Raw genomic sequence first — 60,948 nt, 5'->3', positions numbered from 1 at the left:
GCTTTAAAAGCTCTACGCGTTCGCGCTTCGTGGCTGGTCAGGGGTGCAGATGGGGTCGTTTGTGTGCCACGCAGAGTCGGCTCTGCTCTCTTCTCTGTCCTGGAGTTTCTTAGTGAGACTAGAAGCAGCTGAGAACGGCGTCAAGAGAGAATCAGTTCTCTTAAAACTTCATCCAGCTCTGAATAAACAGTGCGGCTTTGGAGAATGTGGCGGAATAAATGGAGCATGTGGGGGTCTGATGATCATGGTGGAGATAAAAGGAGGAAACTTCTCACCACAGCGGCGACGAACATGCAGAGTGGAGCGTGAAGAGGAGAACAAAGAACGCATGTTGATTTAGAGACACTTTACAGGCCATGCGTGCTTACATGTACGAGGAACTGGTCTCGGTGGGGAAGTTGGACCAAAACATTACAGTGATGTTAACACTTAATATATATAAATGTTTGTTTTTGCTTATTGTTACATTTTTCAAATGATCCAAAATTACTGGAAGTGTTGTTACGTTAACAGATGTTGAAGTTAACCTTTCACAGATATGAGATCTTGTTCCAATAGTGGAGATAAAGTCGCATGCAAACGTTTGAGCACAACTGATCAGATGACGTTGATTTGAAAATAAGTCATCACATCCTCTAAATATGCCATAGCTTTTGCACAGGCCACGTCTTACATTAAATTCAGTAAATAAACAGTAATTGTGCATTAAAATGTGGGTGTCTCTGTAGAGGACATGTTCTCTTATTTACACTCAGAAAATCAACAACATGCAGAAAATAAAAATAAAGAAAGAAGGTATTTCAATAAAGCATATAAACAGACAAATTAACAAGGAGATAAATAAATACATTATTTAAAATATGGAATCGATGGTTCTTCAAGCGTTCTTTGCAGGCTTAAAGTGTTCTTTGCAGGCTTAAAGTGTTCTTTGCAGGCTTAAAGTGTTCTTTGCATGGTGAAACTGTTCTTCAGATTGATTGAGAATATGCTTTTTAAAAAAGGGTTCTATGTAGTGCCAAAAAGGGTTTTCCTAGTGTCACCATATCAAGCTTGTAACAGTAGAAGGCCCCTTTTAGGTGCTATATAGACCCATATACAACACATTCCCCATCTGAAGAACCATTTCACCATGGAAAGAATACTTTACGCATGCCAGTGGTTCTTTGAGTGTTCATGGTTCTATCTAGAACCATCGTTTTTACTAAAGAACCCTCGAAAAACAGCCTTTTTTAGTGTAGATAGTGTGTTTGCATAGGGAAATCACCAAACTGTGCTGGACTCTGTCCCTCCAGGGTCAGGACTGAGCACCCCTGCATTACACAGTGTTTAAAACCTGAAATTAAACATGTGATCACCCTGTGCAGAGCTGGGGAACACCCAGGGGTGCCCGAGCCAGAGGAGTTGCCGTGTTCGCTCCAGGATGGTCATCGCCCTGCGAGTCCTTTGGTAAGGTGAGATTGGAATTTGACCACGAGTGCCAGGACTTTTTCACACAACTGTATAATTGCTCAGTAATGCACACAAATAGTAAGTGAATGCAGGACAAAGCGGTAAAACATCCGTGTGTGCAGTATGTATGGGTCGTTACGAGTATTTACAACTGTATAGATCATGTGGAGATGATTGTAAGACTGTAATTTAAGAATGTCTTATTCGAGTAAAGCACCCACACACACACACACACACACACACACACACACACACACACACACACTCCCCACCAAAAATAATTACTGAATTGAATTACTTTCAGAGTCGGAATTTCCAAAAACAAAAACCCTGAACATTTCCTCATTTGAAACACATGTATTTTCTTTCTCGTGAGTAATTTGGCTTCTTTAAACTGCCCTCGTTTGCTCTGCCGCAAACTGGCCTGAAGCTTCCCCACTTTGAAAATGAAATACATCGTGATGTGTTGTCAGTAGATTGGAAGACAGACCAACTTATTTAACTTCAAGATTAACACTCAAGATATAAACAAAGGTCATTCAGAGTGGTTTGGGTTGAAATGCTGGAGTCAGAGTTGTTCACAGTGGTGGTGATAGGAACCAGACGTCCACCTCTAAAAGCTCCCTCACAAAATGTTATTGCATGAAATGATTGTGAATATATGAATATTTACACCGATCAGCCATAACATTCTGACCACCTCCTTGTTTCTACACTCATTGTCCATTTTATCAGCTCCACTTACTATATAGGTGCACTTTGTAGTTCTACAGTTACAGACTGTAGTCCATCTGTTTCTCTGATACTTTGTTAGCCCCCTTTTACCCTGTTCTTCAGTGGTCAGGACCCCCATGGACCCTCACAGAGCAGGTACTATTTGGGTGGTGGATCATTCTCAGCACTGCAGTAACACTGACGTGGTGGTGGTGTGTTAGTGTGTGTTGCGCTGGTCTGAGTGGATCAGACACAGCAGTGCTGCTGGAGTTTTTAAACACCTCAGTGTCGTTGCTGGACTGAGAATAGTCCACCAACCAAAAATATCCAGCCAGCAGCGTCCTGTGGGCAGCGTCCTGTGACCACTGATGAAGGACTAGAGGATGACCAACACAAACTGTGCAGCAGCAGATGAGCTATGGTCTCTGACTTTACATCTACAAGGTGGACTGACAAGGTAGGAGTGTCTAATAGAGTGGACAGTGAGTGGACACAGTGTTTAAAAACTCCAGCAGCTTTGCTGTGTCTGATCCACTCAGACCAGCACAACACACACTAACACACCACCACCACGTCAGTGTTACTGCAGTGCTGAGAATGATCCACCACCCAAATAGTACCTGCTCTGTGAGGGTCCATGGGGGTCCTGACCACTGAAGAACAGAGTAAAAGGGGGCTAACAAAGTATGCAGCAAACAGATGGACTACAGTCTGTAACTGTAGAACTACAAAGTTACCCTTTTCAACCATTAGAACCATTTAGAACCACTTTCTCTACTAAAGAACCCTTGCAGAACCATCCTTTTTAAGAGTGTACAAGTTATTCATTTTTCAGCATCAGGAAAAAGGTAGAAAACATGCGTTCTTTAAAAAGATGGTTCATTAAGGGTTCTGTAGCAAATAAAATGGTTCTATGTAGATAGAAAACCCTTTACATGATTAAACGTTTTCATAAAGCGTTCTTCAGATTGATAGAGAATGTGCTGTAGATGGTTCTCAAGAACCCTTGAAGAACCATCTTTTTTAAGAGTGTACAAGTTATTCATTTTTTCAGTTTCAGAAAAAGTTGAACATCTACATTCTTAAAAAATGGTTCTTCAAGGGTTCTTTAGTAAAGAAAAGCTTTTATATAGAAAGAGAACCCTTTGCACAATTAAAGCGTTCATTGCATCGTGAAAGGGTTCTTTAGATTGATAGAGAATGTGCTGTAGATGCTTCTATATAGAACGTTTTTGAAAATGCTTCTATATACCACCAATGAGGGTTCTTCTATTGTTACGATGCCAGGCTTGTTATAATGGAAGAACCCTTTTTGGTGTTACATAGAACCCTTTTTAACCATTAGATCTATACAGAATTATTTTCTTCACTAAAGAACCCTTGAAGAACCATCTTGGTTCCATATAGAACCTTTTTGAAAATGGCTATATAAGCACCAAAAAGGGTTCTGCTATTGTTAAAGGCTCGACATTGTAATGATAGCAGAACCCTTTTTGGTGCTATATTTGTGCAAGTGGGTTATGTAGATATTCTGTTCTCAGAAATATCAACTAAAAATATCTATTTTGACTCAAAATGAAATTAACTAAGGGGATTTCTGACTTTTGCACTCTGACACTCTGGAACGGAGTGTCTGAGTGTTAAACCTGAGCGTCCAGCTTCAGTCTGGCCTGACCTCGATCCACAGCGGTCACAGCCATTCACAGGCCAGTGTTACTGAATGTTTTACACCTTCACTGAAGTGTGTGTGTGTTATTTTCTCTGCTGTCTGTCTCTGTTCAGTTCCACTCTTTAAACAGAGCCATAGACAGTACAGAGCGGCTCTTCTCTGCCATCGTTTGATCTCTTCTGTGTCCACAACACAAATATAGACATTTTATTTACTGTCCAAAACCACCAGTGAACCTACACGAGTCTTCTGAGTTTATATGGAATGTTGATGATGGAAAATAGTGGAAAATCTGGAATAATACGTTTTCTTTGGGGGCTATTTTGCTTCAGAACACCCTGATATTATGTATCCCTCCACCATGACCATTTCATGTAATAAGTTTCCATGAGGGAGCTTTTAGAAGCTTTACTTGTCGTGACAGATGTCTAGCCTGCCCATTTCCGCCCAGGTTCTGACCATCAAACCACTGTTGACCAGGTATTAGGGACTTCAATCATCAATATCTATTGGGACAGCTACCATGATAGCTCAGATTTATTTCTGTTTGCTGTAGCTGTTCCTATATCTGACAATGTTTAAAGTCCCTAATATCTGGTCAGCAGTGGTCCTGTGGTCAGAAACTGACCAATGATGGACGGTTAGTGGTGGAAACCAAAGTGGTGGAAACCAAACCAAAATGCTGAATAAATGGCGTTTGGTTAAGTTACTCACAGTGAGCCTGATGACCACGACTGCTGTGTTTTTTCAGCAGAGAATAATGTGTTTGTGAATAGACTGTGTCTGTATATATATATATATATATATCTATACTAGATAGTGGTTGTCAGATCAGCTTGACAGAACTGCGGGCGGGAGCGGGACAAAACGTTTCGTCTTTGGGCAGAAGCAGGATAAATAATATCAATTTTCAGCGGGAGCAGGACTGAAAAAACAGTCCTATGCAGACATCTAGTAGCTCATACCAAAAGGCGAGTAGAGTGGAGTCGAGTCGAGCCGAGCCGTACCATACATTGGAAAAGCAGCTTAAGGTTAGCTCACTGCTAACAAACTGAAAGCTGACCCGAGCTAATGGCACAAATCTGATTTTTTGCCCTAATGTGACTCAGATCTGATGTTTTCAGAGCTGTGTGGACACAAATCTGATCTTTTCAAATCTGACCTGAGCCACTTTCATATGTGATCCTAGATCAGATACGTATCCGATTCGTGGCCATATGACCTTAATGTGACACTCAGATCGGAATTCATGTGCTTTTGTTCCACTGCGCTGCGCCATCATTCAGCGTTACCATGGCAGCAGCGCCGAACAGAAGTTAAAGCCTGTAAACGGTGGAAAAGCAGCTCATCTCACCTTTTTCTCCTTCGTCTCGCTCTAATAATGAAGCTGAGAGCTGATCAGAGTTAATTATCTTCTCAGCGAAGCTCGTTCTGCTCGTTAGTTTGTGCTGATGATGAACGTGATTCATTCACGTGACGTTACTGAGTAGGATGAGCTCATGAGGGTCATTTCAGGACACCGGTTCGTCACATTAATGACAGATTTGAATCACTTACCTAAACGAGCGTGAACCATCCTGTCAGAGAGATCGGATTTGAGCAAAAAATCGGATTTGAGCAACGAGGCTTGTAATGTGAATGCAACCATAGTGGAACAGTTGCTAAGCAGTGATTGGAGGAGAAATGAAGCAGATGTTGAGGAAAGACATGGAGAGCCTCAGGATTATGATGTATTAGGATTAGGATTTTTGCTGTGCTGCTAACAAAGTTCCCAGTCAAAACAGCTGTTTCAGATTTGATCATGATTGCTCACAGGGGCCCCCTAGTGGCTCGGACCCTAGACCATGCGCCCTCAAAACCCCCGGGGTGATCCGGGCCTGCCTGATAGCGCAGATAGATGGAATTACTACAAACATCTTCTCGAACTCTGGAGTGGAGGTCATCTATCAGTGTTTGGTCAGTTGGCTGGTGTAAAGCTCTACCTTTACATGAGAGAGTCTAAATATAACCCTCGACTCTTCAGCTCCGCAGTGACAACTGTGGACGAGGCCTGCGTTATTAGATTATCCCCTAAATTAATTAAGCAGAAATAGTCGTGTCCGCTGTTTCCAACAGCGCAGCCTTTCACACGTCTAATCCGAGTAAAGCGTTTAAAACTGTGACCGAATCAGCCGCAACCAGAAACACGCTCAGAGGTCACGCAAGGTCACGCTGGGCCGTTCTCTGTCATTTCTCTCCTCTTTCTCTCTTATTTTGTCTCTCTCTTTATCTCTTTGATTCTCTCCCCTCTCAGTGTTTTCTCTCTCTCTCTTTGTTTTCTTTCTACCTCTCTCTCTCTCATTGTGCTTACTCTGTCTCTCTCTCTTTTTCTTTATCTTTTATCTTTCCTTTTTCTCTCTTTTATTCTCTCTGTCTCATTTTATCTCTCCCCTTCTCTCTTTCTCTCCCTCTCTCCTCTCACTGTGCTTACGCTGTATCTCTCTTTTTCTTTGTCTTTCCTCCCTCTCTCTCTCTTTCATTCTCTCTCTCATTTTATTTTATCTTATCTTTCTCTCTCTCTCTCTCTCTCTCTCTCTCTCTCTCTATATATATATATATATATATATCTGTCTCTCTTTCTCTTATTCTCTCTCTCTTATTTTTCTCCCTCTCTCTCTCTCTCTCTCTCCCTCTCTCTCTCTCTCTCTCTCTGAGTAAGACGACTCTGTCTTTAGATGGGAAAAATATTAGCTGCTCCATTTAGTTCAGAGATCAGTAAAACGGCTGGACTCACATCACTGACTCTATAAAAATGTTTCCTCAACTCGGCTTCCAGCCATCAAGCGCTGTAATGAGTTCCTGAAGCGGCGTATTGATACTGATAGATCATCAATAAAGGCAGAGCGGAGCAGCTCACGCTCCTTAATGGGGGAGTAGCAGCTCTGTGTGAGCTGTAAAGGGAACAGGAGGCTCGGCTGGAGCGTTAATGGGCTAATTAGAGCTGTAATGTGTGCTGCTGTGTGTGAATGGAGGTGTGGAGCTCTGAGTTCTGGGTTCTGAGCTCTGAGTTCTGAGTTCTGGGTTCTGAGTTCTGAGCTCTGAGCTCTGAGTTCTGAGTTCTCAGTTCTGAGTTCTAATCTCACTCTGCACATAATAAAACAAGAACATAATAAAAAATACTGACGGGCTTCATTCACTTCAGTCATTTGATACCATAAACCACACCAGAGTATAATGTATAGGGAAAATGTATCACTCCTATAAAAGATGATTCTTCAAGGGTGTTTTAGTAAAGACAGTGGTTCCAGATAGAACCATGAACACTTAAAGAACCATTTGCATGATTAAATAGTGCTCTGCATGGTGAAATTGTTCTTCAGATTAATGGCCATTTCACCATGCAAAGAACCTTAAAGCATGCTGATGGTTCTTTGAGTGCCCATGGCTCTAAAGCGAATCATTGTCTTTACTAAAGAACCCTTGAAGAACCATCTTTTTTAGAGTGTACACTACACTGAGTCATTTGTGTTTATTTAAAGGGATTCTTGGTCTAAAGGACAGTAAAGTTTACTATACCTTTTTCTAGTGCAAGTTAAATTATGCTAATGTAAGTTTACAGAATAAACAAGCAAACTAATTAACTAACTAACTAATAAATAAATAAGGTTTACTATTAATGCACAATGCATAATGTAAGTGTGCATTAGAAAATGTTATTTATGTTTATTGTGCGTTGTTGTTGTTTTGTATATGTTGTATTTTTATTGCATTTTAAATTGTGGTGTGATTTTATGGAGATTTTCACCTCTAATGCACAAAAAAGATACTTTTTCTTAGTTTTTAATGTCAGTATAAGCCTTTAGAAACGACATACAAATAAACAAGTAAACAAGTAAGTAAATAAGTAAATAAAACACGGTTAAGTAAATAAATACAGTAAATAAGTAAGTAAGTAAGTAAAAAACAAGTAAATAAATAAATAGTGCACATCAAACATATTGCATAATGTAAATGTGCATGTGTGTATGTCATTTTTTTTTTTTGCCAATTTATTTTTTGTTGTATTTTCTGGTATTTGCATTTTAATGTACAGTCCATTATGTCCAAAGAGAGTTCCCCAAAAAAGTCCCCAACGGAAAGTTCTGTAAGTACAAAACAATATAAATAAATAAAATAATACATTTTTAAAAGTTAATGTAAAACAAAAATATATGTGTATATGTGTATATATATATATATATATATATATATATATGTGTGTGTGTGTGTGTGTGTGTGTGTGTGTGTGTGTGCTGTTGCATGTATAATGCGTGAACATGCGAGAAGCTATTATTTCTTTTTGTGAGAAACAAAATAATCAGAAAAAGTTAACATGATGCAAACAGCTGAACGTATAATGCGCATGTGCAGTAGAGTGTGTGTTATTTGTTTATTGCACTATTGTATTGTTTTTATTGCATTTTAAGCTGTTTTGTGTGTTTACAGTAAACACTGTACCCTGTAAAGTACAGTAAATGACTTGTTTTTAATGCGAGTAGAAGCTTATATAAAGAATATCGTTATAAAGTTGTCGTTTCTGTTCATTCTGTCGTTTTATGTGTTGTATTTCATGAGATTTGCTTTAGGAGAGGCAGTAAAGTTTAGAGTATTTTTAATAAAACTACAAGCGTTTGTAAATAATACAACACAGCTGTTTTATGTAAAATGCACACGATGCATATTTTTATGTTTTAATATTGCATTTAAAAGTGCACTGCATTAAAAATTCCCTCATAAAAATAGGAATAAATATTTAAACTCATCGGTTTTACTTATTCTTAGTGCAACCTGGAATTTACAGGAGCTTAAAACAAACAACAAACACAGAAATCAAATCGAAACATAATCAATTATATAAAAAAACGCGAATAGCAGAAGAAGCGCGAGTTTGCTTTGATATGGTAATCACGCGTGACGTCAGGGCGCAGGATCAAAGCGGCGCGCGGGCACATATAGGGCTGCACACACGCTCTCTCGCGCACTCACACACTCACTCGCTCGCTCTCTTGCTCGTGCACGCACGCCCTCTGCTTCTCCCTCTCTCTCTCTCTCTTTCTCCCTCGCGCGCGCTCAGAGCACGAGCCAGTCAGTGCAGCGCATTCCTCAGCTGCATGCAGTGCAAGGGACGCGCGAGACTGCGAGACAGAGCGCAAAAAAGAGAGACAGAAAGTGGGGAGGAAAGCTCGCGAGCCGCGTCTGGATTTCGCCACATGATGCTCGTTTTCGCTTCTCCTCAGTTCTGCTCGGCTGGAGCTTCTCTCGAGCTGGATTAACTCGATTTAGACTCTTTTTTGTTTTTGGATTATTCCCCGCGGCGCTGTCTCCCTCAGCCTGGAGCTGGACCTACTTCAGTTTCGTGAAGGTGAGTCAAAAATGCGTTTCTCTGTTTTTTTGTCGCTCCAACTTTTCCTTAAAAGCGTGGCGGTAAATAATTGATTGATTTATCGTATAATTTCTGTTAGAATGATACTTTGGGTCATCCTGCCTCGTGTTTATAGAGTTAGAGGATAATGCATAACCCAGTTCAAACTTGAGACACAGAACTCAACTTTATAATTCAATTAGAAAAGAGTTATGAGTCATTTTGCTCCATATCATACAGAAAAAAGCAAAATATTAATGCTTTACCTGCTTTAGGTCTAGTTTTAGCTTTTTAAAGAGCCTTTTAAGTGTGAAACTCCATATTATCCAGCTCCACTGATGGTTCTTCAGGGGTTCTTTAGTAAATGGAACGGTTCTGTATGGAGCCATGAGTCATACAGAGAGCTATTTGCATGCTTAAATGTTTTAATGCATGGTGAAGTGGTTCTTCGAACTGAGGGAGAGCGTGTTGTGTATGGTCCTACATAGAACCTTTTTGAAAATGGTTCTGCAGAGCACCAAACAGGGTTACGATGTCAAGCTTGTAGCACAGCAGAACCCTTTTTGGGAACCATTTTCAAAAACAGCATATCATCCGTCAATAAGAAGAACCGTTTCAGCATGCAGATGGTTCTATCTAGAACCACAGAGCCCTTCCTTTTACTGAAGAACCCTTGAGAACCATCTTTTTAAGTGCTAGGTCGCTCACAGCGAGCTGTGAAGTGACTGGGCTGTAATTTCACTGGCTGTTTAGGCTGCATGCCTGAAGTGGAGCAGGAGATTAAATTTAGGCGTATGCTCGTTTGTTTGTCTAATCTGAAGCAGCTCCCGAGGGCACGGTGGAAAGAAAGTGCACGAAAAGGCCAGAAACGAGGTTCTCTGGTAGAAAAGGTCAGAAAAACCTCCGAAAATCTCTTTTGTGGAGCTCTACAGTCGGGTCAGCACTGGGAAATCTATAGTGTTGAACACATACAGTGGATTAAATCACTAAAATGCATGTAAATACAGTTTTAATCTGGATTAGTTACACAAACAGCACCAAATCTGACCTTTTATAGCTCTTAGAGTGAGTGCTTACGAGGAATTCTCCCATTTAGCCAGACAAAAAACACAGATTTAGACTCAATAAACAGCAATATAACAAAAAACATGATCATAATGGTAGAAATATATGTATATCTGCGATTAAGAAGGTTAATAATTAGGTTTCCACAGGATTAACGGTGATAAATGTGGCCTAAATGCTGCGTGAGGTGAGGCTTCAGCCGCTGGAGTCTCTATCTCTTTCTTTTCTCTCTCTCTGTGCCAGTATGCACTTCTACACGCTGAACATTCATGCTAGTTGTACTTTTTGCTCTTTTTTAGCTGCTCAGATTTAAAGAAAATGTAAAAATGCAAACTGTGTGAACTTTAGTTAGGAATTAGTTAGTTATTCTATGTAGATCTATATTTTAAATTTAAAATTTTTAAATTTTAAAGCCTAATCTTGTGAAAATGTGCAATCTGTCCTCACTCTGCGAGATCTACTCCGTTTCACTAAGTTTTAAACAGTAAGCGTGCTTTTTTATTTTAAAAATAACATTTAAACAAATTTATATATAACAATCCAGAAATTCTCTTGTTTTATTTGTATAAAACAACAAATCAAAACACATTTTATTGAAATATTCACAGATGGATCTCCTTTTTCATGCAAATGTAAACGCGTAAGTCCCTGATGAATGATTTGCACGTGTTTTGCATTTCTTTGTCCTGCCTAAAAGTGTGCTAAGTGTTACAGTCATGTTCCGAATGCGACCGTCAGTCCGGAGCGTGGGTGTGAAATGAGCTCTAAGCCTTAATTTTGCTGTTTTCCGCAGCGGGAGAGGTGCAGAGAGGAGCAGCCCGTGCCATGGCCTCTGGCCTTTAACTGCGACTGAATGCCAAGAAGCTGCTGAAGCCAGACAGTGTTGCGTGAGCACCTGCACCGTTTTCTTTCTGACCGAGTTGGATCTGATTTAGCAGCGTGAAGAGGATGTTTCCCTCGCTCTCGCTCTGCGTGCTGGCGCTCCTGCTCGTGTCCCAGCAAGGCTCGGGAATCCGATGGCTGTGAGTGTCCCACATTTCTGTTTTTCTCTCCACACATAGAGTTAATGTTGATGTACTCAAACTATAGACCTGCACGATTTATCGTTTATTAATATATCGCTGTTGTCGGAACAAAGCCTCATATCTCCAAAATGGTAACTTTACAGGAGAAGGAAAAATCATACTATACTTTTAATGTAAGTCAATGGAACCAGGATTTTTTCCAAGTCATTTTGGGCCATTTCTGTTGGTCTATTCATCATGAAATTCACACACAGTGTAAAGAGCAAATGGCATTTTCACATTATGTCAAAAACTGAAAAACGACAAAAATGGATATACAAGGTTTTCTTTTCCGACAGCAGCAATATATCAGTTATAACACTACGGCTGAGCAATATATCATTTGTTAATCGCAATACTGGCTTCTGCAGTACTTTAATTGTTTTTGCAGTATCATCCTGTGGCCTTACAATATGCAAATGAAGCCTCTTATAGCTAATTTTTATTGTACAGGAGGGATGTTTGCTAATCGTAATTATTGTAATATCGGTTTTTGCAGTGCTGATAGGCTGTAATATGCAAATAAGCCCTTTAATCTCAGCAGTTGTTTTTGCCCTTTAGTATTTATTTGAGTTTAATTATAATTTACCGTCTCCGTCCGCCCCCTTAACCCTTCCCGCCCCCCTCAGCTGCCACATATGGTACAAAAAAAATGTACGCTGAAATTGTCACGTCTTCGTCCTCAGTGTTGATGGTTCAGCTGTTGAGTTCTGCACTCTCAGTAATAAAGGTTCTAAACTTATAGCTAATTTTTATTGTACAGTAGGGATGCTTGTTAATCGTAATTATTGCAATATCGGTTTTTTGCAACCGTAATATGCAAATAAGCCCTTTAATCAATACATTTCATTCCGCTTTAGTGCTGTACAATATAGTAATTTTGTATCGCAATACTGGAATGTGAGATACTTTAACCGTTATTGCAACACTGGCCTTTGCAACACTGCTATGAAAGCTACAACATGCAGATGAACCTGCTAATAGCTATTTTCTATTGGACACAAGAGATGCACCATATATTGTTTGTTATCTGTTATCGTTATATTGGCTTTTGTGACACTAGTTGCAAATAAGCCTTTCGTTATATACATTTTTATTCTACACTAGTTCTGTTTTTGTTAGCTGTTATCACAATATTGGCTTTTGCCACACTGAGCTTGCAATATGCAAATGAGCTGTCTGATTAGTACATTTGTTGGGCTGTACAGTATATTGCTGGTTAATCATTATCACAGTATTGGCCTGCAGTTCAGGTAGGCTGAAATATGTAAATGAGCCTTCAAAGAAATTGAGCTGTACAGTACAGTAGGGCTGTACAGTGTATGTTTGTTTACTGTTATCGCAGTACTGGCTTTTGCGATACGCAGTATGCAAATAAGCTCTCTAATTAACACAGTGTATTGTTTGATGTGATACAGTAGAAGAATCTATCAAAAGTAAATGAGTTTGATCAAAATAATGCAGAAATTTCACATCAACATTTTTTAATATATGTCTTTTTTTCCTGACTCCCTGATAAAGGCTTGTTGCTGACTGAGTTCTTAAAGGTTTAATGTGACGATAAAATGACAGCAGCGGGCTTTTAGTTGGTTTTTAATTGTTTTAAAAAAGATAGTGCCTTGGAATTTCCTGATTTTTTGATATTGCAGGGTGTATCACAATCACAAAATGTAGCAATATAATCGCAATATGGTGTTTTGTCCATATCGTTCAGCCTTAGTTTACGAGCACGGCCCCAGTGCCGTATCCACTGATGGAAATGTGTTATTTCACTTCTTTTAAATGTTGTTGAAGTTTTGCTTTTTGGAAAATTCAGTGCTGAGCTTCAGTACTTTAAATTTCATAGTAAAATAAGTGAAGTGAAGGATTGTTTTCTGAATCTCAGCAGTTGTTTTTGTCATTTAGTATTTATTTGAGTTTAATTAGAATTTACCATCTCCGTCCGCCCCTCTAAACCTCTCCCGCCCCCTCAGCTGCCACATATGGTGCTGCTTTTAAAAAGCAGAAAAAAATAAACGTACGCTGAAATTGTCACGTCTTCGTCCTCAGTGTAGATGGTTCAGCTGTTGAGTTCTGCACTCTCAGAAATAAAGGTTCTAAACTGTCTCTGGGTCAGTGCCCCTCTTGTCACTGGGGTGGAACCCTTAAGGCTCCATCTCAGTACCTTTAGTCAGGGAACATAACTGAACCATAATCCACTGAAATGATATGTTCTAAGCTGTACTGACTCCACACACCCCGTCTCGTCTCCAGGCTTTTATTTTACTGTTCTGTTTAAATCATTCGGTTATGAAAAGAAACAAATACAAACTTTTCACCTGGAAAAAACTTATTTAAGGGTCACAATCAGACCTTAGAACCACTGTTGGAGCTTTGAGGGAACATTTACATTGTTTGTACCTTGATGAATGAGAAATGTACAGAACCTTTATTTCTAACAGAGTAGCTGCTTTAAATGTGTTATTTGGGCAAAATGTGTTCATATTTGTTCTGTGGCTCATTCTGAAATGGAAGTGTTGACTTGGATTTGTAGATGAGTCTGATACGCCGAACATTAAACCAGATAACCTGGAAAAGCTGGAGGGCTCGCACAGCCACTGTAACGCTCAGGGCACAATACAAAACACATGCTGCCATAAACACCTGCGAGTGGCGGGTAACGGAGGGGTGCGCAGGGTCACAGCTTATCATGGGGCAGAGAGCAGCGGCCCCTCGTCCCTAATCCGAAACAGGCTGAGGTGCAAGAGGCACTCGCGGGTTCTCACGAACGCTGCCGCATGTGTTTGTGAACGAGCGGAAAAGCCCAAAACTGGGTCAACAATAGACAATTCAGTTTATCTGCCCTTTAACAGCCACTTTTAGCGGCAGCTTTTGAGTTTTTACTGCTTGTTATTTATTAGTTTGTTTGTTTGTTCTAAAATGCCGCCAGAAAGCAAGGCAGGCCGTTCAGTTTACCAGCTTGAAGGGATAAATCTAACGTTGCTTTGCTGTTTAGATGGTTCAAAAACAGTTTCGTCTCATGAATGTTCACTACTTTCTTTGTTTGTTCAAAACAGTACTGAAAACAGGGTCACACAGACTTTAAGGGCAGTTTTTAACCTTTTAGGTCACTTTTAGTGTCAAATTTAAAGTTTTCTTAGTGATTTAAAACAGTTACATTCCACACAGTGTGTCCACTTGTTTGTTTGTTTGTTTGCATGGTTGCTTAATGGCTGTAGACATTGTCCAACCACATACATTGCAGTTTATCTGCTTTGAGATTAAATTTAAAGCTTATTTTGTGGTTAAAAACAGCCATGCTCCACGTGTGGCCATTAGCTTGTTTGTTTGTTTGTTTGTTTGTTTTGCAGTGCCTTAATAAAGTACTCAAAACCACAGATCAAGGTCAATACTGCACTTCACCCGCGCCTGTACCACTTTTAGAGTGAAATTGAAAGTGTTTTTGTTGTTTATTTGGTTTCAAAAACAGGCACGTTGTATGTCCGTCCACCAGTTTATGTTTGTTTGTTTGTTTGTTTTAAGAATATACCAAAAATAGGATCAACACGGTTTGTCTCTGTATCCACTTTAGAGTCATTTAACCATTTAATTTACATGTAATTATGGATTTATATAGTTAATTATATACTTAATACATGAAGAACAATTTAGACTGTTTATATGGTTCAAAAACAGCTGCGTCATGTACGTTTTGCTAGTTTCTTTGTTCTAAACAATGCTCAAAACAGGGTCCCTTTAGAGTCATTTAACCATTTAATTTTGGGTAATTATGGGTTTATCTAATTAATTACATACTTAGTACATCAAGACTGACATTAACATTCGTTTTTCATTCTGTGTGGACGAGTTAGAGTCTGTACTGCTGTTCTTCTGTTTGTTTTGGCACCAAAAAATGATAAAAAATGATAAAACTTGGTGTTTCTTTGTGCCAAACAAGCAAATACATACTGTCAAATTCAAATCATAATAAAATATCTCCTCTGAAACTCACAAACGCAGATGTGTTCTGGACTAAAAGTGTAGAATCTGCACTTTCCACACAGTTTCTCTGCTTGTTTCAGTCAGAAACAATTCGAACAAAACTACAACATGACTTTGTGCTTTTGACTTCTGTGCTGTTTACGTGTGTTCAGAGCTGCGTCCCGAACACGTCCACCAGTTTGAGCTCCTCTGCATTTCTCTGCGCTCCATGTGTTGACGAATGAAGCCGTTGGCGTTCTCTGACTCACGTTTTCGCCACTCTGCGGTCGCCGCCGTTTCAACTCCGGCCAAATGTGCTGGCCAGCGAGTCTTTCTTTCCACTGGCGATCAGTATTTGTTCCTTTTTTCCTTCCACAGGGTGCCAGAGATGGCTGCTAAATGATGCCAGAATCCCTTCTTCCTCCGTTTATATCTAATCCTGACAGATCGTTCCCCGAGATGGCTTCAGTGTTCGCTTGCGTTCGTTTGTGCCGCATTAAAAAGCGTCTCTCGCCGTTCGGCTCTGGGTCAGACATGCAAGAATAGTTTTACTAGTAAATTACCTTTGGCCAGCGTTCAGAGAAAACATATTTTACATGATGAAATGTTGTCTGCGTTTTCGCTGCGGCCACAGATGTGGATTTTTTTTGCAATATATGGATTTTTTTTTGGACCATATGGAATATCAATTCAGCTCCACTGCATCTTTAAGAGCTGCTAATTAGAACTTTCCATTTTTATTGCTTTCATTTCTACATTCCTTCTACTCAGCAGCTCAGTTTATTATCTGTCTGTGTAGTTTCAGTATCAATCTGCTGTATAAGCATATTAATACATATATTTATATTCAAAAGTTTGGGCACCCTGGGTCAAATGACTTATTAATTGTGATTTTGATGAATTTTTTTAGGTGAAAATATGTCCTTTACTGCACATTTTAACGCACAGTTACTGTTTATTTGCTGAACTGGACATATTGTGGAAAAAGATTAAAGATAAAATGTGGCCTGTGCAAAAGTGATTGCACATTTTACATATTTCATGTTTTATTTTTTTCGCAATATGTTAAACTCAGTAAATAATTAGAAATTTTGCACTTAAATTAGCATATTTAGGTTTATTTCCTGTAGAGGATGTTAACTTAATCAACAAATCGCAATTGCATGGCAATGTTCAAACTTTGTATGCATGTTTTCATGCATATAAGCAATTATGCACATTATGCACATGCGAACTGCATTATTACTGACAATCAGTGTTAAAACTGCCTAATTTTCTGCTCTCACAGCTAAAGAGGAGAATCTCCGTTCACTTTCAATGGCATGAATGATTCGCTGTCATATTCACAAAACAGAAACTATATTGGTGACTTTTTTTTTTTACTTTTAATGGAAGTTATTATAACAAATAATTTTGGCCCAAATACTTTTGGGCCATTCCCATTGGTCTAACTGTCTTGAAATGTTGGTGAATCATAATAAAATAAAAAATAAAATAATGAAAAATGATTTAAAAAATGGGCCTACAAGGTTTTGGAACAGTGATGTAAAACCTGATAGCATGGCTGCATGAACCTGTATTTGTACAATCATGCAGCTCATACAAATTCATTTATTTTAACAATTAAAGAGTAATTAAACCTTAATGACAGAATGAAAATTGTGCTGTATAAGAGGTTAAAACGTTTGTGCCGTTTGCCAGTTGTTGTAAAGCTGATAAAGTATTTAATTTCACCCAAAGAAATCCATAATTGCACAGCATTCGACTTTCAAACATTGACAGTGTCATGATGAAATTTTTATAAATTGGTGGAATTCCCCTTTAAGGGGTAAAAGGCTTACTTGTGTTGCTGGTCATTTTGAAGCTGTTTAAGTGTTTAGTTTGGTCTAAATTATCCATTAAAGGGGAATTCCACTGATTCCACTGTCAGAACTGTTCACAGTGGTGGTGATAGGAACCAGACGTCCACCTCTAAAAGCTCCCTCACAGAAAGTTACTGCATGAAATGGTTATGAATTCACTGCCTGATGTCTGATATGATAGTTTTGAGAGGATTTGGCCTTAAAATCCATTCATAGTGAAGGGATACATAATATGCAGGGCGCTGTGAGGCAAAATAGTCCCCAAAGAAAACTTATTATTTCAGATTTTCCACTATTTTCCATCATCAACATTCCACATCGCCACCGCTGAGTTTGTGTTCCTATCACCACCACTGTAAAGACATCTGAACCATTTCACAGCAAACCACTCTGAATCTCTCTGTTTGCATCTCACACAGTCAGCTTTGCAGGAATTTTGAAAAAAAAATGTTTGAATTCCCCTTTAACACTCTTTAATCTACACAATGTCCAAAGCTTTGTTTCTGTGTTTCTGTTATTTTGGCCTGATTATTTGTTCCTAATAATGTTGAGGTTGATTTCTGGCTCGTCTCTCTGCTCCAGGGCTTTATCCTCGTCGACTCAGCACATCAATAAGACGCAGCAGTGTAAGACGCTGCCCGGCCTGGTGTCCTCTCAGGCCCAGCTGTGCCGCACTAATCTGGAGCTGATGCAGACCTTCGTCCAGGCGGCGCGCGAGGTCAAGAAGACGTGCCAGAAAACCTTCGCGGATATGCGCTGGAACTGCTCCTCCATCGAGGCTCCGAAATACCTCCCTGACCTGGAGAGAGGTGAGCCAGACAAGCACGCACTGCGAAACTGATGGAGCTCAAAACACGTTTTATAGGATGAGATGCTGGTTTTAGCTGCAGCTGTGGTTGTGAATTGTGTACAGATCTGCGCTAAAGTGTCTTTGGAAGCAACAAACATGGTTAAAATGGATGATCTCAGCAGTGAGAGGGGCTATAGAAACACTATATGGGTCATTCTACAGAAACGTCCACTTTTCTGTCTCTCCATAGGAGTCACTGGTGTTACTGATCCTCGTTGGTGTTCCACATAATAAAGGAACACCAGAGACATTTTAATGAAAAACACATTTTACTAAATAACTGCTGCAGAGCATCAAACCACATGTCGTCAATCATGGAATATCCACTAAAATATGGAATTTAATCCATTTATATTGTTTTTTCACAGTTACCTCAGAATAAAGTGGGTCACACCAGTGACTTCAGCTAAAAGCTTCATATGAAATCATGAGCTAAATGAGAAAATCTCTGATAACTGAAAGACACAGTGGACTCACCATGAGCTTTTCTTCATAGATCCTCAGAAAACAGGTAAAAGGAAGTCGAGTGATGTCATCAGTGTGACTTTTATTTCAAAATAAGAGATTTTTTGTCACACAGTAACACCAGTGACACGACTCCTGGGGACAACTTTCATTATATGTTTTATAATATTTATTTGCCATTTGTTTTCTTTATATCATTTAATGTATATATTCAATAGTCATGTATAGATTATTGTAGTTAAAATTGCAGAAAGCACCAAAGAAGGTTCAAGCTCAACATCTTAACAAGAACACTTTTTGGTGCTATATAGAACCCTTTTCAAAAAGGTTCTATTCAGAACCATATACAACAGATTCTCCATCAATCTGAAGAGTGATTTCACAATGCAAAGAACCAATTAACCATGCGAAAGGTATTTTGAGTGCTCATGGTTCTATATATAACCGTTTTCTTTGCTAAAGAACCCTTGAAGAACCATCTTTTTTAGGAGTGTACACTTTGGAATGTTTACATACTGCATAAAACTCATTTATCTTTTTAAAAATATTGAGAATAATTAGGTTTTGCATGATTTGGGCCCCAAGTTTACTGTCACTGTCATAATAAAAGCAGAAATGTAAATTTAGGGCCATTTTTGATGGTTCCACTGATCATTTTTGTGGGTTTCACTGATCCTGAAACGCTCACACAATGTTGAGACCAGCTCATGTTTTTAAATAGTGCACAAAAATGAAACATGAACGAGGTTTTGATATGACAGCGATGATGTGTAACTGAGTAACTGAGTAGCCTAGTATACTGAGCTGGTCAGCACCCATCACAGTTAATAACAGAGTAATAATCCCGTCGTTTGAGGAGCTAAATGGTTCGCGTCCATTGGCGGCCGTTCTAAAGGCGTTAAAGTGACCACCCACGTTTTCTCCCACTGCACTGTGGACTCCATTCAGCTTTCAGTGGGTCAGAGGGACCTGTTTAATTGCCTGAGGTCGAAGTTTACGAGGAAGGGCAGCAGTTTTAATGGCTGCCCACGACGGCCTTTAAACTCTTTCTTCTCTGACCAGAAGTCTGTCGTCCTGTTTGCTCTTCATTTCAGGATAAAAGGCTTCATCTTCTCATCTGTATCTGAAAAAAGAGCGCGTTTGATGAGGAGTGTGAAGCATCCTTGTTTTCCGTAACAATAGAACCCATTCTGCCCAGCGATGGTTCAGATAGACGGTCAGGAGTGGAAGCTGATCTGCGCTTCTGTAGTTCTGAGCCATTTAACCCATTTAATATGTATTACCATTCAAATGTGATAACATAATTACACAATTAATTACACTGAATTTCAGGAACACTTTACTGAAGGGCAGTGTTCGTAAGGCCACATAAGCCTTTTGTGGCAACTGACAATGCAAATAAAGGTTTATAAAGGCTTATTCTTTTATATATTTATACTTTGATGTAATTTCACATCATCAAGTGACGCTTGTTAAAATAAGCCTTTTTACGTGTTTACAGTCGTATGCAAAAGTTCAAAAAGTGGTCAAATTCTATTTTTTTGTTGATGTTTTTTCAGTAAAAAATGACGTTAACATCCTCTACAGGGACCATACTTCACATTTTAATGCACAAGTACTGTTTATTTGCTGAAATTTAACATATTGGGGGAAAAAATAAACCAAAAATGTGGTCTGTTTAAAAGTAAAAACAGATTTTATGTTTCAAGTTTTAATTTTTTCCTGTATGTTAAATAGAAAATAAATTGCGCACAAAAATTTGCAAATAAATGCCATATTTAAATATGCTAACTTATTTTTTACTGAGAAAATCAACAAAAACATAGAATTTGACCACTTTTTGAACTTTTGTAAGCATTTATAAAGGCCTATTTCAACAAGCGTCGCCCGCTGATGTAGAATTAGTATAAAGTATAAAAAATAAATAAAGGAATAAACCTTTATCAGTGATAATGTAGGTTTATGTCAGTTGTCATGAAAGGCTTACGTAACTGGTGTCGCGAGTGTGACTGAAATTCACTGTGCTAATTAATTGTGTAATTATGGTAGCACATTTGAATAGTAATAAATGTATTATAAGTGTATTATAGAAAATATATAATAGTCAGCAAAACGTGTAATTTGGACATGTTCAAACTTTTGGCGTATGACTGAATTCAGGTTTATGTCAGTTGTCATAAAAGGCTTATTAGGTTTCAGTGACAAGAAAATATCAAAAATAAAGGATTTTTGGTAACACTTTACTGTAGGATACAGTTCATAAGGCTACATGACACCTACATAAGATTATCGTGACAGCTGACATAACTTTACATAAATGTTTATAAATGCTTATTCCAATAGACATCATCTGTCATAAAGGCTACTTTAGCTAACTGATCAAAATTGGCAAATGTAACCTTTATAGTGGATGACGTCTAATGGAATAAGCATTTATAAACAGTTATGTAGGTCTATGTCAGTTATCGTGACAAGCTTATGTAGCTTTATGAACTGTACCCTACAGTAAAGTGTTTTTCTTTTTGTAGAAATCTGTAAACAAACTCCAACTTCTAGGCACCGATCCCTCGTATACACTCTTAAAAAAGGTGGTTCTTCGAGGGTTCTTTAGTAAAGGCAATGGTTCGATTTCAAATCATGAGTCCTATATAGAACCATTTGCATGTTCTCTGCATGGAAAAATGGCTCCTCAGATTGAAGGTGAATGTGTTGTATATGGTATATTTTTGAAAATACAGCACCAACAATGGTTCTGCTGTTGTTATGATGTCAAGCTTGTAACAATAGAACCCTTTTTGGTGCTGTATAGAGCCATCTACAACACATTCTCCATCAATCTGAAGAGCCATTTCACCATGCAGAGGACCATTCACACACCCATAGGGTTCTTTGAGTGTTCATGGTTCCATGTAGAACCATTATCTTGACTAAAGAACCCCTAAAGGACCACTGACTATCTGTAAATGCTTCACATTGATAATAAACTCTCTGGGTCAATTCAGTCGATTATCAGCAGTGTTAAAGGGGCAGTCCAACCTAAAACTGAAAAACTTTAACATGTTGTCACATTTAGTAATATTCTGCGCAAATTGCGTCCCTCAGCCGCATCTCATGGTTTAATATGCATTTCAACCTTCATCGTTCTTTCACTACTCGCTTTTAAAAGATGGCTCTTTAAGGGTTCTTTAGTAAAGAAAATGGTTTCATATAGAGCCATTAACACTCAAAGAACCCAAACGGTTCTTTGCATTGTGAAATCACTCTTCAGATTGATGGAGAATCTGTTGTGTATGGTTCTATATAGAACTTTTTTGAAAAGGGTCCTAAATAGCACCAAAAAGGGTTCTTCTTTCGTTACCATGTCAAGCTTGTTACAATAGAGGAACCATTTTGGTGCTATATAGAACAACTTACAGCACATTCTCCATCAATCTGAAGAACGCTTTCACGATACAGAGAATCATGCAAAAGGTTCTTTGAGTGTTCATGGTCCTATATAGAACCATTTTCTTTACTAAAGAACCCTTGAAGAACCACCTTCTTAAAGTGTGTACAATACCCAGCATACATTGCCCTGTAAAGTTCCTTCCACCTTCAAGCTGCATCATCAGAAGGGGGTTTAGTCGTCTTTAAACTCTAAAATCTTTCTGTAGAGATTTTCCTGCTGTCGGAGGAAAATGCCAGTGGGCATGTTTACATCTGATAAAGCAATAGTTAGTGTTTTCCTGCACAGACTCAAAACATGACCATAATGGAAGCCAATGGGACGGTGTCTCAGCAACCGCCCATTGACCTCCATTATAAGTGCATTTTGAGTCTGCTCTCAAATGTATCACTGCTGTCCGAACAAAACCTCGTATCTCCATTTTTGACGTTTTTCAGTTTTTGACATAATTTGAAAAGGCCTGTTTCTCTTTACATTGTATGTAAATTTGATGATGAATGGACCAAAAGAAATGACCCAAAATGACTTGGAAAGACATCTGGTTCCATTGACTTACATTAAGAGTAAAGTATGTTTTCTCCTTCTCCTGTAAAGTTACCATTTTGGAGATACAAGGTTTTGTTCCAACAGCAGCGATATGCTACAAATGCAGCTGATACACTACAAAAATAGCATCATGTCAAGTGAAATGATCTTAAATATAGTCGCTACATGTAATATTTCCCATTTTGAGATGGTTGTACACTTATTATAAGATTATTTACTTGTTTCAGGTAATTTTATTAAGTGAAAGTATCTCACTATAGTGGCAGATAAGTTTGCTGGTTTAAAGCTCATTTCTTAAAACAAGCAAACTTATCTGCCAATATAGTGAGATACTTTCACTCAGAATTACCTAAAACAAGTAAAAAATGTCAAGAAATAAGCTAGATAATCTTATATTAAGCTTAATAAACAATAATCTTAACAGGAGAAATATTAGACTTATTGAGTATAAGATAATTTACTTGACAAGATACCATTTTTTGCAGTGTAGAGGCTGAAAAATGCCAATGTATTCTTTTGAATTTAGGGTTAGTAAGTTAGTAGTTATTTAGTTGAATGTAATTTAATGGCAGGATAAACTTTTGCAAGGCACCTACAGCCATAAAATCAAGCATTTTTTTGTTCGTTTGTGGTTTCATTACGTATGCGTCGCCTCACAATTAAGGTTATGAATACACTGGGACGTTAAGCTGCGCAGCAAAATCACCAATTAAACGAACACCTACAGAGTTAACTGGACTGTGTGGCGTCCAGCGCTGAGGGCTTTTATACCAGCGTGACCTAAGTGTTAGTCATGCTGGATTTAGCTGAAGCCGTTTGAAGCTTGTTCTCTCTGGAAGAGACTGACAGTCTCTGCTAGTCTGTTTCCATTTGTCTGAGTTTCCCTGTTTTTTGTGTATTTTATTTATTTTGTTATGATATTTGTATGGTTGTATGTCATAATCTATTCGTTACATGATCACTTTCCACCGTGTCTTTATCTTTTAGAGTTAAACATACTCTGCGCCTTTAAAACTGATATGCAAATATGTTCTGTTCTGATTGGCTGCGCCTCATTCAGAAAGCAGTCGCCTGGTTAGCCCCACCCATTCCCACTGAAGTTCTAAAGAGTGTTTCAGCCTGGACTGCTTATCACTCCTTATAACTTTAGTGCGAGTGGGCGGGGCTTAACTGCTGTAGGTTGAATAGGTGGGTCTATGTAAATGCATTGGTAAATGTGTGACATCACAAAAATGGACATATAGTTCTGGTTCTAAAATCTGATTGGCTGAGCGACACTCTAAGACGGAACACACAGTCATTCTCATTCTCTCTCTCTCTCTCTCTCTCTCTCTCTCTCTCTCTCTCTCTCTCTCCTTCTCTCTCTCTGTCTCTCTCTCAGGGACGAGGGAGTCTGCGTTTGTTTACGCTCTCTCTGCGGCCGCTATCAGTCACACCATAGCGCGGGCATGTACGACCGGAGACCTGAGGCTGTGCACGTGTGGCCCAATCCCAGGTGAGATACCTGAGCCGGGGTACAGGTGGGGCGGCTGCGCGGATAACCTGCACTACGGCCTCCTCATGGGCTCAAAGTTCTCAGACGCGCCGATGAAGATGAAGAAGAAGCCCGGCTCACACGCCAACAAACTGATGCACCTGCACAACAGCGAAGTGGGGCGGCAGGTAATAAAGCTCACCTGTTATACTAAAGCTCACCTGTTATACTAAAGCTCACCTGTTATACTAAAGCTCACCTGTTATACTAAAGCTCATATGTTACACTAAAGCTCACCTGTTACACTAAAGCTCACCTGTTATACTAAAGCTCACCTGTTACACTAAAGCTCACCTGTTATACTAAAGCTCACCTGTTATGTAAAAGTTCATTTGTTACACTAAACCTCAGCTGTTACACTAAACCTCACCTGTTACAATGAACCTCACCTGGTGATCTAAACCTCACCTGTTACAAAGAACCTCAACTGGTGATCTAAACCTCACCTGTTAAAGTGAACCTCACCTGTTACGCTAAACCTCACCTGTTACACTACATCTCAGTTCTAAACCTCACCTCCGTCATGCCAAAGCTCATCTGTTACACTAAAGCTCACCTGTGACACCAAACCTCACCTGCTACACTAAACCTCACTTGTTACATGAAACCTCGTCTCTTACACTAAACCATACCTGTTACACTAAAGCTCATCTGTTACACTAAAGCTCAGCTGTTACACTAAAGCTCACCTGTTACACTAAAGCTCATCTGTTACACTAAAGCTCACCTGTTACACTAAAGCTCACCTGTTATACTAAAGCTCAGCTGTTACACTAAACCTCACTTGTTACACTAAAACTCACCTGTATCAGAATTACTGCTGATGTCACCTATTATAGTAGTCGCCACACTCACCTGTAACAAAGATGAAGTCTAATCTTCTGCACTGAGACTCACCTACACTGGTTTCAGTTTCTGTACTAAACCCTTCCTCTCTCTCTCCTCAGGTGCTGAAAGACGCGCTGGTGATGAAGTGTAAGTGTCACGGTGTCTCGGGCTCCTGCTCCATTCGCACCTGTTGGAGAGGGCTACAGGACCTGAAGGAAATCGCCATGGACCTGAAGGCCAAGTACCTGTCGGCCACCAAGGTGGTCCACCGGCCGATGGGCACGCGCAAACAGCTTGTGCCCAAAGACATCGACATCCGTCCGGTGCGTGAGAACGAGCTGGTTTACCTGCAGAGCTCACCTGACTTCTGCACAAAGAACGAAAAACTGGGCTCGGTTGGCACTCAGGAGAGGTGGGTACTGAGACACCGAGGGGCACTGGGAGACAACATCATTCTGAAATGAAGGGTCTTAATAGGGGGTTTGTCCTCAGAGCGTCCCATTCAATTGGTCAGTGCTTTTCTGTGGAAGTTATACAAGCTGTGTGAATGCTTGTCAGCAATAGGTGCACCTTACAGGGAAGGTCCACCGATTTTTAAAAAAATTCCTCCATAACTCAGTGTGTGAGTGGTTCAGAGTGGTTTGGTGTGAAATGGTTCAGATGTCTTTACAGTGGTGGTGATAGGAACCAGGGGTCGCCATGACTACAACACAAATATAGACATTTTATTTACTATCCAGAACCACCAGTGAACCGACACGAGTCTTCTGAGTTTATATGGAATGTTGATGATGGAAAATAGTGGAAAATCTGAAATAATAAGTTTTCTTTGGGGACTATTTTGCCTCACAACACCCTGCGTATTATGTATCCCTCCACCATGAATGGATTAAAAGCCAAAATCTTCCAAAAACTATAGCAAAAGCATGATTTCATATTCACAATCATTCCATGTAGTAACTTTCTGTGAGGGAGCTTTTAGAGGTGGACGTCTGGTTCCTATCACCACCACTGTGAACAATTCTGACTCTGTAAGTTTCTCTAGAACGGAGTGATTCACACCAAACCACTCTGAATGAACTTTGTTCACATGCTAATCATTTAATTACACAGAAATTTACAAAAATAAGTGAAATTCTTAATCAAATCCAAATAATCTAATCATTTCTTCAGTAACTGTAAGTGAATGGAATGGAGGTCAGAGATTTACAGCCCTGATTACCTGATTACCTGTTTACGGCTCGGCGCTACAAGTCTGAACAGCTCAGAACAGACCAGACTGATTTACTGACTGACTACTGGTTACGGTTTTAGGGCTCTGTGGTTTGAAGTCACCAGTACTCTGCCTGTTTGTGAATATATGGCTTTTCAAAATGTTTAATCAGTCTGTTGATGCTGATACATAAACCTGTATGAATGTGTAAATCAGGACTAAATCTGGATCAGCATTACAGAAACATGTAACATTTATTTCTGTAGGGTCACACATGCAGTAACATGATCAAAATGCAGATGTTTTAGTGCAGTAACTCATCGTCACCTTTCAGATAACAGCAGAATATTTTATAATATTTATTTGGCATTTGTTTTCTTTATGTCATTTAAATCATATATTTCATAGTCATGTTTAGATTATTGCAGTTCAAATGGCAGAAAAACATGTTTTCTACCTCAAAATATGGCCTCAGCCTTCACACATGACTGTGAGGACGAGCTCTTCTGTGGTGCCTGGAATTCTATATGATTGATTTAAAAACCAGTATTGCTAAATTGAGGCTCAAGAAGGTGTAATTAAAATAAATGATTGTTTTATTTTAAAATATAAATTAATTGTAACCCTAACATGTTTTTAATATATCTGTAAACGCCAGGGACACAAAAATAGACATTAGAATGTAGAATGACCCGTATACACACACAGTGGGGTTCAGACGTCTGAGAGTACATTAAAATCTGGTATTTTTTATTTAAACCTTGAAATAAACGACAAAGTTTTAGAACATTTTAGAAAGTCATTCTGCACACATTGTATACTCTGCACACTCTGCACACTCTGTACACACTCTGAACACTCTCTGAACTCTGCACACTCTGTACACACTCTGCACACTCTGCACACTGTACACACTCTGCACACTGTACACACTCTGCACACTACACACTGCACACTGTACACACTGCACACTCTGCACACTGTACACACTCTGCACACTACACACTCTGCACACTCTGCACACTCTACACACTCTGCACACTCTGTACACACTCTGCACACTTTACACACTCTGCACCCTCTCTGAACTCTCTGCACAATCTGTACACACTCTGCACACTCTCTGAACTCTCTGCACAATCTGTACACACTCTGCACACTCTCTGAACTCTCTGCACACTCTGAACTCTCTGCACACTCTGTACACTCTCTGAACTCTCTGCACACTCTGCACACTCTCTGAACTCTCTGCACACTCTGCACACTCTCTGAACTCTCTGCATTCTTCTGAAATCACAGATATTTACTGTCACCAAATGCGGCGGAAATGTCTCACATAACACGACCTGTTTATTTTACTGCACGTCCAGCTCTCTGTTTCTGCTCTTTAGCATTAATCTCTCTTTTTCTTTCTTTCTTTCTTTCTTTCTTTCTCTCTCTCTCTCCCTCCCTTCCTTTCTTTCTTCTCCTCTCTCTTTCTCCTTCTCCTCCTCCCCCTCTCTCTCTCCTGTTATCTCAGTAATGTTGTTATTCAGGGAGTGTAGAAGCTCTCAGCTGATTTCAGCTCTCAGAGGAAACGACTGGCTGAGATTAAAGCTAACAATAAATAAACAATAATAATAATAATACCTGCTTTGCTCTGCCAGATGAGGGTCGTATAAAGTCTGAGGTTTAGATGTAGTGTAGAGGTCTGCACAGGCCCGAATGAATGCCTGAACCCCAAACCCCCCCCACAACACCCACCAATTTTGAGACCCGACCCGATCAGGCCCAAGTGGTACTGCAGAAGAGTTTATGCGGCTTTCTTTTAATTTCGTCCATGGTGGGAAATAAGAACTAATGACGAATTATGTCAAAATAATGTCTTATTATGTCAAAATAGAGGCTATTTATGTCAAAATACTGACTGATTTTTGAGACTCGGTATACTGAAATATTGACTGAAATACAGATATTATAAAATGGAGAATATGTTACTGTTTTGAGAAAATAAGTCATTATTTCTCCATATTGAGTAGCAGTAAAACAGTGAAGCACCTCCAGCTGCTAAAATAAAAGTTCTCTCATTATGATTTTTAAACACTTTTCATGTAAAAACATGCGAGAATATATACGAATAGCAAAAATGCGCCTCCCTGCTGTGGAGTGTAGATCTTCCCATATTAGTCCATTAATTTGCCTCTTTTAGTCTCCCTGATAAGCTGAAGTCGTGCAGTGTGTCGTGTGCACTCAGCGCAGATAGAGATCCTGACGGCTCGTATATTTAGCGCTTCCCTCTCAGTCACAAGACAAACTGGCCTCTCTTAATCATTCAGCAGTGTCGACGGTGCCATGTGTGACAGTACGGCCGTCTCTGTGGGGGTCTCAGGGGGCTGGAGGCATAGTCATAGGACTTTAAAAATACATTTTAGGCCAAAGGAGAATTCCACCCATTTTAAATTTCCTGCATAACTCAGTGTGTGAGATGTAATCAGAGTGATTCAGAGTGGTTTGGTGTGAAATGGTTCAGATGTCTTTACAGTGGTGGTGATAGGAACCAGGCGTCGCCATGACTACGACACAGATATAGACATTTTATTTACTATCTAAAACCTCCAGTGAACCTACACGAGTCTTCTGAGTTTATATGGAATGTTGATGATGGAAAATAGTGAATAAGTTTTCTTTGGGGACTATTTTGCCTCACAACACCCTGCATAATTATGTATCCCGCCACCATGACTGGAGTCTAAGGCCAAAATCTTCTCAAAACTATCATAAAACAGTGTCTCAGTCATCAGGCAGTGAATTCATAACCATTTCATGTAGGAACTTTCTGTGAGGGAGCTTTTAGAGGTGGATGTCTGGTTCCTATCACCACCACTGTGAACAGTTCTGAATCGGTAAGTTTATCTAGAATGGAGCGTTTCACACCAAACCACTCTGAACGACTCTGTTTCACCAGTAATTTTTAAAAAAATGGTGGAATTTCCCTTAGAAGGAGGTACTAAAATTATTAGCTGATATTTAAACAGACAGAATTTGACTTACAACTCGACCTGAGTGACTGAGAGGCTGGAGGAAAGCACATCTCATCTCCTCCTCAGCTCCTCAGTGCGAGCCTCGCTGGGGCCCGGCCGAACATCCTCCTCAATATAAGGAACGTATTTAAAGTGGAGTCTGAAACATCTCCCTGCGGCTCAGCGATGATCTGTATTTCTGCTGAAACGAGTGCTGTGGTCTCCACAGGAAGCAGGAGGGCTGTTAAAAGATGTCTTTCCACTTTAGAGTCGAATTTGACGTGTGGTTTTACGGCTGCAGAGTGTGAAACTGATTCAGAAGGGTTCGTCTGCACCGCACGGCAAACGATTAAGGACACTTAGATTTCGTTTTTAATACAGATTCCTGTGTTTTCTTTTTCGTTTTGCTGTAACTCAACACATTAAATAGAAAGCTGTTTAGATTTTGCCATTTTTCTGTGCAAAAACTGTAAAACTGGAGGCAGGGCTGGGCAATATGATAATATATATCATTATTATGATCAATTATGTTACAATAGATGAATATATAACACAATATGCTCTTTTGAACATATTGTGTGTACATAGAACACTGAAAGAGAGCAAACTTAGTCCCATTTAATGAATGAAATGAACCTTTTAGCCAACTGTGTCTGAACACATCACAATTAGACCTCCGCATTTAACCCGCCCGTGCAGTGAAACACCTTCTCAAGGGCACTTCAGTCATGTACTACCAGCTGAGGGGATCGAACCGGCAACCTTCCGGTCACAAGGCTGGTTCCCTAACCTCCAGCCCACGACTGCCCCCTAACTGCAATTAGCACTGGCTGCGATTAGCAAGGTGCTACATTAGCTGGAATCAGCAAAGCACTACATTAGTTAAAATTAGCAAGATGCTAAATTAATTGTAATTAGCAAGAACACTTTTGGCTGGGATTAGCAAGATGCTACATTGGCTGAAATTAACAAGGCACTCCATGAGCTGGAATTAGTAAAATGCTGAACTAGGTGGAATTAGCATTGGCTGGGATTAGCAAGGTGCTACACTAGCAGGAAATTAGCCAGATGCTGCATTAGCTTGAATCAGCAAGGCAGTGCTTCAGTTAGAATTAATACGATGCTAAATTAGCTGGAATTGGCAAGACACGTTTGGCTGGAATTACCAAAGATGCTACACTAGCTAGAGTTAGCAAGATGCTACATTGGCTAGAGTTAGCAAGGCACTCTGTTAGTTGGAATTAGTGAGATGCTAGCATTGGTTGGATCAGCAAGGTACATTAGTTAGAATTGAAAAGATGCTAAATTGGTTGCAATTAGCAAGACGCTACTGGCCACAATGAGCAAAGTTCTATACTAAATGTGCTACATGGACTGGAATTTGCAAAATGCTAAATTAGCTGGAATTATCAAGGCGCTATATTAGCTGGACGTTGCATGTAGCGAAACAGAATCTTAGCTGAAATCAATTCCCAGCACATCAATACTATCAAAACCTGTGAACATAATGATTTTTATTCAATATTTGGCCTACTGGGTTGCACTAATTGCAGCTAGTGTAGCATCTCACTAATGCCAGCTAATGCAGTGGCTCGCCGCCCTCACGGCACTCGTACTCGCGTTTCTCCTGTCGCCTGCTCCTCTCCCTGCGGTGGCGAGCCTGGGAGACAGTTTAACTTTAGGAATAGCTCCGTTCTCGGTTTTAAATAACGACATTCTTCACCTCCTGCTCTCGCTCCCAGCAGCCGTCCCCTCTCTCAGCACACAGGCCATTAACGCCACACAATTATAAAACAATGCACTTACGGAGAGCGGCCGGCGGAGTGTGATTTATGACAGGGCTATTCTCCGCTCACTTTAGATGCCTCGGGCTTTAGCGAATGAACGCAGAGCCGCTAGACTGAAATACCAGGCAGAAACGTTCCCCTGGATACAAATCAAATGCCTCTTAAATGGACTTTATGGAGCTTCGGTGTTGAGGATTTAATGGGTGCTCGAGACAGACTTTTACTGTAGCTGGGATTTTACATACAGACTGAAGAGGTGCTGGATACTCAGGCCTGTGAGAAGCTCTTGCACGTTCGTTCACGTTTGTGTGTCTGGAGCTTGTTTTAAGGACAGATTTATAGCTCTGTATAGGTTTCTAAGTGCCTAAGAGTTTTAATAACTAGCTAAGAGGTTATTATCATTTCGCTGTGCATTCAGTTTGTGTGAATGGGCCTCTATGATGGAAGACCAATGTTTTCTTTTTTAAATTTAGTATGTAAACGTTGTTAAAGTTCATACAGTCCACATACATCCACACTGTCCAAAAAACAATAACATACATTTTTCTCAGTTCTTATTTTTCTGCATCGTCTGAGCACAGCAACTGTCGTTTACGTTGTGTGAAAATTTCATGATGAGTGGACCAATAGAAATGCTTACATTGAATTACATAAAATTACATTTTATTATACGCATTACATTACATTAGTATACATATATGTATACATATATCGTCACTTTCCAAAAGCAACCAAGTATCTCCACTTTTTGTGTTTTTTACTTTACTCAGCATACTTTGAGTTCAGCAACTGTCCTTTATATTGTGTAAAGACTTCATGATAATTGGACCAATAGAAATTATATATATATATATATAGTATCATTGACGGAAAAGAAACACAGCAGTAACCATGAGCTGCTGCAAGAAGTGCCCTTTATTGAACATACCGGCAGAAAGGGCCACATACAGGACACTGAAACCGTGGGGAAGGTCACCAATAGCCCTGCTCTTCACCTCGACAGTGACCCCCCCCCACAGCCCCTGACACCAAACAACACAAATAACATGTACACATAACTCAGAGTAACAGACAACAACATAAACAACATCTAGTCCCTTTGTTGGAGGGTTTGGGCTACAATGAGTCCTAGAATGAATCTGCCTAGCCTCCAGAGTATCTATCTGTCTGTCTATCTATCTATATGTCTGTATGTCTGTCTGTCTGTGTCTGTCTATCTATATGTCTGTCTGCCTGTCTATCTATCTATCTGTCTATCTGTGTCTGTCTATCTGTCTGTCTGCCTGTCTGTCTGACTATCTATCTATCTATCTATCTATCTGTCTATCCATATGTATACATATCGTCGCTGTCCAATGAGAAACAGGTATCTCCCAAATAGTAACTTTACAGGAGAGGGTAAAAACACTTACCTTTCAATGTAAGTCAATGTAAAAAAAAATGTTCCAAGTGATTTTAGAGCATTTCTATCGGTCCATGCGTCATAAAATGTTTACACAACGTAAAGGACAACTGGTGTGTGGAAATTATGTAGAGAACAAAAAATCGCCAAAAATTGAGATACATGGTTTTCTTCGGACAGTGACGATATGTACCCTTACAAGTACAGCAGTGGTTCTAAGGTCTGATGGTAAACCTTAAATAAGTTTCTCCAGGTGAAAAGTTCGTATTTGTACCTTTTCATAACTGAATGTTTTAAACAGAACAGTAAAATAAAAGCCTGGAGACGAGACGGGGTGTGTGGAGTCAGTACAGCTTAGAACATATCATTTCAGTGGATTATGGTTCAGTTATGTTCCCTGACTAAAGGTACTGAGATGGAGCCTTGAGGAACCACCCCAGTGACAAGAGGGGAACCGCCCCAGTGACAGTTTAGTACCTTTATTTCTGAGAGTGTAGTGTCGTATTATTGTCTTGCTTTCCCATGTGTATTGGAGGAGAATGGGCTGTGTTGGTCTTAGGGAATTGTTCTTGCCACTGTCGCTCTTGGTAACGCTCGTTTAGAGCTTGTAAAACGTGCTATAGTAATAAACTGAGTTTAATTGAACATGCTAGCAATAACAGCAGCTTTCTAAGGCTTAAAAACATCAATAACTCTCCACAGTTTAGTTTCTTCAATATTAAACAACTCTTTCTTTCTCTCCTCCCCTCTTATCTCCTCTATCTCCTCTGTCTCTGTTCCAGGCAGTGCAACAAGACGTCCAGCGGCAGCGACAGTTGCGACCTGATGTGCTGCGGCCGAGGCTACAATCCGTACACCGAGAAAGTGGTTGAACGCTGCCACTGCAAATACCACTGGTGCTGCTACGTCACCTGCAAGAAGTGCGAGAGGACTGTGGAGAGATACGTGTGCAAATGATTCGGATCTCCTTCTGAACCGCCCCGATTCTGGAGAAGAACCTACAGCTAGCCCTTTGATTCTTCGGGTTCTGATGCAAGTTAGAGTACGCCGGAGCTCCGGGGTTTGGCAATTTCGCTTCCTCTCAATCCAGATTTTATATAGAATTTCTGCACAAGGAATTCTAGTCCTTTTTTTGGATCTCTGACTTTCAGACCTTACCCAGCTTTACCCACTCCAGACTTCCACAGATATAACCAAAGCACTACGCTACTACAGAGAAGGCTTAAATTTGTCTTAAGCTTGCATATTTTCGAGGAAAAATGGTATTTTTTTTGGTTTGTTTTATGAATATTCTCAACAAAACTCCGACCCAGAAGCTGGACTTTGATTTGCATGAACTGGACTTTTCCGTTTTTTTTACGAACAAACGTCGGTTGACATAAGTGTGACGAAATACGAATGAGGTTTTGTTGCGAAGGCCGTCCTAAAGTTTGTTGTTGTTGCGTTTTCAAAGAATACATACGCTTTCGTATTTGGATATCGCAAGCTATATTTTCTTATACTCTGTAATGGTGCCTTCTACCTTCTTCGACGAGGAAGAGCTCTCCTAATAACGACCTGGAATTGGACAAGGGAATTGGAGAGTGTTCAAGGGAATTCCAGTTATGAATTTGGAGGGATTTGTGCGTTCGGATGGTACTTTACTTTTTTGGAAAGAAGCATTTATTGGACTGGGAACAGTAATAAAAGACCAAACGGACCTTCTCGGATGTGGAACTGTGTGTATCAGCCTGAGTAGTTCACCAGTATGAGAAAATACCAGCATTTACCTTTGTATCCTCACCAAGAACGTTTTGGACTCTACGTGTTGTACCTTACATTTTTTATCCAACGTGCAGGCGACCGCGGCTGCTACAGCAATACTACAAGCAGTGCCACATCATGAACCACTTATCTGTGGATGTACATACTGTCATTTTTGTATGCTGAATTAAAAAAAAAGAAATATTTATAGACTAATTAAAGAATCTTTACTGAATTTGTCGAAATCTAGTTCTTCTTTATTTCCTTTTCGGCACATTTCTTCTATTCAGTGACAGGTTGTTTCAGGAATGACTGAGAAAACACAACCTTTCTGGCTTAACAGTCATTAATTTGAGCTCCTTGTCTTGAACAAATAACAATTTACCACAATTAGGCTTGACGATGGTATAACTCAGCTGACACGTGATTTGTTTCGGATTGAAGACCAAAGGGCATTCTCTTCAATTGGTAGAGACCCCGAGAAAGTGTTTGTTTAGATATTCTAATGCCCTAATAAGTAGCACATGCATGGCCAGCAAAGCCTCAAAGCCTGGCATAGTCAACGTCACACTTTCCAGGCTTTAACTGCCCATTATTCAGGCCTCTGTGAGAGAGGCCATTGTTCCGTTTGGCCTTTTCAACAATGGAGAAAAGCAATAAGGCTGCAAAGAGGCGTGGACTGCAAATAAAGCAAAACATTTTGGGAGCAGGTTTAGCCAACTGTTGCCACGGCTGTTAACTGAAATTTCTCTCATGTGTTGTGAACGGAGAGAGGGCAGGGAGAGAAGGGGTTAACCTTAGAAAGCAACAGCTATTACTGGTGTTTGGCTATACTGTAGGATAGGAGTACATAATTAAATGCATAGTTACGTTATGGATTACATTTCCATTCAGTTTACATTCTGTATGAGCAGATTCAAGTCTGCACTTCGGATTTATTATAATAATAATAATAATAATACATTTAATATATTATTAATATACAGGGTGATTCAAAAAAAATCACCATATTAAAAATGATTTATTTCACTGATAAATCATTACAGATCAGTGCAGTGAACTGTAAATGGTTTAAATGAGCATAAAGTTTATTATGTGATTGTACAAGGTCTCAGTCTGAACCTCCTCCAGCTGTACAGACAACATCAACACCATAGTCAAACTCATCCCATACTGGATTGAGCATGTCGGGTGTCGCTGCACTCGCGGCTCTTTCAGTGCGATTTCGGAGATCATCCAGTGTTGTGGAACCAACGACGAACGCTCTGAGATGTTGGAGCTTCACTGCCCACGAAAATCACGCTGCACAGTTATGACGGATTCACTCTTATTGAAGTGGAGAACGCAGAACGCTTTCTGCTCAGGGGTCTCATCTCCTCTCAGACTGAAGGGAGCCATCTTCCACTGACAGTCAGAAACTCTATGACCCCCTCTTTCAATTGGATTGTGATTGGTTCCTAGGCAACTCATGATTGTACAAATATGGCGCTTTGAAATCGGATGAATCTTTTTGAATCACCCTGTATACCATTGCTGTCCAAAGAAAAGCATATATCTCCATTTTTATCATTTGAACTCAGCTGCCCTTTATATTGTGAGAAAATGTCATAGTGAGTGGACCAATAGAAAGTTGCTTCTCATTCAATGGTTTCTCCTTATTTTTATTATTTTCTACATTGTAGATTAATATCGAAGACATCACAACTATGCAGGAACACTACACAGAATTATAGAACTGTGTACCAACCCTGCCTCCACAAACACTACTGATGGTCTCAAACACGTTAAGAACACAAGCAGTTCCACAAATTAACTCTTGACAAGGCACACCTGCTAATTAAAGCCAGTACAGGTGACGACCTCATGAAGCTGACTGAGAGAATGCTGAGTGTGCAAAGCTGTCATCAAAACAAAAGGTGCTACTTTGAAGAATCTAAAGTATAAAATATATTCTGGTTTGTTTAACACTTTTTTGTTTACTATATAATTCCATATGTGTTCCTTGTTCTTTCATAGTTTTTATGTGTTTAATATTAATTTACAATGTACAAAATGCTTGTTTTTCTTTGGATAGCGACGATATATTACATTTAAGTAATTTTGGATTTATGCTTGTACATTAATCATCGTCAAAAAGTAACTGGAGTTTTCAAATTGCAAATTGTGCAAAAAAGTCAAAAATGGCAAATAATGGAGTTATTACAACTTCCTATATATTATAATAGATGACGATAAAAATGTTCAAAATATTCAAATAGTTATGTGCAAAAGTTTGAGCACCCCCAGTCAAATGTGAAAGTGAGTCAACAAACTTGCAGAATTTCTATTTATTTGCTAAATTTAACATATTGTATTATATAATAATCTAAAATATGAAATGTGATATAACTTATGCACATGCCACATTTTATGTTTTATTTTTCCTCAATATGTTAAATTCGGCAAAATAAACAGTAATTGTATATTAAAATGTGCATAAGTGTGTCTCTGTAGAGGACATGATAACTTATTTTCACTTAGAACATCAACAAAAAATGTCCTTTGACCAGGGGTGCCTAAACTTTTGCATATGACTGTGTACATTACAGACAAAGGAAAAAGAGATAACAATAACAGCAAGATATGAACAATAAAAAAGACACACTGACAGCTTATAATACATTTTTATAAAAATGTCAATATTAAAACTGACAAAAGAACTTTATAGTAACTTTCCATCAAATTCCAATCATGATAAAATACTTTCAAACACTAATGTGGTCTGGATTGAAAGTTTAGAATCTGGACTTTCCACACAACGTCTTCACTTTTTTTCAATGAGCTACGACTCAGAAATGATTCATATAAAATTACAGCATGATCTCATATCTATGGGTTAAATCTATAGGCCCCTGGTTTGAGTTGAGGTCTGACACATTTGGGTGCACACGGCGAGCACATGTTCAGCATGTTGACCAAACTAATCCCGTGGGAGCGAGAAAACTGGCAGGAAAACACGGACAACATGCTAGCAGTCAGGGAGGCCTGTTAAACAGAACGCAATTATTATTGCATTAGCGATGGGGGCGCTTTTATGGCCTCAGTATGTTTACAGCTGTCTGTTCCCCTCCAAGAAACGAGAGTGGAACCACTCTAGCACAATTAGCATGCTTTCTGAGAGGACTTTAATGATCAAAGTTGTAGAACTGTGCTACATCCTAGAGTGCAGAGCTGGGCTGTAAAGCAGCCAGGCCGTTGTCACAGGTTCATAAGGGTTTTCAAGCGGCGGTCCAGTTCTCGAGCCAAGAACAACGCTGGTGTTTTCATACACGGCAAGAAAAACCCTGTAACAGAAAATCATTTGTAAAGTGGGACCGCTGAGAATGAAGCAACTTGATCGTAGATCACACACTTCAAACCAATTACAGTCCAAATACAACTAACACAGAGTAGCAGCTCGCCACTTTCGGCCTGATCTCAGCAGGCGCATCTGAGGAGCTCTGCAGTCGGCTCTGCAATCGTTCTGCTGTGAGTGGCGGTTAGAAAATGTAGCTTTGCTTTGGCTGTAGGTTTGATTCCACTTGCTGTGATCGGTTATTAATCTCAGCGTTACTGAGCTCTGCTAAAGCCTGAGTAGACTGATAAATCAATGTGATCGGTTATTAATCTCAGCGTTACTGAGCTCTGCTAAAGCCTGAGTAGACTGATAAATCAATGTGATCGGTTATTAATCTCAGTGTTACTGAGCTCTGCTAAAGCCTGAGTAGACTGATAAATCGATGTGATGATCAGTTATTAATCTCAGCGTTACTGAGCTCTGCTAAAGCCTGAGTAGACTGATAAATCGATGTGATGATCAGTTATTAATCTCAGCGTTACTGAGCTCTGCTAAAGCCTGAGTAGACTGATAAATCAATGTGATCAGTTATTGATCTCAGCGTTACTGAGCTCTGCTAAAGCCTGAGTAGACTGATAAATCAATGTGATCAGTTATTAATCTCAGCGTTACTGAGCTCTGCTAAAGCCTGAGTAGACTGATAAATCAATGTGATCAGTTATTGATCTCAGCGTTACTGAGCTCTGCTAAAGCCTGAGTAGACTGATAAATCAATGTGATGATCAGTTATTAATCTCAGTGTTACTGAGCTCTGCTAAAGCCTGAGTAGACTGATAAATCAATGTGATCAGTTATTAATCTCAGCGTTACTGAGCTCTGCTAAAGCCTGAGTAGACTGATAAATCAATGTGATGATCAGTTATTAATCTCAGTGTTACTGAGCTCTGCTAAAGCCTGAGTAGACTGATAAATCAATGTGATCAGTTATTGATCTCAGCGTTACTGAGCTCTGCTAAAGCCTGAGTAGACTGATAAATCAATGTGATCAGTTATTAATCTCAGTGTTACTGAGCTCTGCTAAAGCCTGAGTAGACTGATAAATCAATGTGATGATCAGTTATTAATCTCAGTGTTACTGAGCTCTGCTAAAGCCTGAGTAGACTGATAAATCAATGTGATCAGTTATTAATCTCAGCGTTACTGAGCTCTGCTAAAGCCTGAGTAGACTGATAAATCAATGTGGTCAGTTATTAATCTCAGCGTTACTGAGCTCTGCTAAAGCCTGAGTAGACTGATAAATCAATGTGATGATCAGTTATTAATCTCAGTGTTACTGAGCTCTGCTAAAGCCTGAGTAGACTGATAAATCAATGTGATCAGTTATTGATCTCAGCGTTACTGAGCTCTGCTAAAGCCTGAGTAGACTGATAAATCAATGTGATGATCAGTTATTAATCTCAGCGTTACTGAGCTCTGCTAAAGCCTGAGTAGACTGATAAATCAATGTGGTCAGTTATTAATCTCAGCGTTACTGAGCTCTGCTAAAGCCTGAGTAGACTGATAAATCAATGTGATGATCAGTTATTAATCTCAGCGTTACTGAGCTCTGCTAAAGCCTGAGTAGACTGATAAATCAATGTGATGATCAGTTATTAATCTCAGTGTTACTGAGCTCTGCTAAAGCCTGAGTAGACTGATAAATCAATGTGATCAGTTATTGATCTCAGTGTTACTGAGCTCTGCTAAAGCCTGAGTAGACTGATAAATCAATGTGATCAGTTATTAATCTCAGCGTTACTGAGCTCTGCTAAAGCCTGAGTAGACTGATAAATCAATGTGATCAATTATTAATCTCAGCGTTACTGAGCTCTGCTAAAGCCTGAGTAGACTGATAAATCAATGTGATGATCAGTTATTAATCTCAGTGTTACTGAGCTCTGCTAAAGCCTGAGTAGACTGATAAATCAATGTGATCAGTTATTGATCTCAGCGTTACTGAGCTCTGCTAAAGCCTGAGTAGACTGATAAATCAGTGTGATCAGTTATTAATCTCAGCGTTACTGAGCTCTGCTAAAGCCTGAGTAGACTGATAAATCAATGTGATCAGTTATTAATCTCAGCGTTACTGAGCTCTGCTAAAGCCTGAGTAGACTGATAAATCAATGTGATGATCAGTTATTAATCTCAGCGTTACTGAGCTCTGCTAAAGCCTGAGTAGACTGATAAATCAATGTGATCAGTTATTGATCTCAGTGTTACTGAGCTCTGCTAAAGCCTGAGTAGACTGATAAATCAATGTGATCAGTTATTGATCTCAGCGTTACTGAGCTCTGCTAAAGCCTGAGTAGACTGATAAATCAATGTGATCAGTTATTAATCTCAGTGTTACTGAGCTCTGCTAAAGCCTGAGTAGACTGATAAATCAATGTGATCAGTTACTAATCTCGGCGTTACTGAGCTCTGCTAAAGCCTGAGTAGATTGATAATCAATATAATGATCAGTTATTAATCTCAGCATTACTGAGCTCTGCTAAAGCCTGAGTAGATTGATAATCAATATGATGATCAGTTATTAATCTCAGCGTTACTGAGCTCTGCTAAAGCCAGTGCATTGGCGAAAAACTCCCCAACTGGTCCTGCCAAGAATAGGAGAGGTCTGTGAATGCTTTTGGAGGTGGGTTGGTGTGTGTGGGCAGAAAGTATGTTTGTGTGTGCGTGTATGTGTTTATACCTGTGTCAGGTATGATGATAGGGAAGGAAATAGCAGCCCCGCACAGGTGGGAGAGTGACCTCAGCACTCAGAGTCCAATCTGTCAACACATTCGGGACGCCTCCGGCTGGGACACAGCCAGATTAGGCAGCTGGAGGGAGGGGGCGGGGGGATTGGGGGGGTCATTCGTCCCTGTCCTTCTAACCCCGCCCCTACCCCCCCTAAAAAATGTCAGTGGAGCCCACACTATCATCACCAGCTCAGCGCCGGACTGATGAGTGAAAGGACACATGACCGGATCCACAGGCATTAGAGAGCTGCTGGGTACTCTCTCTCACTCTCTCTCTCTCTCTCTCTCTCTCGCTCTCTCACTCACCTTATTGAGCACAGGCTGGACTGTCATATCATACATGCAAATTTGGTTGCTTGAAACTAAATTTCACCTGCTTTGTATAACATACAGCCTCTTTAAGTTCATTTGAAACTTTTTTAAAACTCAGCCACAACAGCTGCAGACGTGTCAGATCTTGACATTTCTACCAAGTGATTTCAATCAACACATCATCGGACAAGAAAATATAACTGTCTTGGTATAAACTGAGTCTGTTCTACAGTTTCTCATTAGGCTGAATGAATAACCGACTCTAAATGTAGGTATCGTGATATAAACCGAGTCTGTTCTTCAGTTTCTCCTTACAGATTATATTCTTCGTTCCATTTAATCAGGTCACGCTCTTTATCCACCGCATGAGCTGAAATTTGGAGCTTCTTGTGTTTCTCGTCTTTCTTATTTAGGCCTGTCTGATGACCGAGCCATTTGTTTACAGACACGCTTTCATTTCCTAAATTAACTTAGAATAATTACGGTCTCACTCGTCCTGCACATGGTCAGGTTTTAGTGCTTCTGAGAAAGTACTAATTTACTAATCTGATGGGAGAAGGTGAGTTCTGAGGACAGGCTTTGACTGAAAGATGGGACTTCATCAGTAAATTCATCATATTTCCTTCAAAACAAAGATGAACTCACATTTTTCTTCTAAAACACTTCAGTTTCTTTGTTACTTTTTCTCCTATTTTAAACGAGCTTCCTCTTAACCGCGCCCAACATGTTCCAATCAAAGTTCAGAAAGTGCTTTCTTTTACAAGAAATTTGTCTTGGCACTCACATTTAGGGCAAACACAGTAACAAACAGCCTGTGGGGAACCCTTAGGGCCTTGTAGCTCTTCAGAATAAGGCCTAATGGTTTCTGGGAAACATAAAATACACGACTGAAGGCCTTTCGCAATAGATTAGCAACCAGAATAAAGAAGTGACAGAGGAATCGACCAATCACGCTTTAATTCACAACGGGACCGATTTAGTGAGAGAAATCGCCACTCTAGTCCTTCTGGAGGTTCTAGATACATCACTGACTGTGAAAATGGGCCCTCACCAGGTTTAAGTTAGTTCTTCAAGGGTTCTTTAGTAAAGAAAATGGTTCTATATAGAACTACAAACACTCAAAGATCCCAAAGCATCCTTCGCATCACAAAAGTGTTCCTCAGGTTGTTGGAGAATGTGCTGTATATGGTTCTAGATAGTTCTATATAGCACCAAAAAAGGCTTCTGTCAAGCTTGTTACAATAGAAGAACCCTTTTTGGTGCTATATAGAACCCTTCTCAGAAAGGTAAAAGGTTCTATATATAACCATCTACAGCACATTCTCCATTCTGAAGAACCTTTTCATGACGCAAAGAACCCTTTAATCATGCAAAGGCTTCTTTGAGAGTTTATGGTTCCGTATAGAACCATTTGAAGAATGGACACACACACACACATACATGTATATATATATATCGCTGTTGTCGGAACAAAACCACGTATCTCCAAAATGGTAACTTTACAGGAGAGGGAAAAAACATACTTTACTTTTAATGTAAGTCAATGGAACCAGAATTTTTTCCAGGTCATTCTGGGTCGTTTCTTTTGGTCCATTCATCATAAAATTTACACACAATATAAAGGACAACAGGTATTTTGAAATTATGTCAAAAAACTGAAAAATGTCAAAAATAGACAAATGAGGTTTACTTCCTATTTACATACACACACACACACACACACACACACACACACATATATATATATATATATATATATATATATATATATATATATATATATATAGATAGATAGATAGATAGATAGACATGTCTTTGGTCTCTTCATGACTCGGAATATTTTAATGGTATATAATCCAAAATATTCCATTTTTGAAGTTTTAAATTTTATGAAATAAAAGAGTTTTTCTCTGTATATATAAAAACCCACTCTGTACAGGCTGAGCAGGCTGTTCTGAATGTGGTGACTTCATTCTTTCCATATGAAAAGCACAGCAGACCCAATTGGATTGACCTCATGTTGACCTCTGTAAAAGGCCGGATTAGGAGAGGACGGGGGCAGAACTCGCGGAGCTCAAACGCAGCGTGAACTCGGCTCTATCTCTGCGGCCTGGCTCAAAAGCCTGCTGAAAAACGGAAGCGGCGCACTGAGCTAATGGGGCAGAATGGCTCTAAAGCCCGGGGTCGGCCTTTGTTAGCCACACCAATGTCCATTTAACTGCAGAACGGTCCCGGTGCTGAGAAAGAGAGCAGATTGTCCCCCTCGGCGAAAAGGGGCTAATTACTGTGGAAGGCGTGTTGCTGTTGCTGTTTCTGTCAATCCGGGAGCGTTTCGCACCCCGAGTGACCCGTGCTCTGCGGGAAAAGGCCTCTAAAGTGGACGAGGGAGGGAGGTTTAAGGGAAAAGAGTGGACATCCACAGGGTTAATGTCAGCGGAGACCATAAACTGCCGACTGGGCCTTTGTGTTGGGCGTGGGCTGGATGCTCATTGTCAATGGGGGGCACACAAAGAATTTGACTGGAGTGGTAAAGCTATTCAGATGTACTGACCCGTACTGTAAATGGACTTTAGTGAGGGCCGTTACCCTCCCACCCTCCGTGCCCCTCCCCTCCTTTGGTAATCGGCCCCAGCAGTGTGTGCAGTTAAATGCTGTTTTGTCATCATTGTGGCTGCCAGGCTTTAGACCTGTTGCCATGGCGAAGGCTGATGCAAAGCATGCAGCATCCCGGACTGTTATAGCACCAACACACTGAGGCTTTACTGACATTCCTAGGAGAAAACCGATCACATATTGATCTCTAACTGCCTTCCTGTTGTCTCAAAACTCCTTGTTCTCGTTGATGTTGCTGTTATTTATTTACTGTTTGGTTTAAAGCTGATTGTGTTGTTGTTAAAGCTCATTCACCAGCTGTTCTTAAGAAGAAGTTCCTTTTTAAAACTCACTTTACACACAGTTTTCACTGAGATTCTGTCTCACCAGTGTTCTCTTATGTGGGGTTTGTTCTTAGGTGAGTACAGAATCTACACACACTCAAGAGAACAAAGGTGAGAACAGTTCTGCGCTTTGAGAACACGACATGAATCTGACGTAGACTTTTTCTTAGGACCTTCCTCAAGAACACATTTGAGAAGAAACTTAGGAAGATACTGGAGAATGAGGCCCCCTATTATTATTATTATTATTATTATTATTATTAGTCAAGATAGATTGGGTCAAACTAAAGAATCATCAGTGCATCTTAAGAAGCCTTTTTAAATATATCGCTGATGTTGGAGCAAAACCTCTTATGTCCAAAATGGTAACTTTACAGAAGAAGGAAAAAACATACTGTACTCTTAATGTAAGTCAATGGAACCAGAATTTTTTCTAAGCAATTTTCAGACGTTTCTTTTGGATCATGACATTTTCACACAATGTAAAGAGAAACAGGCATTTTCAAATTATGTCAAAAACTGAATGGAGAGACAAGGTTTTGTTCCGACAGCAGTGATATGTTTCTTTCTTAATTTAAGACTGTTAAATTAACTACTATTCTTCACAAAAAACATCTTTAGAACAGTCTAAAAGTTATTTTTTACCTTTTCTCCTCAGAACAAAATGTCCTAAATGTCAAAAAATAATAAAATTATGAACCTTAAGAAAAAAAAGTTAAGATAAACTGTCATTTTGACAAAATGTTATCTTTGTAATGTTCTTGCCTCTTCCTTCTTTTTTTAAGAACAATTCTGAGAGCTGTTTGTAAAAAAAAATGTTCTTAAACATTTTCTTCATCTTATGATAGCCTTACAATTGACAGGGAAAGCTAAGACCATTGCTAATGCTGCGTTCAAGTGATGTCGGAAATTGGGAAATACCTATTTTCCTATTTTCCCAACTGTAAATTGCAAACTGCAAACTCAGGGTTCTAGATACACAGGTTAACAAGATGAGATGTATACTCATGACCACCTTTTACAGGTTCATGAAAAACCCTAAACCTGCAGTAAATCTGAAAATGTACATACCTGATGTGCTTCTATTAGATTCATGTGCTTTTTAACACAGCAAATAAAAAAGCAGGATGTGTCTCCAGGCCTCCATGGTTGCGTCTTGATCCATTCTGATGTTGCCTTCAACTGCAAAACGGCTCAGGCCATTTAGAGAATATTTTATACTTCTATAATACTTCTTAAAGTGGAAGTCTGGCCTAAAACTAGACTTCAGTATGCTGTTAATTTGTCATGTTATGCAGTACTGTGTAAGGCAGCATTGTTTCCCTCGGGCTCCTCAGTGTGACGCTTTTACAGAATTCACAATTTTATATCTTTACATGGTTTAATGCAGTGTTCTCTCACTACAGTTCCCAGCATGCATTACTCAAGTGCATCACACAACCAATGGGAATCCCTTTGGTGTCAATCAATCCTGACTGCTAGCCTAGCCACTGAGCTACAGACTCACAGTGTGTCCAAATTCAGGGGCTGGATCCTTCGAAGGACGTGGTCTATGAAGGCATGTAATTCAAAGGCTGCTTAGACCTGTGAAGGCTGAACCGAAATGAGACGGTCTGCCCCACGGCGGATCTGCGTCACAGCACCGCTGTTCCCGCCATTACCGTTGCACCATGGAACACTGCTCTTACCAAGTTCTTTTAAAGTTCTTTAAAGACAGAGCCAGAAACTTGTTAGTTGTTTATTTTTTCATTTTTTTCATGTATTAGAGCTGGATGTGCTTTACCGCCGGTTACCGATGAGATTTTTTTTTTTTACATCTGTATCGTTGGCCATTCACCTCAGTTTAAACCCAATACTCACATTTAAAAGTGTCTCTTCAGCTGCCGTTCGCTTCTCTGTTGATGCCGCCATGTTCTCGAATCCTCGCCGGCACGCAGTGAACCTCGGGATAAGTTGGCTGGCGTAGGATCCACCCGTTGGATCCTTCGTTGCCAAGGAAAAGAAGGACACATTTCTTGGCCACATATGAAGGAGGCTTCGAAATGGGACAGCCTAGTCGCTCCGCTGTGACGCAGTCAGCCTTTAAATGCAGCCTCCGTAGGACGCAGCCCCTGAAATGAGACACACTGTAATAAATACGACCAAAGTTCTTTTGGGAAAGTCTGTTCACTCAGTGGCCATCTTGGAAACACCGCCAGGCACTTATTTCCAGTCATACAAGACCAGAGCCCTCTGTCTTTAAATAGGGAGAGACCTAAAAACGTGAAAATTACTTTTTCAAAAATAAATGTGAAATCACTGGTCAAATTAAACAAAAACTTTATAGTTACAAAGTTTGTAGCGTTTGGCTCAGTGATGTGTTTTTTCAGCTTGTTCTGGCTACGGCGCCTGCAGGCTTCTTCAGCTAGTGGCTTTACCAGCAAGCTGATTGGCTCTTTTTATTGAAAGATGGGACTTTTTCAGCAAACAGATCCCATGTTGACCATTACAAGTGTTCCCATTCCATTTCAACCAGTGACCATCTCCTCAATTATAACGTCTTTGATACAATAAAGCTAGCATTAATGTCAGTCTTATCTCGTTGTTGAACAAAATCATTAAGAGGAAACATTGAGTGTGTTTACATGCACTCCATAATCTGATAACTGCAGAAAATGAGATTTTGTCAGTAATCCGATCAACATGTTTACATGCACTTGAGTAATCTGATAATGGGGAAACTCCGGGTCTACATGAGTCAGACAGTAATCAGATTTCTGCTTTACAACACAGAAGACGACGTGACGTAAATGTAGCGTAAACTCAAACCATATGCTGCGGCTTTTTTTAAACATCGACCCACTTTACCTGAAAATATGAACAAACATCGTCTAGAAGATGAAGAATATTTAAATCCTTTATTTTGTGTTTGGTTTCAGCGCCGCTCCAACAGTGTTTTGCTGTGTCTCGCGACATCCACCGTCTGATCTCGTGCATGCGCAGATTGAGAAATCCGAAAGAAATCAGAGTAAGAGTTTACATGCACTGAGAAATCTGATTACTGAGCTAAAATCCAGCCTTTCTTTCTGATTTCTTAATCAGATTTTTAGATCACAGTATGACCATTTGAATAATCAGATAACTGCAGAAATCCGATTATGATCGGATTATTGAGTGCATGTATACACACTCATTGATTCTATCTCTATTCAGCACGCAATGAACATCAGAGACCACACCACAACTTTTTAATGCTTTAAGTCAGAGAAAAGAAGCCAAACTAAAGGAAGATATCTGGCTAACCACATAGCTATGTTGCTAACGGTAGCTTTTAGCTTGTTGTCGTCCTCATCTGATCATTTCTGTGGCTTCAGAAATCCATTCTCTCCACTATAATGATGATTTGAAGAAGTTGATTCAGCTAAACGGCTGCAGTAAAATGTTATGCTTCTATTAGCAACATTAGCGATCTTCCTTCTTCCTTAGCCAGCAAGCGGAAAAAAGAGATCAAAACAGCCCCCAAAAATCCACCAAAGCAGCTGCAGTCTTTCAATAGTTACTCGCAGCATCAGGAAACATCAGAAGGTGGTTTTTCTAGTCTTTAAACTGGAGAATCTCACTAAGCTGAGGAGGCGAGTAAGTACGTTTACAACAGACGTAGCGATAGCTGCATTTTTCATTTGTCCTTTTTTTGAGAACTGCACTTAAGAATGTTCTTATGACCTTCTCACTTTGGTTTTCCAATCTTTTTCCTTCGGAAAGTGGTTATGAATCTGGGCCTTGGACCGTTCTCAAATTCTCAGCTCAGCTTATTCTAGTTTATTGCTCTTAATTGGAGTTCTAGGTCCAATATGGCTCAGTTCTGGGGCAGAGGGTTTGTGGTGAACTGAATTTACCTATTTTCTTTTGCGAAATCCAGTTCTGCTGGAGATTACTGTAGATGTGGGACTGCCCCGTCAAGCCGCTTACACATTAATTCATTACACAAAGAATGTCCGTGTGTCAGGCAGGGTTAAAAATACCCAGGTTTGAAGGTCGCCACGTGTTGAGAAGGAAAAAGAGACACATTCATGCTTAATCGCGGTTAAAATATGTCTCCAAATCACATTAACGTTGCGGTGGGGGTGAGGGACGGTTTTCCATATCTACGATCGCATAACAGTCATAACATCAACCAAGACAGGTGTAAAAACATTTATTTTGAAACAGTATGATGATGATTTTCCTATTAATCATAATCATGTCTCGATGTTGATCTAAATGAAATCAGCATTAGCCAAATACATACTGAAATTTCAGCTAATGAACTGTTGGCAGCCCCAGCCCGGGTCCAAAAAAACATCCCGAAATATGTGCGAAATGAAGAGAATGGAGCGGTTTGTGTAAGAATGGACCACTGTTTCTGGGGCAGTGGTGGGAGAGAGTTAAAAAGGGGCTAAAACCCTTTGGGAAAAGTCAACACTTTTGCAGCACAAGCGCTTGTGAATGTGAGCAGCCAAAGCCTGAGAGATGTTTTCGTCACGAAAAGGTGAAAGTCAACAAACACAGGCACAATTGCAAACTAATGGGCATTAGTGGCCGGTCGGGGGGCTGGGAGAGTGATTTAAATGGGCACTATTTGACTGGGGCCTTTGCCAGCCCAGCTAGTGTTCCCTATGCGAGCCCCTATTAGAATGGGATTGAACTTAACCTTTGGCTTCTGCTGCGTATTGTGATTGCTGGGAGTAATTGCTGCGGCCAGCTGCTTAAAAACCCCTCACTACCCCGATTTTTCACCACCATCCTCTCCGCCTGCTCTTAAACGGCCTTAAAAAAACCACACCAATGAATTATGGCGCTCATTGCTTTGGCTATAGTGAGCACTCTTGACACACATACTTAGCTCACTCCTGCCGGCCAACGTAAACTGGACCGCTCTAAAGTAGCGAGCGGATGTGGGAAGTCTATCTAACAGGCCTGAGATATGCACAGATAGTCTCATAAAACATACAGAAGAAAAATACATGTACATATATTTCCCCATATGCGAGTACTATGCCACTACATGATGATGCCTTAGCACTTAAATTCCAAATAACCCATATGGAAGGAAGGTGTATGCACATATATTTACTCACATTCAAAATAGATGTGCAATATATGTCATCGTATGTGACATTTTTACCACTTAAAAATATGGTAGAAACAAATATATACATTTTCCCCCCATATGTGTGATATATGTCAAATATATGTGATGACTTTGCACATCAAATTCCAAATAACCCATATGGAGGAAAAGTATATGCACATATATTTACTCACATCCAAAATATATGAGCAATATATGTCATTATATGTGACATTTTAACACTTAAATTCCAAATAACCCATATGGAAGAAAAGTATATGTACATTTTACCCCATATGTGTGATATATGTCAGATATATGTGATGTCTTAGCACATCAAATTCTAAATAATCCATATAGGAGAAAACTATGTACATATATTTACTGACGTCCATAATATGTGTGCAATACACGTCATAGTATGTGACATTTTAGCACTTAAATTAAAAAAACATATGGATGAAAAGTATATGCACATTTATTTCCTCATATATGTGCAAATATATGTAAAGTATCTAACGTTAACCTCATAAACCATTCAAAATATATATATTTTCTAATACACAAAATATATGTGCAATACACATGATGTCTTAGTGCTGAAATTCTACATACCTCTTGAAGAAAAACATATGCAAATGTATGCAAATATATTTTCACAAATATGGGTCATATGTTTGCAAATATATATTTTCCAATATTAAAAATAAGAAATATGTCAGTATAATGCCTAAACACAGAATTTCCAAATTTTGATGTCATATATTGTGACGTCTTAGCTTTAAATTTCAAATAAGCCATATGGAAGAAAAAGTATATGTATATTTTTCCAATATATGTGTGATATATTTCAGATATATATGATGCCTTAGCACATCAAATTCCAAATAACCCATATAGAAGAAAAGTATGTGTACATTTATTTCCTAACAGGCCTGGGATTAGCATGATAATAAAATTGATACAAAAAATACATACAATTATTTTTTCCCATCATATGTGCAATATATGTCAGATATATGTGATGTCATAGCACATCAATTTCCAAATAATTACCCATATGGAAGAAAAGTATATGTACGTTTATTTCCTCACATATGTGCAAATATATGTAGTGTATCTAACAGGCCTTAGATTAGCATTGATAACCTCATAAACCATACATATATATTGTAATATTCAAAACATGTGCAATATACATGATGCAATATATATTCATATATATCATTCTCAGCACTGCAGTAACACTGACGTGGTGGTGGTGTGTTAGTGTGTGTTGTGCTGGTACGAGTGGATCAGACACAGCAGTGCTGCAGGAGTTTTTAAACACTGTGTCCACTCACTGTCCACTCTATTAGACACTCCTACCTTGTCAGTCCATCTTGTAGATGTAAAGTCAGAGACGATAGCTCATCTGCTGCTGCACAGTTTGTGTTGGTCATCCTCTAGTCCTTCATCAGTGGTCACAGGATGCTGCCCACAGGACCCTGTTGGCTGGATATTTTTGATTGGTGGACTATTCTCAGTCCAGCAGCGACACTGAGGTGTTTAAAAACTCCAGCAGCACTGATGTGTCTGATCCACTCAGACCAGCACAACACACCCAACACACCACCACCACGTCAGTGTTACTACAGTGCTGAGAATGATCCACCACCCAAACAGTACCTGCTCTGTGAGGGTCCATGGGGGTCCTGACCACTGAAGAACAGGGTAAAAAGGGGGTAACAAAGTATCAGAGAAACAGATGGACTACAGTCTGTAACTGTAGAACTACAAAGTGCACCTATATAGTAAGTGGAGCTGATAAAATGGACAATGAGCGTAGAAACAAGGAGGTGGTCAGAATGTTAGGCCTGATCGTTGTATAATACCCCTTATGGAAGAAAAATATTGGTAAATATATTTTTCCATGTCCACAATATATGCAAAATATATGTAAAATGCAACTTGTGTGTTATGGATTAGAAGTTCTGCACTTTCCACACAATTTATCAACTTCCTTCAATGAGTTACGAGCCAGAAATAACTCACATAAAACTACAGCATGGCTTTTGTTATCGCGAGTTCTGAGAGTTAATCTAATATACAGCTGTTCCTTGGCTGATAAGATGGCTCTAGATAGCTCTTGAAAGTCAGCCATACTGAATTCCTAGAGCTGCAGTGTTCTTTCCCATCCCATAATTTCCAAGGCATAAACACGGCCTCACATATCCGCTGGAATATTTTTTTGGCCTCGATGCAAAGTCAATGACTCACCCTAGTAAATATTAAATAGGGACTATAATGAGGTAGTACATGTAGGCCGTTTATGATTAGCCTTTTAATGATTGGTTGGTTCCCATTCTTCTCACTGATTTGCTTCCCATGAATGATAAAACATTAACAATGGATTGGTGACTTATCCAGAAAAAAACACAAGTCTGTTGTACTTTTGATGATGTAAGAGTGGTTTGTTTTTACAGTTTCAGTATCAGAAAGTGCGGGCTATGGATTTGGATTGCAGTCAGAACCAGCAAATGTCAGTCAAATTCAGAAAATAAAAGCAATACTCTTAAAAATAGGTGCCAAAAAGGGATTTTTGGAGCGTTTCCACAGAAAAAAACACTTCCAGTTCCCTAAAGGACCTTTCTAAGAACCTTCTATGAGAGTTTAAAGAACCTTTTTGAAGTTGGTAGAGCCTCCACATACTGTAAAGTTTCCATACCACTTAAAAGGTTCTTCTTATTACCATACGTCCAAGCCGGGCTTTGTTTCTGAGAGTGCTAATGTAGCATCAGTGAGCTGTACTCGTTTATAAAATGGCTGGGATTTGACATTCATGGGTAAAACCCATTGGTAACCCAAGCGCACTCCAAAAAAACAATCATACGCCCTTAAATCTTTTAACTACCTAAGTTTTCATAACTTAGGTAAGAAAAACATCAGATTTCGAAGCGATTAGAGAGAAATTAAACATACATACACTGGCATTTACGCCCATTTCCAAGGCTATGGGTAATTCTGAATGGTAGCCAGTCTTCACCCTCTAATTGCTTCCATATATTTTTCACTAGATGAGGTAATGCCATCTATTTAGTGCGGAACAAATGGCAGCTTTTTGAGCCCATTACACGTTGCCAAGTGTTTGCAGAGGAGATTGAGCTGAAGCGTATGAGAATTGTCTGATTAAGGCTTCAGTGAAACCTCGCTGTCGTACAGTATCATTAACCAGCCCAAATGCTCACTGTTTCACCGCTTCAGAGCGAAAAAGAATCAGCCCGTCATCGATCATGCGTATATTGTTATTCTACGTGAAGGTTCCCCACTCGTGATTTTGATTTATTCGCTGGTAGTGCGATCACTCTTCAGCTCATTTGAGCCGAGTGCAGTTTTGACAGTAAGAACAGTCCATCACTCCTTAGGCAGCTGACCCCATTCACGGGCCACATGCATCATAAATGAGGCCGACACATGCTTGATTTACACTCACCTACAGCATTACAGCTCGGCGACGTGTTAAACCTCCTCTAACACCACTGCGGAGCTACGTCTGGTTCAGAGCTCAGCGAATCGGAGAGGAAATAGAAAAAATTCCCTACCAAAAGTAGTCGATCAGCCAAGACATGTTCGGTGTCTGGAGTTTGCCTCTTTGGAGCTACGATGCTCCACAGTAGCTCATTGGCTAAATCACCACTTGCCTAAAACGGTCGAGTTGTTCAGTAATCTCTACTAGACTTGTTTACATGGTTTCTATTACTGTACAACACACTTTTATCTATAAATATGGGCAAATGTATGTTAACATACTTAAAAAGCTGTTGCAGAATCCATTTTGAAGCCAAAGTTTTTCTCTTACTTTGTCATACTTCAAGGCAGGGGTGGTCTGGGGGCCCCAGGCCATCTCAACTGTAAGCCAGGTCAATTTTTGGCAACATATATACAGCTGCATGCCGTCATAATAATCACTGTTTACACCAATTCTGCAATAACACCACTTTTTTCCAACCCCCAACATGTAAACATGGCATTAGCCCTGCAGGTTGTGGGAACTTGGGAGCTGAGCTGTGCTAGCTTCTAGCAAAGGCTGCTCATCTAGTTGACCATTAAGAAAACAAAGTAGAGTACAGTGAAAATACAGCGAGATGGTCTTCAACCAGCTGCCCCAGACATTTATGCCTTGAGCTGCAAACGGTAGGGCTGTGATAGTTAGCCTTTAATTAACCTGTGGTTAATTAGCCTCCAGGGTATGCTGTCAGCTAAGTAGGTAAATCTGAGGTCAGTAATTGTGTGTCGTGTTAAAAATGTAAGTAGTAGGCTAGCCAACATGCTCCTCAAGCTTCTGAAACCACATACGCAAGTCTGTTTGAGATCACAACTCGAAACAGTCTGATGCAAGTGTGATTAGCATGATGCTAATTGGCTATGAGCTAACAGACACTTCTTAGCCACATTAGCTTCATAGCTCCAGTGCTAAACCTAATTCAGACCCAACTTATCTTGGCTAATTGACTACATTTGAGATGTTTTAAATATGTTTTTATGCCAAACTGTCACTTTATGGTTTGCATTTTGAGCAGAAACCCATCCAAATGTCCCTAAAAAGCTCATGCCAACAACCCTTCAGCTTCCCCAATGTTTCACCCCCATTCGCTCTCCAGCACTCACCACTTTTGGCCGTCCAGTTTGGGGGTTGTGATTCAACTTCTGCATTCGTCTATATTTGGGGTTTCAGTGAGCTATAAAGCAGAGCTAAGGCCTCCTCTGTTATAAGCTATGCAAGTGTTTGGGAAGTGAACCCAAGCAAACCGTTTAGCTGGATTCCAACCAAGCCCCCTCACTGCTGCCCAAGAGCACTTAGCATGATAGAGAGGCAAACAATCTCACTTGTTACGAAACGGCGGGTCTACGCTAGTCACCCCTCGACTCTGCCCACAGATAGAGTAAGTGATTTAGCTTTCTGGAGCTAGAACAACATCCAGGCTGATAGGAGACAAATGAAGACCAGTTGTGCTCTGCTGTGGGTGGGTATGCAGAGGGGAAAAAAGGAAAAGAAGGAGGAAAAAACTGGGCAGGCTGTGCGATTTTGAGGTATTAATCTTTACTTTGAAGGGGATAACACAGTCCTGGTGGATGAGTAATGTGGTGCTTCATCTTGATTTAGCTGTGAATGGTGTGAAGGTGGAGGGGGTTGGATTTATCTTTGTTTAGCTGAAACCTGGTGAGGAGAGAGAGAGAGAGAGAGAGAGAGAGAGAGAGATCTATAGCACAGAGGTCTATAGCAACTGGTATGAAGCTATAGGATGAGCACATGCTCAGAGCAAGTTCAGGTCACTGTCTGTAGTTCAGGCTCGTTTTTGATTAAAACCAGGCCAAGATCTTCTCTCTCCTCCAGGCATGGAAGTCATTCCTGATCAACCTTTCATTACGGCTGCTGCATATTTCCTCTCTAATGTTCTCCATGTCCAGCAAGAACATTCCCGCCAACTGACCTAGCCAGGCCACGCCCACAGAGCTTTTCATAACTAATTTGGAGGTTGGAAAAACTTCACTGAACGTTTTCATATTATTATTCTCTATGCTCATTCTGTATGTGTATTGTTAGGATAAATCATAGTTTTTTTGTTAAATAATGCAGGTTTTTATGGAAACACATTGATAAGCTAAGCAGAAAGTTCACTAGCTCCATCTGTCTTAGCATGGCTAGGTAGCTAACCTAATGTGGTATCTACTGTAGCACGGCTAAAGAATTTGCAGACAACAGTGTCCCTATTATTCTTGACATCATCGTAAAAACACACAGCATAACTAAATTAGCATTAGTCAGACAACTAAGTGACAGTCTGTCAGAGTGACTGTGTGGATCATATGAACATTATAGAGCTTTTTAAATGAAACAGTAGAAGCCATATCGCCCCCTACGCTTCCTGTAGTGTATTACAGTCTGTCAGAGTGACTGTGTGGATCATATGAACATTATAGAGCTTTTTAAATGAGACAGTAGAAGCCATATCGCCCCCTACACTTCCTGTAGTGTATTACAGTCTGTCAGAGTGACTGTGTGGATCATATGAACATTATAGAGCTTTTTAAATGAGACAGTAGAAGCCATATCGCCCCCTACACTTCCTGTAGTGTATTACAGTCTGTCAGAGTGACTGTGTGGATCATATGAACATTATAGAGCTTTTTAAATGAAACAGTAGAAGCTATATGACGCCTGTAATAATACACTGAGATTCAACACTGAACGCACACTGAGTGGGAGATATAATGCTTGGTAAGAACAGTAATGTTTTGAAAACATGGGACAATGTTATGCGAATTGATTTTTTTAATTTAAAAAAACAATATTAGGCCTTCAAGTTTGAATACACTGTCTGAAAACATAAACCTGCATGTTTTAGTGACACACCCCAAAAACAGTTGGCAACCAACAAGAAAATGCAGTTTTAATTTAAATAGTACATGGAAATGATTAAAATATATAGAAAACATACAACTATGCTCAAATTATTTTAAAGGTAATTTTATTGTTTTTCTTGCATTTAAACAACCTTGAGATCTGGGGGGTGCTGCAGACCCCTCAGAACCCCCCAAACTGCATCCCTGAGTCCCTCAGTCACATCCACATGCACATTCTTTCTGTCTCGCAGGTCACAGAGAGCTGAAAAGGCAGCTGTTTGTCTTCTTGCCTTTCACTTGAGCCTAAATTAATGAGGACATCAGTTTCAGCTCCTCAAACAGACAGTAAACATTAGAGTACGCTCTGCAAAACAATCAGGAAATACTGCGACAGGGTGAGAAGGACTGTCCGGGGATTTGTGTTTAAATATGTATGTGAGATAGAGAGAGAGAGAGAGAGAGAAAGAGAGAGAGAGTGAGAGAGAGAGAGAAAGAGAGAGAGAGTGAGAGAGAGAGAGAGAGAGAGAGAGAGAGAGAGAGAGTGAGAGAGAGAGAGAGAGTGAGAGAGAGAGAGAAAGAGAGAGAGAGAGAGAGTGAGAGAGAGAGAGAGAGAGAATATTGGGTGAAGCCATTTCAGATTCTTTCTGTAATGGACTCGAGGGATGACTGATTATATGGCTGCTAACTATAGGTTGGCAAAGCTAATTAAGGAAAATGTCAAAGCATTATTTACTTAAAAACAAAAGTGCACTATATTCTCTATTATAAGGACATTCTGACAGACTGTAATACACTACAGGAAGTGTAGGGGGCGATATGGCTTCTACTGTTTCATTTAAAAAGCCTCTATAATGTTCATATGATCCACACAGTCACTCTGACAGACTGTAATACACTACAGGAAGTGTAGGGGGCGATATGGCTTCTACTGTTTTATTGCACTATAAAACGAGCATAGATATAATGGTCAACGATGGCAGCAGCAAAGTAAGAGGATGCAAAGATGGCAGAATAGTTTCATTAGTCAGTTCCTGGTATGGTAGTCAGTAGATTAACTGATTATAAACGTAATTGTTAGGTACAGCCGTATTTCCTTTGTTCTAACATTGTTTCAAATGTGTTTTTTTTTTAATATTGGCGGTTTCTTTCGCCAAAAAAAGTAGTTTCAGCAGTGTCACTTAGCATAGCATAGCATAGCAACAGCAGCTGTACCACATCAGCATAGAAGCTCAAGTTCATTTTAAGATAATCCTTCATTAGACCTATAATGGGGAAATTTTACCATCTAGATTTAATGGAAAACATTTTAAGCATCTTTTAGTGAATTAATCAGTTAACTAACTTTTCACAAACTCGCTGTTTTCCAGCTAGACTGTGACTGGAATAGTAACGATTAGCATGTTACAGACTTTAGATTCACTGCCTTTCTCTGTGTAAACAAACTCTGTGTCAGGCCAAGTCGCCCACTATGGGTGTTGTGGTCTTGTTCTTGGTTTATTTAACGGGATAGTAAATAATAGTAAACACTGAGTGGAGCTCAGCAGTGCTCAGAGATATGGAGCAGTGTAGGAAGTTGCTAAGTAGTACCAAATATCTTCAACCGTGCGCATATTAAATCAATGGTTTTGAATTGTGCAGGTGTGCAGTGGCCTTAAAGGTGAGTAATAATCACTGTCAAAGCTGTGGTTTTATCAGAACAGCACAAGTAGAACACTTTTCAGCCAATCAGATTGTGTGGGTGGAACTAACTGCTGTGTAACATCATTTGCCAACTAACATGATTTGGCGCTGGCTTTAGCATACCAAGGCTGGTCACATGATCCCTGCCTACTGGAGGGGTGTGTTTGGGAGGGGGGATGTTGAGGGCGGGGGCTGTTTAGAAATTAACTGTGCCAACATTCCTGCTGCCCGCTTTAATGGAGGGATTTCCTGGGCCTTGCTGTGCCAGCGTGGCACTGGCTGCTAGGTGAGTAAAGCCTTGGCACTGGTGCAAGGTGGGCAATGCATCTGCTACACTGCCACATAGGAGTGGGCAAAACTTCCAACGGCAGCTATATTCACACGTCTCCATAAATAAACTGTTTCCATGCTTATCATTTACACTCACTGGCCACTTTATTAGAAACACCAACCTCGTGATTCCACTGACTGGCCATTTTATTAGAAACAGCAACCTTGGGCTTCCACTAACTGGTCACTTTATTAGAAACACCCACCTTGTGTGTCCACACACTGGCCTCTTTACGAGAAACACCATCCTTGTACTTCCACTCATTGGCCACTTTATTAGAAACACCAACTTTGTGCTTCGATTAACTGGCCACTTTATTAGAAACACTTACCACGGGCTTCCACTGACTGGCCACTTTATTAGAAACACCAACCTTGTGCTTCCACTGATTCTAGTTCATAGCAGTAAAGTGACTGAAATGTGAAATAATGTATTCCACTTATGTTATGAAATATACTGAAAGCATATTCATGTGGGGAACACTGACGTGCCTAAAGAAAGCCAGGACTGGTTTATCTGAGATTTTGATTTAATTCAGGGTCCAGAACGTTCTGAGCAGGATAAAAGAAATTGAGCGGAACCGGATCCGAAGGGCATGGAGCGAGAGCAGAATTCCTTGGCTCTGACTGTAAGACAGAGATTACTGCAGATAACAGACGAAGTCATCGCCCGCTTTTAGTGGAGATTACGGGGAATACGTTGACGGTGGAGGGCTGAGAGCACACTTAAGAGGAGTGTAATTGTCACGAGCTGAGGATTGGCTCGGCCAGAAGAGCTTTATTAGATGGAAATTAAATCATGTTTAGAAAAGTCTGCATCAACAGAATTCAGCACGAACAATCAGCCACTGCAGCGAGGCCAACTTTACCTTGGCATGAAGTCAGAGCCAATTACACTGCTTTCAATAACACTGTAATGATACCTCTCTCTCTCTCTCTTTATCTCTCTCTCTCTCTCTGAGGTGAAAGGCCTTCTGGCTGATTGAACAGGCTAATGTAGTGTAATATTTAGGGAGGAATGTTTGTATTATCACGTTAGCTCATGTTCTGTAGTGTCCTATAATAGACCAGGACCTCAAAATAAAACCACTATTTATTATTAATCGTTAATATAGAGAGAAAACCGGCTCATCTGTCTGCATTTGTTCATTTGTTTGTCCATCTGCTAGTAAAAACAGTGAAGTGAGTAAGAACCTTCTTTAACGTTCTCCATACAGAAGCTGGATGAAGTTTGTAGTGAGTGGACACTGCGGGGTCTACATTTTTGAAAAAGATGGTTCTTCGAGGGTTCTTCAGTAAAGAATATAGAACCATGAACACTCAAAGAACCCTTTGCATGATTGAAGGGTTCTTTGCACCTTGAAAAGTTCTTCAGATTGATGGAGAATGTGCAGTATATGGTTCTATATAGAACCCTTTTGAAAATCAGGTGCACACCAGATACTTTTAGGGGCACACTAGATACTATGTGGTATCGGGTGCTCACCACATAGTATCTAGTGCTCACTTGAAAGTGCCTGCTGCACACCCACTGTGTGCTTCTACTAACTAGCCACTTTATTAGAAACACTCACCTTATGCTTCCACTAACTGGCCACTTTATTAGAAACACCTACCTTGTGCTTCCACTAACTGGCCACTTTATTAGAAACACTAACCTTGTACTTCCACGAACTGGCCACTTTATTAGAAACACTAACCTTGTACTTCCACGAACTGGCCACTTTATTAGAAACTTATTAAAAAAATGTATTATTTTTTTCATGGTGAGCACCAGATAGTATGTGGTGGGCACCCAAGACCCAAGTGCACTAGATATTATGTGTGTGTCTAGTGCACACCTAATAGTATCTGCTGCTGGAGTTTTTAAACACCTGAAAAGTTGAAAAGTCCTATTGAGATTTTTCTCTCATTTCATGGAGGAAAGAACTACTAGGGATAATTGTGATTGGCTGAGAGGTGTGTCAGTCATAATTCTGCAAATGGTCAGTTCTTTACATTGATTGAGAGTGTGCTGTATATGGTTTTATATAACACCTAAATGAGTTCTTCTATTGTTACAATGTTCAACTAGGCTAGCAGTCAGGATTGGCCGACACCACAGGGATTCCCACTGGTTTTATGATGTATTTGCACAATGCATGCTGGGTATTGTAGTGAGAGAACCTAGAAAAATGAAAACATAAAAATGAAAAACAAAAAAATCGTGACGTCTGTCAAACTGATGGACGAGGGATATAAAGCTATGCCACTCATTTAAATAAGACGGTTCTTCAAGGGTTCTTTAGTACGGAAAATGATTCTATTTAGAACCATGAACACTCAAAGAACCCTTCGCATGATTAAAGTGTTCTTTGCATTGTTAAAGGTTTCTTCAGATTGATGGAGAATGTGTTGTAGATGGTTCAATACAGAACCTTTTTGAAAAAAATTTCTTCTATTTTTACAGGCTTGACATCATCAAAATAGAAGAACCCTTTTTATTGCTATATAGAACCATATAAAATGCATTCCCTTTGCTAAAGAACCCTAGAAGAACCATCTTTTTTAAGAGTGTAGAAGAACCTTTTTCAGTTCCCTAAAGACCCTTTCATTGAATTGTTCTATGAAGAACCTTTTTTTTTTAAATATGCACAACAGTGAAGGACCTTTTTAAAATGTAAATAACCTTAGCATAATGTACAACCAATTAAAGGTTTAGAACTGTATGTCCAGGCCAAGAACCGTTTAGTTTTAGTAGTGTAGAGAAGAACATAAATGCTGTTAACTCAAAACATGCTCACAGTGGGCAGCCACTGAATTCCGTCAGTAAAGAGAACACTCTAGAACACTTTCATGAGTTCTTCAATGAAGATACTTGGAAATCTGTGAAGTTATTTCACAGATTACTGTGAAGTTTTTAAAATATTATTATTTCTACAGATTCAGCATGTCAGGCTTAAAACACTGAAGTTTTCCTTTAAAACGGAGCAGAAGTTTGAAGATGGATTGCTGGAGGAGAAAATCGATGGAGACGTGTGATAAGTTCCACTTCAAAGCCCCCATCACCCACAACCCTCAGCGTGATTTCCCTCAGCGTCTGCACTCTGACAGCGTTGTTTGTTTGTTTTGTCTGATTGTTTGTGATAATCACTCATCTGTTTGCGTTCCCCGGCACTTCCCTCTGATACGCATGGCATGTTCGTAAAGTGTATTTACACGTCGAGGTTCAAAGCGCTTTATATGGCCTTCTCCGGGACCGCGAGGCCTGAACGCATCTCTAATAAACAGCATCGCCCCATAAACAGCGTAATGCACAATCAACGTCCGCTCGCGCTCTTTTGTTGTGGCTTAATGAAAATCTGAATAAAAACACGGGCTTGCTTTCAGAGCAAACCACAAAACAGGCTTTAATGAACTCCATCACCATGGAAACATACATCAGTCATCATTAGAACCATGCATAAACAAAAGTGACATGTTTAGATACTATGCATAACAATAATATATACATTGTATGAATACATCATTCCCAGAATCTGAATTAAAATCAGAATCAGTTTATTGGCCAAACAATCACCACCACTCCATTTATAAGCTTTTGGGGAAAGTTGTTGAGATTCTTTTGTAAATAACTATAACAAGCATGAATTACTTCAGTCCAGCTTTCAGAAACATCATAGCATCAGAGTCAGTGCTGGCTAGAGTGGCCAGTGATTTACTGGTTGGCTCATATTTGTGGAAAAGTCTCTCTTCTGGTTCTGCTGGATTTGAGGGCAGATTTCGATACAGTTGACCCCAATGTTTTTATGGACAGGCTTGAAAACATGTTAGACAAGTTATTGCCTGATTTAGGTCTTATTTCATATTCCACTACCACTTTGTCAGTTTAAATGGGGTGCCTTTTGAACATAATGCAATATGGTGTCCCACAGGGCTCTGTTTTAAGGGCCCTCACTGTTTCCCTTTATTTACATCTTGTAAAAGATGCACTCTGCAAACACAGTGTTGCCTTTCACTTTTATACTGATGACGTCAGTTATGTCAGCTCAGCCAGATTCAGTGACAGTTACACATAATGGAAGATGGTGTATATAATCATAAAAGTCACATAAAAGTCTAGATGATCAGGAATGTCTTCTTGCTGAACTGAAAAAAATGCTCATA

At 39.8% G+C, this 60,948-nt stretch overlaps 1 protein-coding gene across 1 annotated transcript; it reads left to right on the top strand.

Annotated features, from left to right (window-relative positions):
* Positions 1 to 8,845: 8,845 nt before the first annotated feature.
* Positions 8,846 to 34,210, top strand: wnt11 (wingless-type MMTV integration site family, member 11). Its single transcript, XM_036595789.1, has 6 exons — positions 8,846 to 9,212; positions 11,071 to 11,299; positions 17,746 to 17,972; positions 23,851 to 24,131; positions 24,951 to 25,243; positions 33,015 to 34,210. Exons 2-6 carry the CDS (start codon positions 11,226 to 11,228, stop codon positions 33,187 to 33,189), a joined length of 1,050 nt encoding a protein of 349 aa, XP_036451682.1. The 5' UTR covers positions 8,846 to 9,212; positions 11,071 to 11,225; the 3' UTR covers positions 33,190 to 34,210.
* The last annotated feature ends 26,738 nt before the right edge of the window (positions 34,211 to 60,948 follow it).

This window comes from Colossoma macropomum, unplaced genomic scaffold (assembly GCF_904425465.1).
Source record: "Colossoma macropomum unplaced genomic scaffold, Colossoma_macropomum, whole genome shotgun sequence".
NCBI classification, from domain to species: domain Eukaryota; kingdom Metazoa; phylum Chordata; class Actinopteri; order Characiformes; family Serrasalmidae; genus Colossoma; species Colossoma macropomum.
This window is presented reverse-complemented; position numbering and strand designations above follow the sequence as displayed.

What these genes read in the sequence shown, in the direction of transcription:
- wnt11 (XM_036595789.1), top strand. Translation starts at nt 11,226, where the DNA reads ATGTTTCCCTCGCTCTCGCTCTGCGTGCTGGCGCTCCTGCTCGTGTCC. An exon ending in GGCTCGGGAATCCGATGGCT is followed by an intron (nt 11,300 to 17,745) that starts GTGAGTGTCCCA and finishes TCTCTGCTCCAG; the next exon opens with GGCTTTATCCTCGTCGACTC. An exon ending in CCTCCCTGACCTGGAGAGAG is followed by an intron (nt 17,973 to 23,850) that starts GTGAGCCAGACA and finishes TCTCTCTCTCAG; the next exon opens with GGACGAGGGAGTCTGCGTTT.